Source organism: Coregonus lavaretus (assembly GCF_964263955.1).
Source record: "Coregonus lavaretus genome assembly, chromosome: 1".
NCBI lineage: Eukaryota > Metazoa > Chordata > Actinopteri > Salmoniformes > Salmonidae > Coregonus > Coregonus lavaretus.
In genome coordinates this window covers 82,564,143-82,620,609 of record NC_139988.1, presented here as the reverse complement: position 1 = coordinate 82,620,609, position 56,467 = coordinate 82,564,143, and the positions used below count along the sequence as shown (strand labels likewise).

Sequence of the window (56,467 nt, the reverse complement as noted above, 5' to 3'; positions counted from 1 at the left end):
CGACACAATCCTGTCTCTGAGCTCTACGGAAAATTCCTTCAACCTCATGGCTTGGTTTTTGCTCTGACATTCACTGTCAAATGTGGGACCTTATATAGACAGGTGTGTGCCTTTCCAAATCATGTCCAATCAATTGAATTTACCACAGGTGGACTCCAATCAAGTTGTAGAAACATCTCAAGGATGATCAATGGAAAAAGGATGCACCTGAGCTCCATTTTGAGTCTAATAGCAAAGGGTCTGAATACTTATGTAAATACGTATTTTATTGTTTTATTTTTATACATATATAAATTAGCAAACATTTCTAAAAACCTGTTTTCGCTTTGTCATTATGGGGTATTGTGTGTAGATTGATGAGGAATTGTTTTTATTTAATACATTTTAGAATAAGGCTGTAACGTAACAAAATGTGGAAAAAGTCAAGGGGTCTGAATACTTTCCGAATGCACTGTATGCCAATTATTTGATGGTCCGACTGCATTAGTCCCTTATCAACAATAGAGTCTTGTATTGCTTGTACTGTAGGTTTGATAAATTATTATATATATTTTCAAAGAAGCATGGATCATCATTATTTGGACTGTATAGATTAATGAGCCATATCTGTTTATGGTCCAATAACATACTTAAAATCAATCTACCTTGCGGATCTGTTTGGACAATTTGCAAATTCGGATCAAAATTATTGTTAATTAATATCATCACCCCTTTTGAGTTTCTTTGCCCATGGTAGCAGTATATTCCCCCCCCAGTCCTATTTCCACACAACTTCATCTAAAATTGTTGAATGACTGATAGTCTCTTATTATTATCTGCTAAGCCATTACAATTTTAGCTGGCTAAACTTATTTCACCATTTACCATAATGAGATACAAGTTTCAATTCTATTTATCATTATGTTTGTAAACTTACCATTAAAAAGTGCCATAGTAATTGAGTGTTCATATAGCTGTACCATGATATTAGCATCGCTACTAAGTAAACCTCCAATTGTCCTCCACTATTCCACCCGCTAACCCGTCCCCCCCGTCCCCCCCCGTCCCACGTTGGGTTGTCATCCCAGTGACCGGCAGACCACTTCTATCCCCCCGGATCCCAGGGTCCCCGAGAGACCCGGGACCCATCCTTCGAAAAGAGCACACAGTGCCACCCACAGAACAGAAGCAGATCAACCACCAAAAGTATTTCCAACGCCCTCACCTCGATTTGTATTATATATAGTTATCAAAACATAAACTGTATATATAAAAAATCTTGCGTATCCTCATTTCCACAATTCACAAATAATATGCGTAATAATGTAGGCAGTTCATGCAAAGGATTGTTACCTATAACCAGTATTGCCATTACAAAGATTACATTTTTAGCAAGCAATTATTCTTTTAGAAAACATTTATTGTGATTCATCCTATTTTGTCCCTAACATCATAACCCCATAGATACAATTGTTTCCTTATAGAGTTATCAAGGGTTGTCATTCCAATTTTATTTTTTATTCTGATTCCTTTATTTTTATTTCACCGGCAGTGTTGTTGTTTTTTGGACGCATGAATCACGGTGTGAGTCATGTGTCCAAAGGAGTAATGGTAAGTGCTCGTAATGGTAAGTGCTTGTAGAAAAGAATAGTACCCACCCAAATGTACCACCATCGCCGCACAACCCTGTACCCAATGTCTAATTTGTCAAGAACACAATGCAAGAAAGCAAGTACCAACCTCTTTGTCAAGCCTACCAGTCCCCTGGGGCCCTGCAAATGTATATTGTTCACATGCCTGCCTGTAGGGAAAAAATATATATATGCTGGTAATGTTTGACAGTTACTCCAAATGGATTGAAGCCTTCCCCACATCAAATGAGGAAGCAAGGACTGTGGCTAAGTGCCTGTTACAAGACATTGTTCCACGATTTGGTGTCCCCCAAAGTTTAGATAGCGATAGGGGGACACATTTCACCTCGAAAATAATGAAAGAAATGTATGACATGATGCAAGTTAGGAGGAATATGCAAGTACCATTTCACCTGCAAAGTTCTGGACTTGTAGAACGCTATAATTGCGTTCTGAAAAATAAACTGGCAAAAATATGTGCTCAAACAGGACTTACCTGGGTGGATACGCTACCCATAGCCTGGTTTTCAATGCGTTCCAGTCTGGAATTCTGGCCTCAGTCCACATGAGGTACTGATGGCCCGTCCCATGAGGACCCCTGAATCACCACCAGCTGCAGTCCCAGATCTGCATCTGTTGGATGACACTATGATGAAGTACTGTATAGCTCTGACTAACTGTATTCAAGCTGTTCACTCACAGGTCTCTGCTGCCCAAACTCCCTCAGACGACCGTCCCCATCACGATCTCCAGCATGGAGATTGGGTAATGGTCAGGAGGCACGACAGAAGTAAATAACCTTTGAAACCCAGGTGGAAAGGATCACATCAGATCGCCCTCATCACCCCAATGGCGGTAAAGTGCTAAGGGAAAGACACCTGGATCCACGCCTCCCACTGTAAGCAAGTAGCAGTGCCAGAAGAAGATGTTACTCCTGTTACTCCTACAACCAAGTAGGGAAACTCTGTTTACCCTGGGACTCGCAGCCATTGTGGCTGTGGGCATCCTCTGGGTAGTAGCAGTCTCTGAGCGAGAAGCGGGTGAACGTGCTAGTAACCTCTCCCTGTCCTCTCTGCTCCAACGAGGCCCGGCTTCCACAGGGGGAAGGCCAGAAGTAGACGACCCCGCTGACCTGAACCTTGACCCTGATGACCCCGCCAACCTGAAGAGAAGAAAAAGAGGACATGAACATTCTGGGGTTTTCCCCGGGTCAAACACTTTCTAACAATTAACTAGTAATGTCTCTGTACTACAGAATGTATCAGATTGTTGGGTTTGTGGATGGTTACCAGACAGTAATGAGACTATGACATCAGTTGGGTTTGTGGATGGTTACCAGACAGTAATGAGACTATGACATCAGATTGTTGGGTTTGTGGATGGTTACCAGACAGTGCTGAGACTATGCCATTACTAGCGATACCCCTAGGTGTTTATGAAATATTGATGTGGACCAAAGCAGGCAGAGAGCTTGATTGGGTGGAGGATAGTGTGTTTTATATGAGAAGATTTGATTTGAATAATCCCACCTCTCTGCCCAAGCAACCCATCACCCTGGCCTACTCTCCCCCAGGTTATTTGTGTTATATAGCAAATGAAACCGGTCTCCAGTTGGGGGAAAGTCATTGTAAGTATAACCTTTCTGTCTACAATAACATAACCCTGCCCTTACTGTTGAGAAATGGAACATTCCACCCTAATATGTCATTGGCAATATGTTATAAATTTAAGGATGTCAGTGTGTATGCTAAACCTACTTCCTCAATAAATGGAACTATGTATGTGTGCGTGGGGAAAGCATACTATTATCTGCCTACGAATTGGTCAGGATCCTGCTATGCTGCCTACGTTGTTCCTGTTGAGCGTGCTACCCCAGTACCCCCAAATCACCCTTTCTCCCATTTGTATAGGAGAACCATTGTAGCTGGCCCCGCAAAACGGTTTTTCTCTGCATTACTTCCCAATGATGGTATGACAACGGAGCTTGATTCCATTCGAGAACTAGCCAATGAGTTAGAAAGAATGGGGAATGCTACTGCCACTGCTTTGGAAGCTTGTAGCTACACGTACCATGGTCTTACAAAATGGATTGGCTTTGGATATTTCAGAACTAAGAACGGATATAGCCCCTGGTTCTCCTCAGACTTGACTGCCCTTGACCAGCACAAAAACAACCTGTGGCGTACTGCATTAGCATCGAACAGCCCCCGCGATATGCAACTTTTTAGGGAAGTCAGGAACCAATATACACAATCAGTTAGGAAAGCAAAGGCTAGCTTTTTCAAACAGAAATTTGCAACCTGTAGCACTAACTCCAAAAGGTTTTGGGACACTGTAAAGTCCATGGAAAATAAGAGCACCTACTCCCAACTGCCCACTGCACTGAGGCTAGAAAACACTGTCACCACCGATAAATCTACAATAATCGAGAATTTCAACAAGTATTTTTCTACGGCTGGCCATGCTTTCCACCTGGCTACCACTACCCCGGCCACCAGCTCTGCACCCCCCCCCCCCCCCCCCCCCGCTTCTCCTTCACACAAATTCAGACAGCTGATGTTCTGAAAGAGCTGATAAACCAACTACTTCTCAGATAGAGTTCAATGTGTCAAATCGGAGGGCCTGTTGTCTGGACCTCTGGCCGTCTCTATCGGGGTGCCACAGGGTTCAATTCTCGGGCCGACTCTATTCTCTGTGTATATCAATGATGTTGCTCTTGCTGCTGGTGAAGCTCGGATCCACCTCTATGCGGACGACACCATTTTGTATACATCTGGCCCTTCATTGGACACTGTGTTAACAAACCTCCAAACGAGCTTCAACGCCATACAACACTCCTTCTGTAGCCTCCATCTGCTCTTAAACGCTAGTAAAACTAAATGCATGCTCTTCAACCGAACGCTGCTTGCACCCGCCCACCCGACTAGAATCACTACTCTCGGCGGGTCTGACCTAGAGTATGTGGACATCTACAAATACCTAGGTGTCTGGTTAGACTGTAAACTCTCCTTCCAGACTCACATTAAGCATCTCCAATCAAAAGTTAGATCTAGAAACGGCTTCCTATTTTGCAACAAAGCCTCCTTCACTCATGCTGCCAAACATGCCCTCGTAAAACTGACTATCCTACCGATCCTTGACTTCGGCGATGTCATTTACAAAATAGCCTCCAACACTCTACTCAGCAAATTGGATGTAGTCTATCACAGTGCCATCCGTTTTGTCACCAAAGCCCCATATACTACCCACCATTGTGACCTGTACGCTGTCGTTGGCTGGCCCTCACTACATATTCGTCGCCAAACCCACTGGCTCCAGGTCATCTATAAATCACTGCTAGGCAAATCCCTGTCTTACCTTAGCTCACTGGTCACCATAGCAACACCCACCCGTAGTCTGCGCTCCAGCAGGTATATGTCACTGGTCATCCCCAAAGCCAACACCTCCTTTGGCCGCCATTCCTTCCAGTTCTCTGCTGCCAATGACTGGAACGTACTGCAAAAATCTCTGAAGCTGGAGACTCTTATCTCCCTCACTAACTTTAAGCGTCAGTTGTCAGAGCAGCTTACCGATCACTGCACCTGTACACAGCCATTCTGAAATTAGCCCACCCAACTACCTCATCCCCATATTGTTATTTATTTTGCTAATTTGTACCCCAGTATCTCTATTTGCACATCATCTTTTGCACATCTATCATTCCAGTGTTAATACAAAATTTTAACTATTTTGCACTATGGCCTATTTATTGCCTTACCTCCATAACTTACTACATTCGCACACACTGTATATATATTTTCTGTTTGTATTTTTTACTTTATGTTTTGTTTACCCCATATGTAACTCTGTGTTGATGTTTTTATCGCACTGCTTTGCTTTATCTTGGCCAGATCGCAGTTGTAAATGAGAACTTGTTCTCAACTGGCTTACCTTGTTAAATAAAGGTGAAGAAGGGGGGGGGGGGGGGGGGGGGGGGACAGAGTGTTGTATTTACATCCCAGATTCCTCCATTGGGGTTGCTAAGTCTGTGGCCACTATCAGACAGGTGGTAGCTACTGTAAACAAGCGAGATAACGAGTGGGGTTGGGATCTGTTTACATGGGTGAAAACTAGCCTGGGAAACATTAGAACTCTCGTGTTGCAAGGTCTCCTAGGCCTGGTTGGAGTCCTTGTGCTATCATTCTGCCTGTTCTCATGCCTGACGACCTTGGTGAGGAGATTGTGTGAAACAGCAGTCTCTCCTCCCCACCAGATGGTCATGACCACCGAAGTCAACTTGAATGACCTGATGGATCTCGCCACTGTTTCACCCTTTATTGGGGATCCTTATTGCCCTATTGGAGACGATAGTGCCTACTGCCATGGAAATGACCCCGATCCCTATGAACCCCCTTTTCCCTGGATTGTTATTATTAAATTACATTTTCGGAGTTTCATTCAGACCACCCCTTTCTGTGTAAAATGCAAATTTCCCAGCAACCAGAAGGTTTTCAATTCTGTCTGACAACAGCTCAGATACTCTATGTCATGTATGATGATGACTATCTTTTCCATGGCATCAAAGGGGGTATTGTGGAGGCAGAATTTGGGGTGAGCTGTTGTAACTTCTCAAGGGATATGTTCTGTGTTGGACTGTGATGTTATGCCTTTCATAGACTCCTGGTATGTCTGCTACCTAACACAAGGCCATTGTGTTCCGGAACTGTTGCTTCTATTAAAATAACTGTTGTGTAAGCAATATGATTGTATTATTAACTCCCACTATTTAAGGGACATGTAACCATTTATTCATGGAGTTCTTCCCTGTGAAATCAGAGGTGGATCTCGCCTGCAGCTGCTTGTATTAAATATGTTTCTATTATATAATAATAATAAATAATAATAATAATAATATGCCATTTAGCAGACGCTTTTATCCAAAGCGACTTACAGTCATCATTAAATAGTCTTTGCATTAATCTTTGAATCGAATTTACCACAACAATACCCATAAAATCTAGCGGTCAAACAGGGAAATGGTTCCAATAATTTTTCCACCATTCCTTTTTCCCATTGGGGATTGGTATTTTCTTTGTTAAAGTTGGAATCAGCAGTAGAGGGAAACCGCACCACTGGCCGCCCCACCATCATTGTTATTGTTATTGTTGCCGAGCGGAGGAGCATCCCGCAGCATGGTAAAACAAAAACCTGCACATATTGACAGAGTGGAAAAAAACTGGGTTCGTTGTTTGCAGTAACTTTTTGTTGTTGTTGTAATATTGCAAACGGATGTGGCTGTTTCACCATTAAGGATTCCAGCTTTAATGTTGGAATTATTGAAGTATCCATGAACAATTATGTTTGTTGAAAAGTGGAAAGGGAGAGCTATATTTCAAACCAATTTCTGAGTTCCTAGGTCAAGCCATGTGGTAACTTGCATCTTAATTAACATTGGGCGGGGGAGATTGTGGATTGTTTTCACATGGAATGTTGGGATGGTTGTCACTATCAAAACCATTATAATAAATCACAGTTTACCCACCTTTTTTACCTGACAGTTTACCCACCTTTAGCAGAAAAATGCATTGAAGGTATAAGAAGCATTACTTTTTTCACTGTGAGTTTACCCACCTATTTTTTACCACTTCATCCCAGATTAAATCCCAATATATTTTGTGCTAGTGCTACTCTTCCTTGCCTGTCTCTCACACACATATTTTTTATGTCACACACCCACACACGCACACATGTGCAAATACATGCATACACACACAAATTTACTCAAAATGTAATATTATATCCTCACTGCATAAAATGCTGAATTTTGTTAGGAATATCGTTCGATCAAAGAAAGTATATTTCTAAGACTGTGTGCTGTATTGCTTCATTTCCTGTTTCAAAGGGAATAGTTACTAGCAAACATTGTGACAACCAACCCCATACTGTGTGACATTCAACCCCGCAATCGGGCTTGTTGTCACAAGTGGACAGGGTATGTTTGATGGCTTATAACTCCATGTTGGGATAAAAGTGTAACAACCAACCGGGGTCTCCCCTACCATTCAGTAGGCTTGTTGAAAATGTCTCCACCTGTCCTAGAAAAGTCTAGGCCACCATCAAATAAGTGAAAGTTTGAAGGCATAGTTTGATGGACCAGTTGCATTAAATTATGCCTCCCATCAGAACACGCTCACCAGATACCTCATAGGAGCATCATTCCTCAGAATATTTTTTTGTGAAATAGTCAATGTTATTTTTTAAATGTCTGGTTGATGGTCATGTGGGCAGGTACGTTTTCAACGTAAATATTTACTGCTGTAGGTTCCCATGCACCTTGCTGACTAAACTCAACTCCATGATGTACTTACAGTACTTCATACATTACATAAATATTTACTGTATTTACAATATTTACTGTTGTAGATTCCCATGTACCTTGTTGACTAAACTCAACTCCACGATGTACTTCCGTTGATGTGAAGTACATCGTGGAATTTAGTTTAATCAGCACTCAGCAACCATGCACCCGGCCCGATTTATAGATTTTATTTAACCTTTATTTTATCAGGGAGTCATACAGTATAGATATTCCGTAGCCTCTTCGATGTGGGAGACCTGGAGCCTAGAGGCGACATGTAACCTACATATGAGATTATGTCTTACATTTGATGTGTGAAGTTTTATTGTATACACACCCACTGGGTGCATCATGCACGTAAATGTAATTTGATTTGAAATGTGAATTTGGGTATGTGTGCACTTCTATTCTGTTTGACCTGACGAAGATCCAGCTAGGTGGAAATGTTGTTATTTTCAAATTAATTGATACCGAGAGGTGATTAACTTGGACATAATATCTCTCACTCAATTAATTTCTGTACTGACTGGAGTTGTTGGGCCCATAGATTGTGACTTGCAATTGAAAGTAAAATTAATTCACTGCCATCTACTTTGACGTCTTTTTGATGTTGGGCCTAATGTATAGGAATAGACGTAATCTCTCTTGGACAGATTCACGTGTAAACGACGAAGTGACCATTTTCGCGACAATTTTACTTCTGGGTAACGGAGATTAGCCTAGACTTGATCCCTGAGATAATATGGCAACACAGATCAATTCAATTTCAATGGTTAAGGAATGGAACCGTGGGCCGGACCGTGCGTGCGTAATAATCACCTGTCACATTAAGAACATCTTGATTCTCTGTGGAAGGACAGATTTTGACAGTTTTTTGCCACCAGAGTCACACTTTCCAAACTGTCCTTTTTCTGTCTCTGGTGTGAGAGGGGATCCCGAAAGGCAACGATGACGCATATATTGCCTATGGATGGAGGTGGATGCAGCTCGGGCAACACCATTGGAAAAATCTTCGGAAACCCTCTATTTCCTAGGGGTGTGACGTCTGGGTTTCAGCCCGTGTAAGTCAGAAGACATATAAATACATAACTCTGTGATTAACCGTTATTTACGTAATGTTACTAAATACACATTCCCGGTCTTGCTGTTCATAGATCAGTGTTGAAGGCTCCCGTCAAGGCATTCCGAGGCCATGTGTTCCTGGAGAGAATGGTGAGAGACATGTTGTAGAATTATCCTCCCCAGTACTGATAGTTCGACATTTTTCTTTTACTTCTAGCAGGGTAGTTGAAGGACTAGGATAGAACAACGTTTATTGCTGTGTCAAATTGAGGTGGTTAGAGATACATCGTAAATGTCCTAATCCTGACAGCCAACCAATGATTTATAGTAATCAGTCTTTACCCACGTTCCATTGGAGAGCTGCATGAGCTGGTGCATGAAGGGACTATAGGGATAAGATTAGCATGAATGTGTACCTAACATTTCTATCTTAACCATATGGTCATGGGTATTTTTTCTATCTTATCTTATTATTTTGACTGGTTATTATTTGTGTCCAGCTGTCTGCCTCGTCACATGGCCGTCAACGGAGACAAGCAGGCCACACCAACCGCTGGCAGCTGCACCACCCCCTTGGCAGTGACCTGCTGGGGCAAGCACAAGTTGAGAGAACCATGAGAGTGGGCATCAACACATCACTCAGGACCATAAGGACAGGTGTGTGTGTGTGTGTGTGTGTGTGTGTGTGTGTGTGTGTGTGTGTGTGTGTGTGACACCTATGTGTTACAGTTTGACAGAAGTGTTTACATTTATTATCCTAAGATAAAGGTCTTGAAGGGTACAGTATGAAGATTAGTTGAGGTTGGCAGAGGGCCTTGGTTCTTCAAGGAGGTACTCCTCCTATGTTACCACAGAGCTCTAAGCCAGCCAAAATCTGTACGTGGCATGCTGTGTCCACAGTGCCAAAGTCAGCGTGACCCAGCCAAGAGCCCTGCCTACCAGGAGGGGTGCTAGACCCGATTGGTGCCAACCACGCCAACCTGGTGTTGAGAAACTGGCAAAGTTGTGGGGAGATTGGCACCTGGAGAGATCTGACAGCAGCCGGTTTCCAACTAGACTGGCAGTGCCATCCCAGAGACAATTAGGCCTTTGACATCTTCCAGATACGCTGTGTGCATCTGTGAGAGCAGAGGAGAGTCACTGGGGAAAACAATCGCAGAGAAACTAAACTATTAGGAATACTTTGTAAAGGTTAAGTTGAACATGAGAGGTTTTTATTCAGCACTGATCATTTGGGGGGCTTTTACAGTATCACAACAATTTCAATGCAAATCCATCATTGCACCTCCAAACTTAACATGAAAGTCTGCTATTGTTAGTGTCACAGAGTCGCACGTGTCTACTGTTGAGTCCAAAACCTCCTTGTGTATTACCCCTCTCCACACCCCACCCCTCCCTCTCTGTTTGTTTTCCAGCTGACTCTCCACAGCCCTGCACTCATGATGAGCCCCCCCTGCCACGGCTTACCCTCCTAGCGAGCACCAGCCTGCCCAGAAGCCCCAGACACTGGTACGCTGCCAGGCCCACAAGGGCACACACTGACAACCATAGAGAAGGAGAGACAGAGGGAGGACAGTTGATCAGACATTTGGGGCCTGCTGCCAGCCGCATGCAACCAGTATGGAGCAGGCTGCATGCCACATTGGAACATGATTATCTTTAATTTGGTCTGCTTTTGTGCGGAGCACAATGGCCACCATAAAGGGGGCAAACCCACCTGTAGAGTTGGTGAGATGGTCACGCTGGGAGCATTTGGGCTGGACGGGAGGGGTGACTTCTGATGGGGACAAAATGGTTGTGTTTTGAAGGGCTCACCTTGTGTTTGTTCGCTTTTTCAAGTGGCAGACAAGAGTGTGATGATTTTACATTTAATAAGTCTTTACCGTTTAGAGTTTTCAATTTGTGTGCTTATGATGATGTGTTTTTGTGTGTATTTGTTATGTAGTGTGCCAGGTTATCCCAGCAAGGCTACTCCAGAGGATCTGTTCTACCTCCTGTCCCGCAGTGTTGTCCATTACAACCAACCAGGTTTTTCTTCTTCGTCCGTCTGTCCGTCTGTTCCTCTCTTTCTGTCTCTCTTCCCCCCCCTCTCTCTCTCCCGCTTTCTCTCAGTCTCTCCCGCTTTCTCTCTCTCACTTTGTCTCTCTCTCCCTTTCCTTCTTCCTCTCTATCCTGCTCTCTCTCTGTCTCTTTCTCTTTCTCTCTCTCTCTCTCTCTCTCTCTCTCTCTCTCTCTCTCTCTCTCTCTCTCTCTCTCTCTCTCTCTCTCTCTCTCTCTCTCTCTCAATTTTCAATTCAATTTGCTTTATTGGCATGACGAAACAATGTACATATTGCCAAAGCTTACTTTGGAGATTTACAATATTAACATAATTAAAAGAATAGTCATCAATATTGTCAACGGGACAACAGTAACAACAATAATCAAGGGTCAAAATAACCATACATTGAACAATAACAATAACAATAAGCATAGAGGACATGCGCAGGTTGGTTGGTCTGTCAGACACTGCCCCTCATCTTATGGCAGGCAGCAATGTAGTGCGCTGCCAACCCACAGCTCTCTGCGTCCACCCCAACAGGACGGGTAGCCTAGAGAGGTCTTTGAAACCTTGAATAAGGGTTTCAAATTTGGGGAAATGACACTAATTGTTTTATATTTTTTACATTTTGTCAGGAAATGCAGCTCTGTCTCTCTCTCTTTCTCTCTCTCTCTCTATTACTCTCTCTCTCTCCCTCTTTCTCTCTCTCTCTCGCTCTCTCCCTCTTTCTCTCTCGCTCTCTCTCTCCCCTCTTTCTATTTCTCTCTCTCCCCTCTTTCTCTCTCTCTCGCTCTCTCTCCCTCTTTCCCTCTCTCTCTCCTTATTTCTCTCTCCATGAATGTTGTTTCCATTTATTTTCTCAACTCTTGCCCTTTTTAAAGAGGTGAAATATGTTATGTACCCTTTTAAAAGTAAAGCAACAAAATGCTTGGAGGGTGCTGTCTCACTGAAAGGTTGACGACCCCCAGTTGAAAAATGTGCCAAGAAAGGTCATGATACCGTAGCAGTGGGAGCAGTCAACAAACGTGACGTCAACAACAACACCAACAACAACTTGCCTGGCTCAGTGTCTTGTCTGTTTGTTGTCAATGTGTTGTCAGACGTGGTGTTGGAGTGCCTGGGAAGCCAGTGGGAGCTGCACTGCGCTAATCTCACCAAATCAGGCACCCTGAGCGACCTCTACATGTCAACCAGACAGCAGAGGGCAACGGGCCTTCAGGACAGAGCAGGTGCACCGCTTAAATGTGTCTCCCAGGGGCCAGAGTTGATCTGAGTACAGTATCTCTGCATCTCTTACTGACTTTGCCATACTTTTTAGCGTTATCTGTGCTGAGTGTTGGAGATAAGAGTATTACAGCCCTAATGTCTCTGCATCCTCTCTCTGGTCCTATCTGTTGTGGGAGACAGACTTCCCAGCTAGCACATTTGGCTCCTTGGAAGTTGTGGGAACGTACACGGATCCCCTACCAGATTAAACCCACCCCAACCCCCCCATTCTCCAACAGAGCCCCACCCCAATACCAGACTTAAAGCAGGCAGGATATAGAATTTTAGTAATTTGATCAAATAACAAAAAAAGTGAAGATATAATCAAACAAAAAGTAAAGAACAGTAAAAATAGTGATACAAATTCTAATTTGGGTATGTTTATGGAGTTGTGGGTCCATGTCTTCCATGTCTAACTGGGTCCATGTCTTCTACAAAGGATAGGAAAGGTTGCCAGATATTATAAAATGTAATTGCAGATCCCCTAACGGACTAGCACATTTTCTCTAGCTTGAGATGTTGCATAACTTCCTTTATCCAATGGTTAAAAGTAGGAGGAAACTGATCCTTCCACTTAAATAGTATAAGACGTCTAGCTAGAAGAGTAGTAAATGCCAGCATGTTGCCCATAGAGCTGTTTAGAGGGGCCTCCTGTGGTGCCACTCCCAATAATGCAATAAAGGTTTTATAGGTCTCACCAGTATATTAGAAAACTTCTCAAAAATGGATATCCAGATATCTGTCACTTTCGGGCATGTCCAAACCATGTGCACTAAAGTAGCAGGAGCCTGCTTACGTCGGTCATAAGTGGGATCTATTTCTGGTCTTATCTTGGATAATTTTGCCTTTGACCAATGCAGCCGATGAACTATTTTTGATCTCTCTTAGACAAAACAGATGAAGAATGTATTCTCTGAAGCATATTCTGCCAAAATTCATCTGAAAGTTGCTCACCTAAATCATCTTCCCATTGGTTCTTAAGAGAGCATCAAATAATTTGTTAAATATATATTTTTTATATTTACAGGGGTCCTAAAATTCCAAATCAAATAGCTAAATGATCGTTGGTATGACCTTCTTAAAACAATTCCATATGTTAGCTTGGAGCCCCGGATGGGCCCCGGGCCCTTAGATCTTATAGAAACATGAAGAAACTTGTAGGAAATGTTAGAAGCGTTGTTTTTTAATGTTCTCTGAACTATTTGAGAAAATTCCTAATGTCAAATCAGTTGGCGAACATTCCTAGAACATTACCAAAATTGAAATTAAATGTCACCATGTTTGAACATTTAGGAAGCGTTCTGTTAAGTAATGAAATACCAAGAAAAGAACTTGTTTTTTGTCAAGTTCCTTAAATGTGCTGAGAATGTTCCAAAGCCAAGCAACTGTCCTGCACCATTCCCATAGCATTGTGAGAAGGTTGTACGCAAAATAACCATAGGACAACCACGCTCTCACCAAGTTCTAAGAAACATATGGTTCTCAGAACTAAATGTGCTAGCTGTGTTAGTGCCAAATGCTTGTCCTATGAGGACATTTTTTGGAAACTTGTGAGGAATGAGCACCTCTATGTAATGTTTTATAGAGACAATCCGGAATTCAGACAACTTCATCAGTCCCTTCTGTAAAGACATACCGTATGTGATTAGATTATTGGGCTTGTTCTCCCCCAGCATATTGGTCTCATTTTTCTCATTCAGGAAATAAAACCAATAAATTGGACCTTTCAAGTGTTGTGTAGTTGATGTTTTCTTGATGTTTTTCTTTTTTTCACTTATTATTGCAATATTTGCATCTTAGGTGTATCTTTAAGTGTGTGTTTGTGTACAGTTGTGTAAATATCTGTCATCTGATTACTTCAGACATACAGTAGTTGTAACCTGTCTCTTCTTGCATGGACCAGGCAGTGGTAAGAGTGGGAGAGACAAGTCACGCAGCCGACCAGGTAGCAGCAACTCCAGCAGAGACAAACAGAATGGGAAGAAACCCACAGGCCCCCTGGTCCTCCAACTCTCTGTGAAAGACGCCACCATCACCAAAGAGGGTAGCTACAAGAATCATACACTCATAACATACATCCAAGACAAATTTCCCCTCGGGGACAATAAAGTAAATCCTAACTCCCATTCGGTTCAATCACAGTTCATGTACCCATATCGCTCATACAGTATACTGACGGCTGATGAATGAAATTTCCCCCAGCCCTCTCCTTTGCCCTCAGGACCCTCTATAACCCAGAGGCATGTCCTGAACACTGGGGAGAGGGGGTGCTCTCTACCGCTGCCCTGCTGGGCCTGCCACACCTTTTCCAGAGGTGAGCCAGACTACCACACCACACTACTAGTCCTGGGGAACCCATAGGAGTGCATATTTGTAGCACTAATACACCTGATTGAACTAATCAAGTGCTTGATGAGTAGTTGAATCTGACATGCTAGTGCTGGGTTAGAACAAATATGTGCACCCCTGTGGGTCACCAAGTTCCATGTTTGAACGTCACTACGCCTCACTGTCAAGCAACACCGCTGGGAGGAACACCGTGCTGTAAAACAATGCTGTGGCGTGCAAAAACAGGCCATCACTCAGCCAAAACCGATTAATCCTGTTTTCAACAAAAACAAGGTCAAGGAGGAACAGGAATGAACTTTTCCCTGCTTGTAGACATGTATGTCACGTTGGATAACTTATGATACTATGATGACTCCAGAATACACACCCATCTGTTGTGGGACCTAAGTTGGCCCAGTTGAAGTGGTTGATTCATGTCCATGAGAGGGTGGGGATGGGTTTGAATGAGATGAATCCATGTCAACATTGGCTGTATTTCCTCAGTGTACTGTAAGCATGAAATCATCAACGCGCTTACAAGTGTCCCACCCAGTCACTTAGTCACCCTGGCGGCCCACATAAAAAAATCACTACAGTTTACTATAGAATACTACAGTACTTACTATAGAATTCTGTAGCAAACTGTAGTATATTGTAGAATACTATACTACACACTGTAATATCCCTTGATCATGTGTAGTATTTACTATTGAATGTTGTAGTATACTGTAGAATACTATAGTAAATACTACAGTATTATCCACACAAAAAACACAGAAATGTCAGTAAAAACACTACAGTCCACAAAAACACTGTTTTTTTTGCTATAGTAAATACTACAGTATTTAACTTGCATATACCCATTCCCCTCCCCCATATCCCAATTTGTGCCACCCGTGAGTGAGAAACCTACATGCCAAGTATAGACCATATAGTGTTTCTTATAGCAAACTGTAAACACTACAGTAAAGTCCACAGTAAAGTCCACAAAAACACTACAGTATTCCTACCATAGTATACACTATAGTATTGTTTCGTGTGTGTATCGTAAATAAAGCAAAAGTTTATTATGAGGTGACAGACAATAAGTGTGTGATTGACAGGTGCCTAACAGAGATGATAAATAAGATCAGCTCCTCCACTGTTTGTATCTTTCATCGCATGTCCTGCAAGGTAAGCTGGGGTAGATCGTACTAGCTTGTGGTGTGGAGTGGTTCTAAAAGTTACTGCTCGGAAATATACACTAGGGGGAGTCAAATCTCCTCAAACACATAAATGCACTGCTGTCTGAATATGTCCATCCACGTTTGTCTATGTTGTTGTCTGTATGTGACGTTTTGCATGATGGTATATGTTTTTGTGTGTGTGTGTGTGTGTGTGTGTGTGTGTGTGTTTGCCTATTTTTCCGTGTGGTTCAGTTTAAGGAAACCAGTCTTCAGAGAGCGTGTGAGCGATGGCTGGAGCTTTACCTGGTGACTGAGTTGACATGTTTCATCTACCTAAGAGACTTGCCCTTTGAACTCCTCCACAAGACCCTAAGCTCACCCAGGTAGCTGCTAGAGTAAGGTCAAACTTAAACAACACCCTATTCTAGTCATAACTCACAATGTTGGTTTTCTATGGCCTCCAGGGTCTTTGCTGACTGTGAGTACCAGCTCCTGAAGACAGTGCTGTACTGGGTGTTCCTACAGTTCAACCCTGCAGCTCAGATCCTTCCCTCCCATAGGATCATTATGACCTTCTTCTCCAGGTACAGGTCACACAGGGCTCAAGGTGGTAGTCATCAGGCGTAAGTTTAATTGTATTTCTGTTTAAGTGGAGGGAATTCGTAGACTCCTGTCCGTGAGTAGCATGTTTGTTCTGTTTGTTTGAACATTGATTCTGGTAGACATGTAACTACAAGCCCCACAAGATTATCTCTAGTTATTTATTCTCTCTCTCTCTCTCTCTCTCTCTCTCTCTCTCTCTCTCTCTCTCTCTCTCTCTCTCTCTCTCTCTCTCTCTCTCTCTCTCTTTATATATATATATCTCTTCCTCCAGTTGGCCGAGGGCTGGCGTCTTCTTGGAACAGCCTGTGGGACAGAGGTTCACCGTTCTATTCCGGGCCCTTCGCTTACATGGCGTCACTCAACGTGAGTGGCAACGCCAAGGCCATCGACTTTTCACACCTCGATGACATAACACTAAAACAGTCTGTTTTTCTCTTGTTATGTTTATTTGTTACGTTTATTTGTTAAGTTTGAGTATTAATTCATGTTCACAAGGCCTTTCATAGTGCAATCTGTTCATCATTACTATGTCGCAATGGTGGAAGGAGAAGGACTCTAAACTAAAGCCAGACCTATTGGCCGCGGCCTCAGTATGTGACTACATCACTCTGGCGCCCGTGTCCGAACCATCATGCAGCTGGAGACACATAAAATGTGTTGCTGCGGGTGCCTGCGGAGCAGCGGTCCATAGTAGAGAAGCCCGTTTTAAAACCAGAATGATATTAAAGAACCACGCAACGTGACTCTAACCTCTCAGTATGATTCTGATAAGCAGATCTGTGAAAACCATACACAGTACACACACTGGGCCAAGCCTAAGTGGGCACACTCTGTGGTAGAGAAATCAGAATTAGCTAAGTAACATAGATAATTAAGATGTCTTATCGGCAGAATATGCTTATATGATTGAACTGTCGAACTCTTGATATTAGAATGTCTCCTTTCGGACTCTGGTGTTGGCAGCTGCACTTCCTCCCTGATATGGGCCTCAGTCACCTGGGGCCCAGAGAGGGGAGAAGTCAGGCTTGTCTATCACATGTCCCTGTTGCTATGCAGAATATCAGAAAGAGAATAAGGCAAAGGAGGTCAGAAGGAAACATTGTTTCCATATGTGAGAATACGTGTTTTTACCTATTGCGGACCATGTGAAGGGATGGCGTGAGTAATGGGAACCAATCAAATGTCTCCATAATGTCTGTGTGTCATTCACCCCCTCCTTTGGCCTTGGGGGAGATTGTTCTCTCTCCTGTTTAGTGGCTGGAACCATTGTACGTCATCTCTGATGTTGCACCTATCCTGAGATGGTATATAACCCAGAGGCTCACTCCACTCAGTGGGCTCTCACTCTATTCACTTTGGTGTGGGTATTGTGACCAGCTCCCTTATCGATACGTTTTTTAATGAAGTGAAAATTCTGATGGTGATTGACCTTGTCTCTCCTCATTATTGATTAAAATATCCACCACAGCTCCCAGGCAAATAACACGTTTTCATCCTTTGCTTAGATTCCTGGAATCTGATTCATTCTGAAACTCTGCAGATATCTTTTCGTTTTTATTGACTTGAGGAACTGAATGTATTAGTTAACATTAAATGCATTTCAGACCAGTTGCAATAGATTATCATAGGTGGGTTATGATTATGTTTAGGTATTACATGGTAACCGTTAACTGTTCTCATGTAGTTGCTTTTGAATTGTTAGGCATTCATGTGTGTGAGTGTGAAAGGGTAAATGTGAGTGATATTATGGCGTGTGAGTGTTTGCTTGATGGCAAACCCTAACCTTTGACACCCTCCAGGAGCCCATCTAGAGGAGATGCAGCAGATCCATGTCTTTCCTCAGTCCTGGCTGCTCCTCATCTTCTCCAAGCACTACTACACTGTGAGTTCATGTAGACAGGCACGCCTAAGAGTATAAGAGGATCATTGGGCAAACATATTGTCTTTCTCCATCGTTCGCCCCCATCCCAGCTCCACAGTGGAGGAGACATGCAAGTAACAGATTTCTCACAACAAGCAGTGCGCTTTGGCATGGTCATTGAGAGGGTAAGCTTAACTCACTTAACTCTGTAACTACCTTACTTGGCAAAATGGCGCAAGGTGAAAATGAATCGGTTGTGTAAGTCATTGGCGCTATTGTCTTGGTGTCGTCCTACAGGAGCCTCAGTACTGCACGCAAACCATTGGACTTTATGGCTTCTACTTCCTGCTTAAAGCAGCCAGCATGGGAGAGCCGGACTCACATGGCTTCTCTCTGCAGGTCAGGGTGCATCAACACTGTGTCTGCATCTCAAATCGGGATATTTGCTCTCGAGTGCCTATGGCAAGGTTCAGAGGAGGCTGGTGGGAGGAGCTATAGGAGGACAGGCTCATGGTAAAGACTGGAATGGAATAAATGGAACGGTATCAAACACACCAAACATGGAAACCACATGTTTGACTCCGTTCCATAAATTCCATTCCAGCCATTACAATGAGCCCGTCCTCCTATAGCTCCTCTCACCAGCCTCCTCTGTCAAGGTTATACGTAATAACCAGCAGATACATTACACCAAGTAAACATAGCATAGACTGCCGGATGAATGGCTGTGTACCTGTGTGTCCACTGCAGAGACTGAGACACTGGGACCCTGCCATGTCTGTGCGGGCGTGTGAAAGGCACCCTTTCAGTATGATGACAGAGCGGGCCGTGTCCTATCAGATCAACGTGCAGGCCCAAATGCACGGCCAGTGGCAGGAGTTCAACAGTGGTCCCATCAGCCAGGAGTTTGGCCTGAGCAAGCGCACCTGCAAGAGCCAGGTATGGAGGGAGGATGGCTTGATGCAGGAACAGGGAGGAGGGAGTTGGTGGCTGGGTGATTTCAGGACAGGAGATAGAGTCTAGTACTTTCATTCTATATGAGTACTGCAATGTCTTGATTTCTCACATTAGTTGGATACAAGTAAATTGCTATTTCTGTGGGGAAAATGTAGCTTAAACAAAGAAACTTCAAGAGGATTGACTCGAATACTAGCTAACAGGGCATTGTATTCCTATTTCTGTTGTAGTTAGAGGGTTCTACTAGCTTAGTGCTGAACTGCTGTAACTCTTCCCTCTGTGTGCAGGTGTTTAAAGTGAGGGGCCTCAGCTTGCCCATCTTTGTGACCTTCGCCCTGGCCTTCCCTGCAGTCTGATCCCCTGCCAGAGTGTCTCCATGGTACCACATGTAAACATCACACTTCTTATCTGATTAAAAGTATCCAGATGTATCCAGGAGGACTTGTCTTAGTGGGGTAGCCTTGATAGAAAAGAAGCTAGTCTCTGAAGTGGCTATCTGTTAGGCACGCAGCCTGTTTTAACCCAAGCCAAACTCAACGCTCTGCCCGTTGACCAAAGCAGGTAAAAGAGCGGTCTGGGACGTTTGCTTCTTCCAGTGAGACAGGTCATGGTCTATCGAGGTAAAAGGGACACAATTATAGTAATATGATTCATGCACTTTCACATCACTTGGCAGTATGAGACTGTGTCCCAAATGGCACCCTATTCCCTATATAGTGCACTACATTTGACCTGAGTCCTATGGGTCCTGGTCAAAAGTAGTGCACTATAAAGGGAATAGGGTGCCACTTGGGATGTAGTCTGTGCCAGCTGTAATGTATTGTAACCACAAGGGGCGTTGCAAACCCTCTCCTGGAAGAGAGCTCTTTGAAGGCAGTTGTTGGCCTATAGGTTGTCTGGAGGCTTTATAACTGTTGCTCCTTGTGGTTCAGGTCCCTACTCAACCAGGAAGCAGAGTATTACGTTTCTCTGTGTCCGAAAAAACGCTGACTGTCAGTGGGTAACATTCTGACCAGTGGAAGTACTGTAGGGTCATGTACAGCTGAGAAAACACACATGTAGAGTTGCCCAGGAAAGCAGAGGTTTATTGGCAAACTCTTGAGTGAATGATAAACATGGTTCGTATTTATATACACCTGGCAGGAGCACATGCTGTGATTGGCTGTTCGTAAGATGTAAAGTTTTACACTGTCAGCAGGTCATTAGCAGGGCCTGCCAAGACTCCAAATCTCTCATTTCTGGAAGAGGCCTATTTTTAGTATGAGTGATGCCAGTTCAACTAAAATGCAACATGTACGTCTCAATTCCAAATGCGTGTTTGATTCATTTAGGAAACGTAAGCAGGAATGGCAAATTGCACCATTCATAAATTACTTATTGTTAAGCTGCCCACTGACCTAAACTTCTATATTGCTCAAAATAGAGTACATAACCTCAGGCCCTTCAGCTCGCCCGCTCAGGAAATACAGTATGTTGCATGCATGGCTATTGTTTTCAAGAGCACTCCAATTGAATGGCGAAAAGGGAGCATGGTTTCTCTGTAGTGGATGTTTGTTAACATGGGCAGACTGCCATGAAGGAAGCAAGAGTTCAATCCAGTAGCTCCTATCGTGGACCATCCCATCCCCATGCCCAGAACTGAGTAGTTGTTTCAGACCGGACCACTGCAGATTCAGAAGTGGTTGCTCTGCTGCTAAGGCTGTTCAAAAGGCTCTGGTAACCAACACCCCACATGAACAAATACGATAGTTTACTATGGTGTAAATACTGTAGTATTACTATATTGATATACTGTTGTATTCACTGTAGTGTTTTTGCGGACATGACTGTAGTATACCGTAGTATTTACTATAGTGTTTTTGTTTTATTATCTTTGACATAGAAATGGGGTCTTTCTCCTTGAGGAAACCTACTGGACAAATACTAATATAACAAATGTTCCATAACCCGTAGGTATGTAGGCAGGTCTGGAGTCTGAACGGAGAGTTCAGCACTTCTGCTCTTTTCTATAACCTGTAGGAAACACAATATACAGTATGGTCTATATTTGGCATGTATGTTTCTCAATCATGGGTGGCACTAATTGGGGGTATGGGGGAGGGGAATGGGTGGGGTATATGCTAATTAAATACTGTAGTATTACTATAGTTAAAAAACGGTAGTGTTTTGGCAGAAACGGTAGTGGTTTGGCAGAAACTGTAGTGTTTTTGCAGACATTTCTGTAATATTTACTACAGTGGTTTTGTGGATAATACTGTAGTATTTACTATAGTATTCTACAGTATACTACAACATTCTATAGTAAGTACTACACATGATCAAGGGATGCTACAATGTGTAGTATACTATTCTACAGTATACTACAAAATTATATAGTAAGTACTACACATGATCAAGGGATACTACAGTGTGGAGTATATTATTCTACAACTTGCTATAGTAAGTACCACACATGATTGAGGAATACTATATTGTGGAGTATAGTGTTTTATAGTTTACTACAGAATTTGATAGAATTCTATAGTAAACACTAAACTCCTGTGAAACACCCATCATGTCAGGAATGGATGCTGTGCAAAATGTAACGACCACTTAGGTGAGCTAATTGCCGTAGAAAAACTGGTGTCTGCAGTTTTGTCCTCATATAACAAGGGACTGTCATGGACTGATTAAGCGATCACTCAAAATCCAGATCTCTTCTTTTGAACCTATGATCTCCTTGTCACGAACGTTGAGAGACGGGTCGGACCAAGGTGCAGCGTGAAAAGCGTACATGTTTATTGACTAAATAAACATTCAACAAAAACAAGGTAACGTGAAGTCCAACGGGCTATTCACATACCAGCCTAACAGGAACACGATCCCACAACTAAGGTAGGCAACCAGGCTACGTAAGTATGATCCCCAATCAGAGACAACGAGCGACAGCTGTCTCTGATTGGGAATCACACCCGGCCAAACATAGACACACAACCAAGAAATGCAACATAGAAATAGACTAACTAGAACGTAAACGTAGAATATATAACATAGAAACTCACGCCCTGACCCAACCAACTAAAGGCAACAGGCCTCTCACGGCCAGGGCGTGACACTCCTTTTTAGGATAGAGAGACTGGAAATGCACTGTAGTGGAAATGCAGTGCACAGCTCCCACAGTGAGTGTGAGTGGGTACGAAAGGGTTGTAGGTCACACTGTCTGCCCGTTTTAGCATGAATGTGCATTTTGCTCACATCATTAAACTCTCTTAAACTCAGGTCTTAACAAAGACCCTACTGTCTAAATGCGGAAAAGCTCTCCATCCAAGAGCAACTCGCTTCACATTAAGGATCAGTTGAGAGCTAGGAAGTCCCCCTATGAAATGTAAAATGGTAAACCAGATGTTGTTTCCTTGTTTTGCATTCATCCAGTCCCAGGTTGCACCCTAATTAATGACGATAGAGAGGTAGATATGGCACATATTTCCATCAACATATATGTCCTCAACTGTCAGGAAAGTGTTGATCAGGAAATAACTGGGGTGCTCTGGCCAAGGATCAAAGCATTGGATCTCTTGCAGGCATCCTCTTTTACTGGGAGGCTATGTGAAAGAGTTTATTTAGAGGGGATATAAGAGCCTTTAATAGGTTTGAATTCTGCTGGCAAAGGACCTTAGTGGCTTTCCAGGTAACATAATATAATATAAGGGATCAGAATGGAGTAGAGTAGAATCGAAGTCAACAGAATAGAATTGAAGGCATCAGAATGTAGTAGAATAGAAGACAATATAATAGAATATAATATACCAAATAGGCAAAAGTATGATAGGTTTGAATTAATCTGTGCCATTAGAAGTTTGAAATACAGTATATGCCATTCAACAGACACTTTTTATCCAAAGCGACTGTGGCCTCATAGAGGTTGGCCTGCTGCATACAAATATTAATACTACTCCTACCATAATTCTTAGCGGCACCCAAAAAAATAGTCATCGCTCTGCTCCACGCCCCCGCACTCCACCTAAGCAATGGGATATGTAGGAAATATCCGTGGAGAGATGGGCTGAAACTCCTTTCGGTTCATCCAAAAAGATCTCTCAAGCGGCCTATAGCATTCCAAAAGCACATAAATATGTAAGTATTCAGAAATGTTCTTTATTGTGCGATCATTCGATGTTGGGATACAATGTAGCTTCGTATGCCCATGTAGCGCGCGCGAGACACGATGAACGCAGGCTGAATGTAAATATTCATAGGCACTTTTCCAGTAGCAGACTTCAGTCGATCATACACAGTATCAAGAAGTGTATCAGTAGAATAGATCTTTAGAATTAAAGTTACTTAATAAATTATCATGTTACTGTCGCACTCTTGGTGTTTATTGAATGATATAAATCGATGTGTTACTCATCAAATCAGGAAAGTATTATGGTTGTGTGGAATGCTGAACTATCCTCAGTCTGTTATTGTTACAAACTGCTACATGACAGTAGACTGACTATAAATCGTACAAATTCACAAACAACACGTTAATGCGCTGTAGACTAGGCTATTAAGGCTACTTTACTTACAGTATGATCTGTGTCAGCTTATCTGATATCAATACCAGCCAGCCATATCTCAATCTGTATCAATATGCCAGATTCTCCCCCTTTAAATGTCAATTGGTAGATTCGTTTCTCATAACAAGAGTTTGATTAAATGTCATGAGCTCCAGATGTTTCACTTGTGTAATAACATGGTTAGGCCTATTATAGCTAATATTATTATATTAAACATACAGGTAACTGGCAAAATAAAGGAAACACCAACATAAAGTGTCTTAATAGGGCGTTGGGCCACCACTAGCCGCCAGAACAACTTCAATGGGCTTTGGCATAGATTCTACAAGTGACTGGAACTCTATTGGAGGCATGTGACACCATTCTTCCTCGAGAAATCCCATAGTTTGAGTGTTTTGTTGATGGTGGTGGAAAATGCTGTCTCAGGCGCCACCAGAATCTCCAATAAGTGTTCAATTGGGTCGAGATCTGGTTACTGACACACACACACCTTTAAACCCCCTATGCTCCTTTGAGACCCCTCTTTCAAAGTCACTGAGATCTCTTCTTCTAGCCATGGTAGCCAAAATAATGGGCAACTGGGCAATTTTATACATTATTATTATTATTATTATTATTTGTATTATTTGTATTACTTTTATTTATACAGGGTGGGTCACCATTGAGACCACGGTCTCATTAACAAGGGAGCCCTGTGAACATGACCCTTAACATGATGGGATGTTAATTGCTTGATTAACTCAGGAACCACACCTGTGTGGAAGCACCTGCTTTCAATATACATGGTATCCCTCATTTACTCAAGTGTTTCCTTTATTTTGGCAGTTACATGCACATGTGGTGTTTTTCTAGGTGATTGGCCTTTAATGGTTATGGTGACACCAACCACCCACTCATTCCACTGGTTCACATTCAAGGATGTGTTAGTTCCCCTTTCTGTCACTGAACACAATCATTGGCTTAGTTTACTGTGTAGGAAGACTTACTGCTACTGCTGGCTTTGGGAAGGTTTGAATTACTTCTAGGTGCTCTCGGGCCAATGTGCTTTGTAGGCCTATATAAAGGGATGCAAAGTACATGGTTTTCATTGCAGCCAGCTCCATACAATGGCAGAGAATGTTAATCCATTTCAGGTGATGGAGGTTGGCTACACACAAACCTTCTCATTGGTTGATTACACACATTGTATGAATGTTTGTTTGTTTTCTTACTCTTCTTCATGCCTAGCAACTCACAATTTAATGTCTCCTATTTGTCAGAATGATGGTCTTTCAAATGTATGACATCTATTTCCCTTTTGCTGTCTTGTTGTCATACAGGTCAGAGTCAGAGTTTGGTCAGAGTTTGTTTTGGGCTTGTGGGTGGTTTGTGGTTGGACATGACTGTAGTATACTGTAGTATTCTCCCCTTCCTTATTCCTTTCTGATCCACAGATGCCACTGTTTGTCCTGCTTGTCTTTGTACCAGTATTACACAACTAGCTAGGCCTAAACAGCAATGTAATCTCTTCACCATTAGAAGCCTCCTCCTCGGCCAGAGGTGTGAGGATTAGGTTAGCCTCAGCAGAATTCAGCAGCATAGCGTGCCGTTTGTATGTAATTAACTACCGGTGTAGAATTGAACAGTATTAGATCAGATTTCCCTTTTCCTCTTTCTACTCTGTAACGGTATTTGGGGCAAACTCTTTCACAAGGAACCAATGTGTTCAGCTCAAAAGACAAGACTTCAGCATTCTGTTGTTTGTCTCAATTCAGCAGTTTCTCATCCGAGATTCTGGGTGAATGAGCATTTATTAGATTCCGAATTGTTCAATTGTTTGTTCTATTTTGAAAGATGGTTCCAGTTGATCTGGTAATACAAATCTTGAGGCACTTTATTCAAGGCAGAGGTGTCTTTTTCTAGACCACATTGGCCCTGGTCAAAGGTAGTGCACTTTATAGGGAATAGGTGTGCTGTGCGGCTATGTCTGATGGAAATAGTGATGCATACATTAGCCGAGGTGATACTCCCACACCTCCGCTGTAACAAGGTTGAGGCTGTGCCCGTCAACCACAAGACAGCTCTTGGAATACAAGCCAGCACAAACATAGACAATACTATAACATAGTAGTCACACCACTGTTATGGTTTGGGGTTTTCAGTTATTCAAACAGTCGTTGTACAGGTATGAAGTAAGAGGAAATGGAGTTTGGCCAAAGTACGCTCTTCACTCCCTTCAGTGTTGCATTGATTGGACCTGAGGTTATAGTATATGTTGTAATTCATAAACCACACCTTCTATTGCGCTGTAATTCCTGTAAAAACAAGGGCATGAGGAAACAAGGATGGACAGGAGGAAAAGTTGTGTGTGTGGATGTGTGCTGTGGCCGACTATGGAAACGTGGAGCATCATCTCAGCCACATGTTCAGGTTCTCTCTTTAGTTTTTTTTATGAGAGAGAGAGAGAGAGAGAGAGAGAGAGAGAGAGAGAGAGAGAGAGAGAGAGAGAGAGAGAGAGAGAGAGAGAGAGAGAGAGAGAGAGAGAGAGAGAGAGAGAGAGAGAGAGAGAGAGAGAGAGAGAGAGAGAGAGAGAGAGAGAGAGAGAGAGAGAGAGAGAGAGAGAGAGAGAGAGAGAGAGAGAGAGAGACCAGTGATCTTAGCATTCATCCCCTTATCCAGAGAGCCAGTCAAGGAGCATCATGTCACGAGTGAATGGGCCCATGGAATGGTTTCACCTATCTGTCCAAAAGCATCAGATCACCTGTCTTCTTGACACCCTAACCCCACAGAAATGTCTGGAGAATGACTGAGCTATGGTCATTTCTATGTAAAAGGACCCATGAGCACCAACATGTGAAGTTCATAGGAGCATGTCAAATGAAAGCTACGAGTATATTTTGAGGAAATGAAGGCATAGATACATTTTCAACCATTATCCATCTTCAAAATGAGGCATAAGTAATGGCTTTGATTTCTGGTTGAACAGATGGAAAGGGGTGTTGTGGAAAAATAGAGAGAGTAAACAAATGTGAATAGTGATGAAGATGCATCTAGCGACTTGCAAGCGCCGAGGCCCACCATGAGGGCTCAATCACCATTTATGGCATTTTCTGGATGGCTGACCATATGATGGCTATCCTCTGTAGCTCAGCTGGTAGAGCACGGCGCTTGTAACGCCAAGGTAGTGGGTTCGATCCCAGGGACCACCCATACACAATAAAAAAAATGTATGCACACATGACTGTAAGTCGCTTTGGATAAAAGCGTCTGCTAAATGGCATATTATTTATTTATTATTACAAAATTCAAACACACCTTATCCGTGGCTTTCTCCGGGGCGGGACGTTCCCATAGAACCCTGGGAGCACGGACACCCTCGGGGGTGTGAAGACAGATGAAAACTTGAATCGACTAAATTAATGTTACTTTGTGAATTAAATTGTTGTTTTTGGATTGTTTCACAAGTTCATATTGAGTTCATAAAGTGCTATGAATTTTTATTTTTTTTATTTTTACAGAGTTACTGTGTTATTCTGACCGTCGGACAGCGACAGTGGTGGAAAAAGTACTCAATTGTCATATTTGATTAAAAGTTAAGATATCTTAATAGAAAATGCCTCAAGTAAAATTGAAAGTCATCCATTAAAATACTACTTGAGTAAAAGTCTAAAAGTATCTGGCTTTATATGTACATAAGTATAGTGGTGGAAAAAGTACTCAAGTGTCATACTTGAGTAAAAGTACAAAGTAAAAGTAAATGCTATACATCAAATTCCTTATATTAAGCAAACCAGATGGCACAATTTTATTTTATTTTCTGTTAACGGACAGACGGGGGCAAACTCCAACACGCAGACATAATTTACACAAGCAGTATTTGAGTTTAGTGAGTCCACCAGATCAGATTCAGTAGGGATGACAACGCGTTATATATTGATAGGTGTGTGAATTGGACCATAATTCTGTCCTGCCTGAGAAATCGAAATGTAACGAGCACTTTTGGATGTCAGGGAAAATGCATGGGAGTAAAAAGTATATATTTTCTTTAGGAATGTAGTGGAGTAAAAGTAAAAGTAGTACAAAATATAAATAGTAAAGTATAGTAGATACCACAAAAAAACTACTTAAGTAGTACTTTAAAGTATTTCTACTTAAGTACTTTACACCACTGGACTGCGGTCAGTTCAATGGGGGAGTGACACAGATGTGCGCTCCTATCATTCAGATAAGAGTTATGATGATAGATCTAAGAATACATGTGGTGTTTTTATGCCTTTTGTTTATTGTTTTGGCCAAACAAAGTGATGTTAATTAGACAACGGGAGATACTGAGATTTGGCGCTTTGGGGAAAATAAAAGATGGGTGGAAACTTGGTTCATGGAGTCATTGTCAACCAATCTCCTGGTGTAGCGTTCCGTTACACTACTGTAGGTTGCTCTGGATAAGAGCGTCTGCTAAATGACTAAAATATCAAATGTTTTAGTTGTTTAAACTTAGAATATTTAGAATTATTTTGACTTTGAAGACATCTGGTATGTACAATTTGATAAGTGTATTCTTATTGCATAACTGTAATACATCTGATTACTTTTAAATGGATACAAACAGCAGTCCTCTTATTTCTGAGTAATATTTATATCAATTTTTTTAATGTATGGTCTAATGGTAAAAGTTATTCACACTACACATAGCATATATGCTTGGCCTTTAACTGTGCAGCTCTGAGCTGAGGTTAACTCAATAATTTAATGCTTGGACAATGAGCTCAAGCTATTAGTTATTTGTCTATCAGCCTCTTAATAATTGCATAAGGGTTATCTTGGACACATGTAACTTATATTATTCCGAGTGGTGACGCAAGGCTCACTACCTTGACTAGACCCATCGGATATGCTTATGGGCCTACAGCGTTCACATGATAATGGAGTCAGATTTAATATTATATTATGGTCGTATTACTTCACTCTTTTACAGTGGTCTTAGAAAACATCTACCAGAAAAAGTCATTAAAGGTATTAGAAATACATAAAAACACAATAATGTTGAAGTAAAGAACCCTGACAACTAATATCAAAACGTATATTTAGTTTTGGAGAAATGTTTTGCCTTCTGTAAGTTTAAACATGTAAAGTATGATGTACCACAGGGCAGTTCTCTTGGCCCTCTACTCTTTTCTATTTTTACCAATGACCTGCCATTGGCATTATTGAACAAAGCCTGTATGTCTATGTATGCTGATGATTCAACCCTAGAGTGAAATCCCTGCAACCCTAAACAAAGAGTTGCCATCAGTTTTAGAATGGGTGGCCAGTAATAAACTGGTCCTGAACATCTCTAAAACTAAGAGCATTGTATTTGGTACAAATCATTCCCTAAGTTCTAGACCTCAGCTGACTCTGGTAATGAATGGTGTGGCTGTTGAGCAAGTTGAGGAGACTAAATAACTTGGTGTTACCTTAGATTGTAAACTGTCATGGTCAAAACATGTTGATTCAGTGGTTGTAAAGATGGGGAGAGATTTGTCCGTGATAAAGAGATGCTCTGATTTTTTGACACCACACTCCACAAAGCAAGTCCTGCAGGCTCTAGTTTTGTCTTATCTTGATATTGTCCAGTCATATGGTCAAGTGCTGCAAAGAAAGACCTACAGTAGTTAAGCTGCAGCTGGCCCAGAACAAAGCAGCACGTCTTACTCTTCAGTGTAATCAGAGGGCTAATATTAATACTATGCATGCCAGTCTCTCTTGGCTAAGAGTTGAGGAAAGACTGACTGCTGCATCACTTCTTGTTTTTATTAGAAACATTGTGTTGGAAATTCCAAATAGTTTGCATAGTCAACTTACACACAGCACTGACACACACACTTACCCCAGCAGACATGCCACCAGGGGCCTTTTCACAGTTTCCAGGTCCAGAATAAATTCAAGGAAACGTACAGTATTATACAGAGCCATGGAACTCCCTTCCATCTCATATTGCGCAAGTGAACAGCAAACCTGGTTTAAAAAAACAAATAAAGCAACACCTCAAGGCACAACGCCTCTCCCCCATGTGACCTACTTGTTGTGTGTATATACTGACATGAATGTGAAACTGATAGAAGCACACACACACACACACTACATGTTAATGTTTTTAAATCTATGTAAATTGTAAAGTATTTTGTCGTTATGTGTCAGACACCAGTAAGACTAGCTGTCACCATTGGAGTCGGCTAATGGGGATCCTAATAAAATAAAATAAATATACAAATTAAACATTGCCTTGTACCTTGTAATTCCGTTAAAAACTCCAACATATCTTTAAGATGAGGAGGGTGGATAATGAAAGTTCAGTAACAAGTAAATGTAGACCTACCAGTTAGTTACAGTGTTTTTACATTTTATTTTATGAATTATTAAAGATGCACTATGCAGAAATCGTAATTCTAATAGTTCGCTTAATTTCAGTTTGTGACAAAACAAGCAAGTATAGTGTAGAGAATCATTGTACCATCTAAACCGCTGTGAAAAATATTTCCATAACCAAAAATATTGTATTTTCAGCTGTTTGAAGATGGTGTACAAAACCGAAAGTAAAAGACGCAAAAACAAAACTTAAGCACAGGAAGCATAAAATAGCGTACATAGAACAGATCTACCGTTTCTTAGACTTGCTTTCAATGAGAATGACAGATCTATAACTCACGTTTCAATGTACAGTTGGTTGGGTCACCCAAAAAGTTACATATTGCAGCTTTAAGTGATTCAAACTCGTAATTCTGTTACCAAATCGGTAACAGAATTTCAGAAATATTTGTAACGGAATTACTGCAATTGAATTAATAATAATAATATGCCATTTAGCAGACGCTTTTATCCAAAGCGACTTACAGTCATGCGTGCATACATTTTTTTTTGTGTATGGGTGGTCCCGGAGATCGAACCCACTACCTTAGCGTTACAAGCGCCGTGCTCTACCAGCTGAGCTACAGAGGACCACGAATTGGTTACAATGTGAAATCGTAGTAGTCACAAACCACAGTTGGGTCACCTACTGTCCTCTCTTCCACTGGCATACTGTTATGTTCAGCTCATACCTGTTTTCTTTCTCTTTCTGTCAGCTGGTGGTCAAAGCAAGTATGAAAACAGTCTGGACAACCCCTTTCTCTCTCTCTCTCTCTCTCTCTCTCTCTCTCTCTCTCTCTCTATTTAATGTTATCTCTCTCGGCTCTTACTGACACCGACCCATGAGCCCCCTCTCTTTTCATTTACTGTAACCAGCATCCGCACCCACTTAGCCCACTGAGCACCGACCAACACCGGACATCCATGGACGTTGAAAAGTAGTTTAAATTTGGTCAGTTCGCCCTGGCCTTGATTTCAACGTCCACAGATGTTTTCTGGACCGAACCGGCCATGATTTGGCCCCAAACATAGATATCCATGATCTGTGACTGGAACCAAATCTGAACCAATCATAGACATCTATGTTTCACAAGTTTGGACAGCACAGTAGAGTACAGTACAGTACAGTAGAGCACACTAGAGTACAGTACAGTATAATGTACTGTATTGTACTCTACTGAACTATACTTTACTGTACTATACTGTTCTCAACTGTCCAAACTTGTGAAATAAATTCTGTCTTGTTTGGGGGCGGAGCTCATTAGAATAATAGCCAGTGTGTAGAATGTAGAATATATTTTCAAGCTCAAGGTGTCATGTCATAGCTGACACACCATTCTTTCTACAGACATCTTTTAACATTAATTCGGAGCAGATATTTCACAGTTTTTGGAAAACGTGGTTGCATAAAAACTGAGGGAGATTTTACCGTGATTCTGTTACCAAACTTAGCATCTGCACAGTTATTCCAGTAAATGTGTTTTTGTGAAATGTTCTGTGCACATTGTTCAAAATAGTCCTTGTGCATAGCGTTGTATGGTTTGTTAAACTTTAAAATCAATATCTTTTGTTTGGCAAATCTATTACTGTAAATCTATTACTGTGGAATTGTCCCTCTCCTCTTACATCTTACTACACGTCCCTCTGCTTCCTCATCACATCACATCACATCACATCACAACACACACACACACACACACACACACACAGACTCTTTCTTCCTCTTTTCTGTCATTAACTTCAGTGGTGGAAACAGCAGCACCCAATTGTCATACTTGCGTACAAGTAAAGATACCTTAGTAAAAGTGAAAGTCCCCCAGCAAAATACTAGTTGAGTAAAAGTCTAAGAGTATTTGATTTTTAAATATACTTAAGTATCAAAAGTAGATATAATTACTAAAATATACTTAAGTAACAAAAGTAAAAGTAAAAGTATGAATTATTTCAAATTCTTATATTAAGCAAACCAGACGGCACCATTTTATTAATTATTTTTTTATTTACGGAGAGCCAGGGTCACGCTCCAACACTCAGACATCCTTTACAAACGAAGCATTTGTGTTTAGTGAGTCCGCCAGATCAGAGGCAGTAGAGATGACCAGGGTTGTTCTCTTGATAAGTGTGTGAATTGGACCATTTTCCTGTCCATTTTCTTGTTTTTTATTTATTTACAGAGAGCCAGGGGCACGCTCCAACACTCAGACATCCTTTACAAACGAAGCATTTGTGTTTAGTGAGTCCATCAGATCAGAGACAGTAGAGATGACCAGGGTTGTTCTCTTGATAAGTGTGTGAATTGGACCATTTTCCTGTCCTGGTAAGCATTCAAAATGTAACGAGTACTTTTGGGTGTCAGGGAAAATGTATGGAGTAAAAAGTACATTATTTTCTTTAGGAATGTAGTAAAGTAAAATGTGTCAAAAATATAAATATTAAAGTAAAGTACAGATACCACAAAAGTATTTTTACTTAAGTACTTTACACCACTGACTCCTCCTGGTGTGCAGTACCCTGCTGCTATATAGCTGTGTGTGTGTGTGTGTGTGTGTGTGTGTGTGTGTGTGTGTGTGTGTGTGTGTGTGTGTGTGTGGTGTGTGTGTGTGTGTGTGTGTGTGTGTGTGTGTGTGTGTGTGTGTGTGTGTGTGTGTGTGTGTGTGTGTGTGTGTGTGTGTGGGTGTGGGTGTGTGTGTGTGTGTGTGTGTGTGTGTGTGTGTGTGTGTGTGTGTGTGTGTGTGTGTGTGTGTGTGTGTGTGTGTGGCATCTCCAGGGCACCTGGCCACGATTAGTTTGTTAATCCCAGTGTGTTTACTTACCCAGCATCTCTATACTGTACCTGTCCGTCAGCCTTAACCCTTGAACCTTAACGCTGAATGTTAGTTATTACCCCTGGGCCAGAGGTCACGTCATTACCTAGCAGCCCCTCTGGACACCAAACGCTCCCCCAACGCTCCCAATGCCCCTGATTGATGGGAAACTGGCCTTGGAGAGATCCCATGGAGCGGCCTGTTTGTCAATAGGCCCAGGCCTCAGCCACGCTCACACTTCCTCCCCCTGGACGGACCCAGGCGGCAGGAAATGTGTATCGTTGGTCTGTGTGTGTGTGTGTGTGTGTGTGTGTGTGTGTGTGTGTGTGTGTGTGTGTGTGTGGCCGGGCCTAGCTTTCAGCACCATTAACCTCTCAACACCATATACAGGAGCTGGGGCCTCAGGGGCCTGGGCCCTTTGATGTCTGAAGGCTTTGGATAGTTTGGCTGTACAGGGCCACATTGGCACATATGTTGTGAAATCTGTTATGAATGTTTTGAAAATGTATAACTGCCTTAATTTTGCTGGACCCCAGGAAGAGTAGCTGCTGCCTTGGCAAATACACAACACCACAGGGACACCATATAGCAAATTGTTTTAATAATTTTTGTTGTTGGACATAAAACACTGTAAAATCACCAGGAAATTAGCTCAAAGTGAAAGGAAATCTGTTCCCAAGTATTCCCACGCATAAATGTAGTCCCCTGTAGCTCAGTTGGTAGAGCATGGCGCTTGCAACGCCAGGGTTGTGGGTTTGTTTCCCATGAGGGGCCAGTATGAAAATGTATGCACTCACTAACTGTAAGTCGCTCTGGATAAGAGCGTCTGCTAAATGACTAAAATGTAAATGTAAATAGAGAGGCATATGCGATCGTATCCCAATGTAATCACTAATCAAGGTTTGAAATGATTCTGTTTTGGGATTCTTGCGGTAAGTTTGCAGTGTACAAATTATTTATAACTGTGTTCCGGCCCCTCGACCATCCGCTCAAGGCAAAATCAGCCCACGGCTGAATGTAATTGGGGACCCTTGCCATATAGGCTACCCCACCTGAATGGGCTCAGTACAGCACGCTCACCATGGTCGTGTACTTGGGCACACAACATGTTAAAACATTTTGCAGCTAAAATGAGCGTGTCTTATTGGACAGTTCCAGGTAGTCCCTCCCGGTTTGGTCTGTTTTCTTCAATTTGGTGCCTAATGTACACGACCCTGGTCTGGACAGCCTCTGGTATTTATAGTGTCATTTTAAAACCAATGCATTGATGGGGAATCCAATCACCAACAGATCGTCGGGATCATCAGCAGACGTACTTCTTACATTTTTACACAGTGAGACAAGGACTGTGCAGGGAGAAGTTGTGCCGTAGTTAGTTCGACTAACCTAAGGGGGAAAGTGGAGAAGGTCACTGAATGTTACCACATTAACATTTAGATGACCTGTTTTTCCTGCATTTCCTGTATAATTTATGGAGAGAAACTACTTTTTCCGGAGAGGAGATTATGAAGATAGTTGGGCTTAGCCTGTGTTGAACTCATCAGTGTTTGGCTGACATGACATTTAACGAGGCAACCTGGGAATCAAGGGGCCCCAGGTAGGTGGGAGTGTAAGCAGCATAAGCCTTCCACCTCTCTCTGTGGCCAGCGCTTAAATGTTGACTTATGGCATTATAAACCCCCTCGAAGCCCCTTGTGAAATCTGCCCGCTTGTATTAATATCAGAGTTAAGCCCTGCCTCTCTGTTAATGCGTAGGGAGGGAGGGAGGGAGGGAGGGAGGGAAAGGGGGGGGGGGAGGTGGAGGGAGGGAGTGAGGGACGTAGTGGGGGTGGAGGTAGAGGGGGGATGAGGTAGAGGGGGATGGGAGGGAGGGAGGGGAGTGTTGACTGTGCTTGTCCCATAAAGAGTAGGAATGGTGTTGTAGAATGGTGTTGTAGGATGGTGTAGTAGGATGGTAACGTAGGATGGTAACGTAGAATGCTGTTGTAGAATGGTGTTGTAGAGTGGTGTAGTAGGATGGTGTAGTAGGATGGTGTTGTAGGATGGTGTTGTAGGATGGTGTAGTAGGATGGTGTAGTAGGATGGTGTAGTAGGATGGTAACGTAGGATGGTAACGTAGGATGGTAACGTAGGATGCTGTTGTAGAATGGTGTTGTAGGATGGTGTTGTAGGATGGTGTTGTAGGATGGTGTTGTAGGATGGTGTAGTAGGATGGTGTAGTAGGATGGTGTAGTAGGATGGTGTAGTAGAATGGTGTTGTAGGATGGTGTAGTAGGATAGTGTAGTAGGATGGTGTAGTAGGATGGTGTTGTAGGATGGTGTAGTAGGATGGTGTAGTAGGATGGTAACGTAGAATGCTGTTGTAGAATGGTGTTGAAGGATGGTGTTGTAGGATGGTGTAGTAGAGTGGTGTAGTAGGATGGTGTAGTAGGATGGTGTTGTAGGATGGTGTAGTAGGATGGTATAGTAGGATGGTGTTGTAGGATGGTGTAGTAGGATGGTGTTGTAGGATGGTGTAGTAGGATGGTATAGTAGGATGGTGTTGTAGGATGGTGTTGTAGGATGGTGTAGTAGAATGGTGTTGTAGGATGGTGTAGTAGGATGGTGTAGTAGGATGGTGTTGTAGGATGGTGTTGTAGGATGGTGTAGTAGGATGGTGTAGTAGTTGTGTACCGTTGACTAGAACTGTAGACGAGACTCACTCATCTCTTCTTTGGCTGCTTAGCTGAGAGACAGACTCTCACTCCTGCTAGCTCTCTCTCCCTCTCTTGTCCCTCTCTGGCTCACGTCTATATTTCTCCACTCCCCCCCCTCTCTCTCTCTCTCTCTCTCTCTCTCTCTCTCTCTATCACCCCCTCTCCTCTTGCACTCTTCTTCTCATCTCTCTCTCTCTCCTCTTCCACTTCTCTTCCTCTCATCTATCTATCTATCTCTCTCTCTCTCCTCATCTCCCCAGCATACAGTGGAATGAGCAGGCTGAGGTGGGGAGATGCCTTACGTGGATCGGCAGAACCGGATCTGTGGCTTCCTGGACATTGAGGAGAATGAGAACAGTGGCAAGTTCCTCCGACGCTACTTCATCCTGGACACCAGGGAGGGTAGCCTGGTGTGGTACATGGACAACCCACAGGTAGGGCAGCAGGGGAGTACACACACACACACACACACACACACACACACACACACACACACACACAGAAGCTGACAGAAGCACACGCACACATATGCAGAACAGACACACGCACGCACACACACACACAAACACACACACACACACACACACACACTGGGAAGTGTAGTTATTGACTACATACATTTCACAGAGGAGATCATGAGTTAAGCTATGATGCTCTCACTACCCTCAAGTCATCAGTCTATAATGTCTGTGTGTTTAATCAACGCATGCATTTAGGCTGATGTCATTACTTGAATGGGCAGCAGCTGAAACGGTCCGACGTACTAACTGTATGCACTGTAGTAGGACATTAGCGGTAGGATGGATTGAATAGCTGCTTCTGTTTGGACTGACCTAATCTCATAAAGTATTGGACTGGATTGATCCGTCTGGTCTGGCCAGACCACTTTGAGCCATCAAGAGGAAATGTGTGTGTCGTCGGCTGGGGAGATGATGCTACGTCTGGGGAAACCGAGTCAAGTTACACATCTGCCCAGACGTCCGTCCGTCCGTCTGTCTGTCCCTCCCCCAGATCTATACTCTTGTAATGTGTGACTTGAGTAAATTAATCTCTGAACTTCTTCTGGCATGTTGTTTTACGCTCCTTCTACATAAAGTATAGCTGCTTGACAGTATGTACAGTATACTAATAGAGTTGTGCTTTATAGTATAAATATATAATATAATATAATATGCCATTTAGCAGACGCTTTTATCCAAAGCGACTTACAGTCATAAAGTTAATCTTACTGATTTGGGCATTCCTTTCCTTGGCATGAAATGACCAGATAAAGGAATCATCTTGTAAACCTGATGTAGATGCTAACCAATCAATCAAACATAGGCGTGAACAATCAGACTCAACTCCCCTGCTGCTTTGCAGGCCATTTAAATGCATGTCATCTTGTTTGGTGGGGAGTGGGAGCTCAGTGAGGAATACCTGTACATTTGATGCTGGCCTACGCTCTGAATTATTCAATTCAATTCAATTCTCCAAGACATGTAAAAAGTTGCATTCCTTCATCACTGTTGAATTAGCTGATTCTCAGACGCTCTTCAGAGACTGATTCACTCAAGTTCTATTCTCCTCCAAAACTAAATGTTATATTGAAAAAAAAACTCTGTTATATTATAAATGTTATATTGAAAAAAAATAAAAAAATGTTTTCAGGTTTGCAATCTCACAATTTCTTTCTCTTCTCTCTCTCTCGGTCTCATGTTTAGAACCTGCCCAAAGGAGCTGAAAATGTTGGCTCCCTCAAACTCACCTACATCTCCAAGGTCAGTCAAGTTGTCCAATAACGTTGTTGAATTATATCCTGTCTGACAGAGACAGATATGGCCAACCACAGTCTTAGGTGTGAACATCTCTCTCTCCCTCTCCTAGGTGAGTGATGCCACAAAGCTGCGACCAAAGGCGGAGTTCTGCTTCGGTAAGTCCTACAACCTTTGGATTTGATTCAGTGATTCAAGAACCAAATGTTAGTGAAACACTGTACATGACTATTAGTATTGTCTCTCTAGCAGTGTGCTGTCTGGGGGGGGGCTGAGAAGGAGGAAGCATTCGGAGGAAAGTGGGGGGGAGGGCACTGGGCAGGGAGGGTGGGGGGGTGGGAGTAGGGGGAGGCTTGTAGCAAAATACTGCTGATCTTTAGCTATTGAACTAGAATGAGTCTATTTAGTACACTAAGGTTGATGATGTGAGGCCCCTCTGTCAGTAAATGTTTCACTGTTCACCTGTCCCCTCTTCCCATAGATTCCCTTTCCCTCCCCCCTCCCTCCATCCCTCGCGGGGGTTTGGATGGGACCATTTCCTGTATGACGTGCTGTTGTTCAACAGGCCCTTTGTCCCTCAGCGGCCCCAGTCAGGAGTATAGCTCCCCCACACTCAATAGAAGGAAGCAGTAAGATGACCTGCCAGTGACCGCCAAGTGCTAGCTCGACCCAACCATGTCGTTCGATGAGCGGGGGTGTCGGGTTTGGGGCGTGGGGGGTCTCCCGCTTTCCTGCATGACAGGATGCTGGCGTCCCAATCGGAACCCGCCTCTCTAAAACTCGGGGATATTTTTAACCTAAGTATTTGCATAATACAGATCCACTTCTGGATTCGTCCCCCCAAAGTCACATCAATCTATTCCACTACTGTAGTTTTAGGATTAGCTACCTGACTGTCCAAGTATGAGGTCAACCTACCTCAGCCCTGACTGAGTCTAGCATATGGCCCTGTGTGTGTGTGTGAGTGTGTGTGCGTGCGTGTGCGCGTGCATTCGAGTGTGTGGGTTGGAGCGCTCTGGTGAATCACTGTGAGGATCACAAAACTGAGACGTTGAATGGGACGGTGGAAGACAGTCCACTGGTCTTATGTCTCCGTTAGTGATGGGAACCATAATACTGCCGGACAAAGGTTGTGTCTCCGTTAGTGATGGGAACCATAATACTGCCGGACAAAAGTTGTGTTCCAAATAGCACCCTATTCCTGATATTATCACGACTCAGGATAAGACCCAGATGCAGACAAGTCGAAACAGGACACAAAGGGCTGTGAGACATATGTTTAATACTAGACACATGAAAAGTGGGATGAATACGGAGGGTACGGGGCAACAGAAGATGAACAGCAGAGGGGCTAAGAATCTTAGAGATGGGGAAAGGGCCAATAAGACGGGGGAAAAGTTTGCGGGACTCCACCCGGAGGGGCATATCCCAAGTGGACAGCCATACCCTCTGCCCTATACGATAATGGGGGGCCGGGGTCCGGTGGCGATCCGCCTGTCGTCGATACCTGGAGGTGGTCTTGAGAAGAGCCGACCAGGCTCTCTTCCAGGTACGGCAGCGGACGAACATCTGGGCCGAGGGTATGCTGACCTCTTCCTCTTGCTCCGGGAAGAGCAGGGGGTGATATCCTAGGGAGCACTCAAAAGGCTGAGCAAGGGAGAGTGTTCCGGGCGTACTCTACCCACACAAGCTGCTGGCTCCAGGTGGTGGGATTGGCAGAGACAAGGCAGCGAAGAGTCGTCTCCAGGTCCTGATTCGCTCGTTCCGACTGGCCGTTAGACTGGGGGTGGAACCTGGAGGACAGGCTTGCCTACGACCCAATGAGCGTGCAGAACGCCTTCCTGAACTGGGACGAGAACTGAGGACCCCGGTCGGAGACCATGTCCACCGGAAGTCCATGGATCCGGAAGACGTGCTGCACCATGAGTTGGGCCGTCTCCTTGGCTGAGGGTAGCTTGGGGAGAGGAATCAAATGGGTGGCTTTGGAAAACCGGTCCATCACGGTAAGGATAACCGTGTTGCCATCAGACGGGGTAAGACCAGTGACGGTCCAGGGATATATGTGACCAGGGACGGTGAGGGACAGGAAGTGGTTGAAGGAGGGCAGCCAAAGCTTGCCGAGGAGTCTTATTCTGGGCACACACAGTGCAGGCGGCGACAAACGCGGAGACGTCAGGAACCAAGGTGGGCCACCAAAAACCTTGTCGTACAAAGGCCAGGGTCGGATGGGAGCCAGGATGGCAGGCCAGTCGAGAGGAATGAGCCCATTCCAGAACCGAGGAATGGGCAGAGTCCGGGACAAACATCCGGGACCCCCGGGTGTGTCCGGGACCCCCACGCTGTGCCTCACAGACCCGGTTCTCTATACCCCAGATGTGTGCAGCCGCGAGACAAGAGGTAGGGAGGATGGTCTCGGGGTCCGATGGTGTAGCAGTGGGGCTATATAGGCGTGACAGCGCATCTGGCTTCACATTTTTGGACCCCGGGCGGTAGGAGATAGTGAAGTTGAATCGGGTGAATAGCAGGGCCCATCGAACTTGCCTGGAGTTGAGGCGCTTGGCGGTGCGGAGATATTCCAGGTTCTTGTGATCTGTCCATACTAGGAATGCCTCCACTCCTCCAACGCCATCTTCACCGCAAGTAGTTCCCGGTTACCCACATCGTAATCCTTTCCGTGGGGTTGAGACGATAGGAGAGGAAAGCGCAGGGATGCAGCTTTTAGTCTTGGGCTGAACGCTGGGACAGGACAGCCCCCACTCCGACGTCTGAAGCGTCGACCTCCACCATGAACTGCCGGGACGGATCCGGATGGATTAGGATGGGGGCGGTATTGAATTGGTGCTTGACGTCTGGTCTGCAGCTGGAGACCACATAAACAGGACCTTGGGAGAGGTGAGCGCTGACAGGGGGGAAGCCCTGGTGCTGTAGCCCCGGATGAACCGGCGGTAGAAATTGGCGAACCCCAGGAAGTGTTGCAGCTAGACTCTGGAGGTGGGTTGCGGCTAATCCACCACCGCTCTCACCTTTTCAGGATCCATCTGTATGTTGCCTGCAGCTATGATGTATCCAAGGAAGGAGATGGTGGAGCGATGGAATTAACATTTTTCCGCTTTGAGGAACAGCTGGTTCTCCAGAGGATGCTGGAGGACTTGTCTGACATGGAGGACATGTTCTTGAGCCGAGTGGAAAAGCACGAGGATGTCATCAAGGTAGACGTATATGAACCGGTTCAATATGTCCCGGAGAACGTTGTTTACCAGGGCCTGAAACACAGCAGGAGCGTTGGTCAGTCGGAACGGCATCACCAGGTATTCGTAGTGCCCGCTAGCCGTGTTAAAGGCGGTCTTCCACTCATCCCCTTCCCGTATCCATACCAGATGGTAGGCGTTCCGGAGGTCCAACTTGGAGAAGATGGTAGCCCCCTGGAGAGGCTCGAAAGCCGAGGCGATGAGTGGAAGCGGGTAACAGTTTTTAACCGTGATGTCATTCAGGCCCCTGTAGTCGATACACGGACACAGGATTTTGTCCTTCTTCTCCACAAAGAAGAACCTGCACCAGCAGGGGAGGCAGAAGGACGGATACCCCCTGCAGCTAGGGAGTCCTCAATATACGTCTCCATCGCCTTGGTCTCCGGACATGACAGGGAATAAAGCTGCCCCCGAGGCAGTGTAGTGCCCGGGAGAAGGTTGATGGCGCAGTCATAGGGCCGATGCGGAGAAAGCGAGGTGGCACAGGCTTTTCCCAAGTCCGTAGGAAGACGTCCCGGGGCAGGCAATGCCGACTTCAGGCAATGCACATGGCAAAATAGGCTCAGTCGATCAGAGGATTGTGCCTCTGGAGCCAGTAAAACCCCAAAACCACGGGTGCATGAGGGGATTCAGTGGGCAGGAACTGCATAGACTCACTGTGATTACCCGACACGCTCAGGTTAATGGGAAACGTAGTGTGGGTGACTCTGCCAATAGGCGTCCATCCAACACTCTGACGTCCATGGGAATGGACGTCAGAGTTCACAGCTCCGAAACCAGGGTAGCGTCCATAAATCTCTCGTCGGCCCCAGAGTCAATGAGCACCCGGAGAGATTTGGACCGGTCAGCCCTCAACAGGGTAGCTTGGAGAGGGGTATGAGAAATGGAAGATGGGGAAACTCCCCGTACGTCTCACCAGCGTACTAGTACCTACTTGATGAGCCTGGTTCTTTAATGGCAGGTAGATAAAAAATGTCCCATAGCGCCACAATACAGACAGCTCTGGGAGACAATCTAGCCCTGCCCAGTTGCATGGGCTCCGGAGGAGATGACTCGACAGCCCTCAGTGTCCTCCGGGAGAACTCGGGCGACATCGGATCCACTCGGAAATGTGGACTTCGGGGATTTCTGGGATTCCTCTGAGGCGAGGTGGAAATCAAGGATGAGCGTCGGTGACAGGGAACAGACTCCCTCTCCCTCCTACGTTCCCGTAGCCGCCCATCGATCCAGATGGTCAAGGCTATGAGGGAGTCGAGGTCCAGGGGCAGCTCTCGGGGCTGTGAGCTCGTCTTTAATCACCTCTGATAATCCATGAAGGAACGTGTCGAACAGGACGTCCGGGTTCCAGGCACTCTCAGCCGCCAACATGCGAAAATCCACTGCGTAGTCTGCCACACTACGGGAATCCTGACATAGTTGGAGCAGCTTAGGAGCCGCCTCACTCCCGGACAACGGAGAATCAAACACTTTACGTACATCCGCCATGAACTCCTCCAGTCTGAAGCAAACTGTGGATTGTTGCTCCCACACCGCCGTAGCCCAGGCAAGAGCCCTCCCGGACATCAGCGTTATCACGTACGCTATCCTTGAACGATCCGAGGGAAAGGAAGAGGGCTGCAGCTCAAAGATGAGAGAACACTGGGAGAGAAACACCCGGCAGGATCCGGGATCTCCAGCGTAGCGCTCCGGAGGAGGTAAGCCGGGTTCTTGGGAAGCCGGGGTAGATTGGGGAGAAACGCCGCTGGTAGCGGGGTAATTGACAGTCTGGGGGGTTACTGTAGTGGCGGGCTGCCTCACAGACAATCCACAGAATTGCTCCAGCAATGTGTTGAAGGCACAGTCCTGGCGTTCCGCCAAGGTCTGGAATCGTTCCATAAGACCTTGAAGTAACTCCTTGTGTCTTCCAATGGTGGCTCCCTGGGAGGCGACTGCGTTGCGGAGCTGGTCTGAGTCTGCTGGGTCAGTCATGGCCAGTTCGTACTATCACGACTCAGGATAAGACCCAGATGCAGACAGTTCGAAATAGCAAAAGTTTATTTACAAAAACATGGGGCAGGAAAACGACAGGTCAAGGGCAGGCAGAGGTCAGTAATCCACAACAGAGTCCGAAAGGTACAGAAACGGCAGTCAGGATCGGGGCAGGCAGAATGGTCAAAACCGGGAAAAAAATGGAAAACAGGAGTACGGGAAAAATGCTGGTAGGCTTGACGAGACAACAGAGAACACAGGTATAAATACACAGGGGATAATGGGGAAGATGGTCGACACCTGGAGGGGGGTGGAGACCAGCACAAAGACAGGTGAAACAGATCAGGGTGTGACAGATATAGGGAAAAGGGTGGTATTTGGGACGCATGGAAATTTCTCTCTCTGGATTCTGAACATAGGACTCAGCCAAGCACTCTAAACAGCATGTGTCAGACTACTTAGCAGAAATATGTTACAGAAATACAGAGATGCATAATTCAACTCTGCTAATGGACCTAACTGACAGAACTGCTGCTGCGCTTAAAGGCGCTGCATGGTCAATCCGACATCTGCATTGGCCGTGCAGCATTTACGGTGATACAGCCTCTGCAGAAGGCAGGGCATTCATTGCTCTTCGCGGAGCAGCACAGAGCTGTTGTGAAGGAAGTTGTCAAGGAAGTGAGTTTGTGTTTATACAGGACCTCCCGCCCCACCCACCGTCAACCAATCATGTCAATGCGGAGCTATACGGAACCATTGTTACAAAATTTGGGCGGCGCACGCCGATGCGGTACGGAGCTTAATTTGGCATCTGCGTGCCTCTGGAGGCTCCGCAATTGCGTCACACCCTCCATACGGAGCACATTTCTCGGATTGAGCATAAATTGGCTTTTATTGAAAACTGACTGCAAATCTCTCTCTCCCTCTCTGTCTCTCTCGCTCGCACTCTGTCATCCTCTCTCTATCTCTCTCGCTCCCTCTCTCTATCACCCTCTATTTCTCTCTCACTCCCGCCCCTCTCTCTCTCCTTCTCTCTCTCTCCCCAGTCATCAATGCTGGTATGAGGAAGTTCTACCTCCAGGCCAATGATCAGCAGGATCTGGTAGAGTGGGTCAACGTGCTCAACAACGCCACCAAGATCACAGTGAGTCCCCTGCCCTGTCACATCCTCCCACATTGCTACCTCCTGTAGTACAAGACTACTGCCATCTCAACCCCCGTTAGAAAAATTATCTGTGATTCAGAATTAGGATATGGTATCCCAGTTCAGCTAGTGTGAGTGAGTGGGATGGAGGAGGATGACAAGACCAGCATACCTCACGTGTGTCTACTGTCAAGTCAACAGTGGAGAGAGAGAAAGACATTATGAAGCACTCATCTGCTGGGTCCAGGAGCCCCTGTCTGTTTCCTACAAGGCATCCAAACCCCTCTGGACGGGGGATCATTTCCCTTACTGTGTCACTGAGGGCTACAGCAGCAACCGTGGCTTTCTCTGCTCCACTCCCTCCCCCCTGACTAGCCCTCACATACACACAGGCCCGCACACACACACAGCAGAGCAGGCAGGACAAAGGGGAAGGCGAGTGCTCTGAGTCACGGACTGTCTCTAAGGAAAAGGCAGTGCCGGGATCGAACAGGACAGGACAGGACAGAACAGTGTGCCTATGGATCAGCTTTCACTGGGATTCACTGGAGAGGATGTTCCACTCTAATTCCTCTTAAACCACATTCATGTACGGGGAATGGACTGGGAATGGACTGGGAATGGACTGGGCGTTGAGTATAAAGTAACATAATAATAAGTTATGTAATAACTTCGCACTGTATTGAAGTCTCATCAAACTCTGTTGACTCTCATGTTCTCTTTATTGGGTTTAGTCCTGCTGCTGACACTGCAACACAGTCTCACAGTCCACTCAACAAGGTCACACACAAACACACACACACTCACACACACACACACTCACACACACAAACACACACACACACACACACTCACACACACACTCACACACACACTCTCTCACACACTCACACACACACTCACACACACACACTCTCTCACACACACACACACACACACACACTCTCTCTCACACACACACACACACACACACACACACACACACACACACACACTCCATATATTGTACCACACACTTCTATTAATACAGACGGCTGTCAATGTTTGACTGTGTGTGTGTGTGTGCACTGGAGTGTGATACCTGACCTGAGCATACACACACACACACACACACACACACAAACACACACACACACTAATCGATTACCCCAGTCACCACTCAGTGTAGCAGTGGCTCTCTGAAGCCCCCAGGCTAGAGTTGATGGAAAATAGACTAACGAGCAGGCAGAGTACATCATCGTGTCACTACAGAGACTGCAGAGGGACACATCTAACAAGGGTTTGGAGCATGTTGGCCCCTGATGCACTCTGGGAGTTTATGTTTATTTGACATGTTCCAGGTGCCAAAGTCGGGGGATGGCCAGCCCAGTGCAGAGATGCCCCAGGAGGGGCTGGGTGCCATGAAGCAGATCTCCTATAAGACAGAGATCATAGGTGGAGTACCCATCATCACTGCCACACAGGTAAGGAAGATGCAGCAGTCTGGCCCAGCACTAACCAGGCCCTAACCAAACATGAGTAAGGTTGCAAAAATTCAGGAAACTTTACCAACATTCTCAGGTTTTCCAGAAGTCCCGGTTGGGATATTCCTGGAATCAAGAAGGAATAAGCAGGATATCCAGGATTCCTTCACCTGGGATTTCTGGAAAACCTGGGGAGTTTCTGGAATTTTGGGAGAGTTACTGAAAATGTGCAATCCTAAACACGAGTAAATGGACATATCTGACATATGTTTGAAGGCCATCTGCTCTACTGTGGCTTGGAACAGTTTAGTCAAATCTGTCAAATGGGGTTTGGGACAGTAACAAGCGACATTCCATAACTGAGTTTTTGTTCCCTTACTAACTTGATTTCAGCCATATTAATCAGCTATATAAATAGATGGTCTGTCTGAATAGAAATGTCCATGGATCAGGCCATCTTTTAGATAGTGACAGACATTGAACTTAATGTTCCTCTGAGGAGGAGCTCACTCTGTGCTGTGTTTTCTGGTACGTATGAGCAGTACAAGTCATATCCTGTCTTGTGCTGGTATCTGGTATGTAGCCTGGCATCTTAAGAAATAGTGGCTGAAAGTGGCATCCAGATGCACAAGCTATGGTCTATGATGTCACTTCCTGTGTGGGTGGTGGCGGTGCAGTGGGCCGGCCTCAACTTCAGCTTGACGGTTACGGAACAGGCGGTGAATTCTCTATCATTATTGGTTGCTGTTAACACACATTTCTAGCCACTGGAGATGATGATATGGTGGGGGCTTGGCACACACACTATCTGATTGTGTCTGTCAGTCTGTCTGTGTGTGTGTCTGTATGTGTGTCTGTCAGTGTGTCTTTCTGTGTGTCTGTCAGTGTCTGTCTGTGTGTCTGTCAGTGTCTGTCTGTCTGTGTGTCTGTCTGTGTTTGTGTGTGTGTGTGGTGCGTTGATTGCTTGTGCGTGTGCATATACTCCCATGCGTGTGTGTTTGTACACTTCTATGTGTGTGTCCTGTGGTGCAGGAGCAGGGTGACGGGGGGCAGAACGGAGCAGAGCGGGGGGGCCAGCGGAAGGCCCACAGCCAGCTGCCCTACTTCCTGGGGCGAGGGGCACAGGACCAGGCGCTCATCAAGGCTGGATACTGTGTCAAGCAGGGAGCCGTGGTGAGTAGACAGTGGGATAACTCTTTCTGGTGCTGTAGCAGCAGCCTACACTCAGACTAGGGTCGCATTCATACGGGAATGCAATGGAAAATGTTTCGGTCCGTTTTCTTCCTTGTGGTGGCTAGTGAGTACACCACAAGCTCAGAGAGATTCTCCCTCAGCTACAAGCTTTTTATACTAGCAGTATTCCTGGTTGTGTGTGGTTGTCGTCCTATAGGACTATGATGTGTTGGAGTTGGATAGCCGCAGGCTTCTGACCAGATGTTTCAGAGGGTGAATTGTATCACTCATTGTTGTCCTGCCTTTGACCTAACTTCTCTTAGCGCTCTGTTAATGGAATGTATTAACCACAGTAAGCCAGCCATTCTAAAGCAAACAGTGGTCCTATACAATGTCGGAATAGCTATCAATTAGCAGCATTCTTAGCAAGTCAAAAGGATTTGGAGGGCTGGAAATGTTGACCGCCATCTGTAATGTTTTCCTTTCCCTTCTGCAGATGAAGAACTGGAAGAGGAGATACTTCTTACTGGAGGAGAACGCGGTCAGCTACTTTAAGTCAGACCTGGTTAGTGAGAACATCTCTCTCCTCTCCCCCTTCTGCGGGTGGCTGTGAGCAAGGTGACACACACAATTCAAAGGAGCTGCGTGACCCCGTTGGCTAGCAGTTTGTCTTTGTTTTGCACCTGTGTTTCACAGAACCCTAGAGCCCCGGACAGACACACTAAGATCAGATAAGAGCTGACTCCAGGCCAGTGCATTGTTCCAGGCTCCCAAAGCTCTTGGCACAGCTACTAATAAAATGGACAAGCCTGGTTTTGATTCATCATCCATGCTTGCCAGATTCTCAGCATTTATATTCTGTACTGTAGCTAGATGAATGCTAGATTGTTGATAGATCTGTTTGACCCTCACACATTCTGCACCTCCTCTCTCATGATCTGAGAGGTAGAGAACAGGTTCAGACAAGAGGGACAAGCTGTCTCCCTCCGTTACTCCCTTAGTTTGTTGGATAAGGAGTGGCTGGTGTAGTGAATGAGCTTGTCTCCCATTGGCCCTAACACATTTTTGGATTTTCTGACAACTATACGTGGTGTGCAACATCCTAAGTTGTCCGAAATCCGAAAATGGTGGTGGAAAATTGTGTTTTATTAAGACACAGTGGTGGGAAAAGTATCCAGTTGTCATACTTGAGTAAAAGTAAAGATACCTTCATAGAAAATGACTCAATTAAAAGTGAAAGTCATCCAGTAAAATACTACTTCAGTAAAGTATTTGGTAATAAATATACTTAAGTATCAAAAGTAAATGTAATTGTTAAAATATACTGAAGTATTAAAAGTAAAAGTATAAATCATTTCAAATTCCTTATATTAAGCAAACCAGACGGCACCAATATATATATATATATAATTTTTGGGGGGGATAACCAGGGGTACACTCCAACACTCAGACATCATTTACAAACGAAGCATTTGTGTTTAGTGAGTCCGCCAGATCAGAGGCAGTAGAGATAACCAGGGATGTTCTCTTAATAAGTGCGTGAATTGGACCATTTTCCTATCCTGCCAAGCATTCAAAATGTAACAAATACTTTTGGGTGTCAGGGAAAGTGTATGGAGTAAAAAGTACATTATTTTCTTTAGGAATGTAGTGCTGTAAAAGTAAAAGTTGTCAAAAATATAAATAGTAAAGTAAAGTACAGATCTACTTAAGTAGTACTTTACTTTACACCACTGTTAAGACAGTACACATATTTGTTATTTATTTTTCTTGCCTTCTTGCCATTAAAGCTAGTTAAGGAGGAAAATTATGCCTTTGCAGCCTGAATGGAGGATGCTTTATGTACGAGACGGTCCACAGGGGACACAATTGTATTACCGGGAATGCACATTAATCCTAGACGATAGTGCAGCTCTAGCGAGCACTATTGGCTGTCTAGGCAAGGCCTGAGTGTGTGTTCTCTCTCCAGACCACTTCATCTCTCCGTCCTCTCCTACTAAAGTGCCATTAGGGCCTGTATCCCAGGGCCAAAGACACGTGTGTGTGTGTGTGTGTGTGTGTGTGTGTGTGTGTGTGTGTGTGTGTGTGTGTGTGTGTGTGTGTGTGTGTGTGTGTGTGTGTGTGTGTGTGTGTGTGTGTGTGTGTGTGTGTGTGTTTGCTGCCGTGGCGCCAGAGCCTCTGGAGGCTTGCCCTGTGTAACACTACCCTGCTTTGTGGTTTAGCAGGATGAGAAAAATAATTGCATACAATTAAAGACTCGCCCTTTGTCTGCGTCACAAGGCAATTATCTGCTATGAACACTGGTTATAGTATAGATATATATATATGATATAAATACCCCAGGATCAGACCCAGGCCCCCTCTCTGCAGCCCCTCTTCTCTTGAGCAGGCTTCAATCAGCAGCTGAGCAGTGTGCGAGTGTGTCAAATCAAATCAAATGGTATTTGTCACATACACGTGTTTAGCAGATGTTATTGCGGGTGTAGCGAAAGGCTTGTGCTTCTAGATCCGACAGTGCAGTAATATCTAACAAGTAATATCTAACAATTTCACAACATATACCCAATACACACAAATCTAATAAGGAATGAATTAAGAATATATACATATATGGACGAGCGATCTCAGAGCATCATGGACTAAGATACAGTAGAATAGTATAGATACAGTAGAATAGTATAGAAACAGTAGAATAGTATAGAAACAGTAGAACAGTATAGAAACAGTAGAATAGTATAGATACAGTAGAATAGTATAGATACAGTAGAATAGTATAGAAACAGTAGAACAGTATAGAAACAGTAGAACAGTATAGAAACAGTAGAACAGTATAGAAACAGTAGAATAGTATAGAAATAGCAGAATAGTATAGAAACAGTAGAATAGTATAGAAACAGTAGAACAGTATAGAAACAGTAGAATAGTATAGAAACAGCAGAATAGTATAGAAACTGTAGAATAGTATAGAAACAGTAGAATAGTATAGAAACAGTAGAACAGTATAGAAACTGTAGAATAGTATAGAAACAGCAGAATAGTATAGATACAGTAGAATAGTATAGATACAGTGGAATAGTATAGAAACAGTAGAATAGTATAGAAACAGCAGAATAGTATAGAAACAGTAGAATAGTATAGAAACAGTAGAACAGTATAGAAACAGTAGAATAGTATAGAAACAGTTGAACAGTATAGAAACTGTAGAATAGTATAGAAACAGCAGAATAGTATAGATACAGTAGAATAGTATAGAAATAGTAGAATAGTATAGAAACAGTAGAATAGTATAGATACAGTAGAATAGTATAGATACAGTAGAATAGTATAGAAACAGCAGAATAGTATAGATACAGTAGAATAGTATAGAAACAGTAGAATAGTATAGAAACAGTAGAATAGTATAGATACAGTAGAATAGTATAGATACAGTAGAATATTATAGATACAGTAGAATAGTATAGATACAGTAGAATAGTATAGAAACAGTAGAATAGTATAGATACAGTAGAATAGTATAGAAACAGTAGAATAGTATAGATACAGTAGAATAGTATAGATACAGTAGAATAGTATAGAAACAGTAGAATAGTATAGTGCGAGTGTGTGTGCGTGTGTGGCAGAGGGTGGACAGGGATCCTATTATGTTCCTAATAGTATAGCATAATGTCAAGGATCATGAATACTCCCCTTCCTCCCTTCTCTGTCCTCTCTATTCAAGTATATCAGGAAGTAGCTCTTGGGGTATCATGCTACATTAGCTTTTAATTTTAGTTGCCATGTTGTCATGTGTTGTCAGGTGAATTATGTTTTGAATAAATGTTCTGTCTATCTCCTCTTTCTTCCTCTCTGTCTGTCTGTCTTTGTCTGTCTGTCTGTCTGTCTGTCTCTCTCTCTCTCTCTCTCTCTCTCTCTCTCTCTCTCTCTCTCTCTCTCTCTCTCTCTGTCTCTCTCTCTCTCTCTCTCTCTCTCTCTCTCTCTCTCTCTCTCTCTCTCTCTGTCTCTCTGTCTCTCTCTCTCTCTCAGGAGAGGGAGCCTCTGCGTGTGATCCCGCTGAAAGAGGTTCACAAAGTTCAAGAGTGCAAACAGAGGTCAGTGTCTTTTACACTTTAGTCACTGAGCTGGAAAGGTTGGCTATTGACGCTGACAGGCCTAGTGCCAAAGTGAACGGGCTGGGAAGGAGACATGGCATGTCTCCCAAATGGCACCCTATTCCCTATTTAGTGCACTGCTTTTGACCAGGGCCAATTGGGCGCTGGTCTAAAGCAGTGCACTGTATAGGGAATAGCATGCCATTTGGGATACAAACATGGATGCCAACTGTAACGTGCTCACAGATTAGAATAATAAATGTTGGACATGGACAAACAGAGTGAGTTTACCGTCGCCCTTCGACGGCGATGCACTCTCTTACATTCACACCCAGTGGTTTCCATCACTGGGATGTTTGAATATTATTGAAAGTGGTGTCATCTCTTTCCATCCAGTGACTTAATGCAGAGGGACAATCTATTTGAAGTCGTCACTAGCTCAAGGACCTTCTACATGCAGGTGAGACATTTTCTTTCTCCGGATAATGTCTGAATATATTGATTTCATTCCAGTCCAACTGACGAAGAGAGACAGTTAGTGTTCCTTGCCGTTGTCACACAGTGACCTCTTCCTTCTCTCTCTCTGTTTCCTACGTGTCCCCTCTTCGTCCCCCCCCCCCCTTTCTAGTCGGACAGTCCAGAAGAGATGCACAGCTGGATCAAGGCCATCTCAGGAGCCATTGTGGCCCAGCGGGGGCCTGGACGCTCAGCTGCCTCTGTACGTATTCAGTTTGGGGCTGGGCCTGAGCCACTGGTCCTGCATCAACACTTTCAACACTTTAGTTCTAGCCAAGAATTACAGAACACAACTGGTTCCCCTAACCAAGGGCTTGATCAGGTGTGTTTGTGCTGGGCTAGAATAAAACCTGCATGTCCTGTGGACCAGTATTGGAGACCTCTGCTCGGAGGGGAGATACTTTACTGTCTCTGGAGGAAATCCATGTTTACATCCGCTGTTACGGTTTGGCTAGCGTCTCTAGTTTCTAGATGTTTCTGTCTGTTGAAGAGTAAACATTAAGACCCAGTTTGGATGTAACCCATTCACCCACCCTCCACCCCAGCTTAAAAATTGGACATCACAGTTAGATTTCTGTACCTGTGTGCCACCTTGATTTTCCTAATTGTTTTGTTGGTTTCCATGTCCTATTTTTGCATTGACATAAGTGTACACTAATTATAGTACACAAGGCAGTATTCGATCTCTACTCACAACCAGGTGATGCAGCTAGATCCACACTTCAAACCCCAACCAACGGCTACCCTAACACACACACACACACACACACACACACACACACACACACACCTCCAGACCCTCTCCTGTTCTCTCTCCTCCCTTCCTCTCTCCCCCTCTTGGCCGGAGCGTCCTCCCCTCCCCCTCCCCCCCACGTTCTCTCTCTTCTAACAAAGATGTGCACTGCTGTGTTCTTGCAGATGCGTCAGGCCCGTCGGCTGTCGAACCCTTGTATACAGAGGTATACATTCCGCAATGGTGAATGCAGCACGTATGTGAGCCCCCGTGTCAGTCAAGCAGCTTCCTCTGTTTGTTTTGCAGACGTAGTCCTAGATTGCATCTGAAATGGCACCCTATTCCTTACATAGTGCACTACTTTTGACTAGGGCTCATGGGGGGGGCTCTGGTCAAAACCCCTTTTCCCTATTTAGTGTACTGCTTTCGACCAGGACACATAGAGAGGGCTCTGGTCAAATGAAGTGCACTATATATGGAATAGGGTGACATTTTGGACGCAGCCCTAGTCTAATGTAGTGGAATGGAGCTTTGATTTACGGCTTAATCCCCTCTGAAACACCCAAGCAAGCCCAGTTAATAGATAACAGATATACCTCCATCTCATGCTTGAGGGCTGATCATTAGCCCCTCCCCCTTCTCCATCCTAACTGGTCTGGACAGACATAATCTAATCTGCCATTGATTGGTCAGACTAACTCGCCTGGTTCACATGACTTCACTCCTCCTCCTTCCAGAGCTCAGTATCGACTGGTCTGGTCCTTACCAGGCTTCTTTGAAAAACCCCTCTGTGTCATCATTGGTTTTCAGTTCCTTCTACCTCCTCTTCCTCCATCCTCATCCCACTTTAATGCATTACAACATATTTTGTGTCCGTTCCTTTACACAGACCATGGAAAAATAAAAAACGGACATCTGGCCTCCATGTGCAAGCAATTATTCCATATAGATTGGTCTTGCGTCACTGGGTTCCAATGTAGCTTGGGAAGCTGTAGTGCAGTAGTCTGTAGTGCAGTTACCGCTAGCTGCTAGCTAGGTCTGGTGATGCATGTTCCCCCACCTCTTCTAGAAACACACACACACACAGCAATCCTCAAGGTTGACCGTTATATCTTCATTCATTCATTCATTGGCTTCAACATCTTCCACTTGCCAACTTTTAGACTTTTTAACATTGCCGCATTGCTTTTAGAGTCTCTGGTTACTAGCACCGGCTGCTGAGGGGAGGACGGCTCATAATATTGGCTGAAGTGAATGGAATAGCATCAAACACATGGAAACCACATGGAGCCATTACTATGAGCCCGTCCTCCCCATTTATGGTGCCACCAACCTCCTGTGATGTCTAGTAGTTTGAAGCCTTTCATGTTCTCTAATGACCTAGTAATACTGTGATTTCATGTCAACATGTCCTCATGCACCCCACCCCTTCAACACACACTTACGTTCTCTGAGCTCTACCATCTACCCATCTACCCATCATCCCTCTGTCCATTCTTCCTGGATTCTCGCGCTGTGTGTCACTTTTTCCCATCTATCACTTCCTCGTGATCTAATATTTTCACACCCTTGCTAAAACGAGATACGCCTAAACAGTGTTTTCGCTCGCTGTAACTGGTCATCTTTTCGCTAACTTTTGGGCGTCTGTTTTCATTGTTGTCTTTTCTCCCTGTCGTGTTTTTCAGAGAGTAAAATGTGACAGTGAGATTCTAACATTCCCCAAGTGAGCTCTACTGTACCACCACTGGCTACTGTACCGTCCCTTCCACTGGCTACTGTACCATCCCTTCCACTGGCTACTGTACCATCCCTTCCACTGGCTACTGTACCATACATTCCACTGCTACTGTACCATCCCTTCCACTGCTGCTGCTGCCATTCTGCTTCCTCTTCCTCCAACTACATCTGCTGCCTTTGTTTCACTCCTGCTTCCTCTACTATAACCCTTTGCACCAGCACCACTATAGATACTGCTACTACTACTACTGCTACTGCTACTACTGCTGCTGCCCTGCCACCCTGTGCCACTGCCCCCTCTACAGCACTGTGACTGACTCCCTGCGTTTTGCGCTTCTGAATCTGAATGACTTTGTCCGTTCCCTCCACCCCTCCCTCCCTCCCCTACACTATGCAGGAGCACAGCGACCACTCCACCACCAGCACCCCTTCCACCTTCTACTGCAGCAGCAACCACGGGGGACCCCCCGCCCCTCGCTCGCCCGTCCAGGCAGAGCCACCCTACCCCCAGCCCCAGGGGGGCCCGGGCCCTTACCTGGGACAGCCAGGACTTCATGGGCCTGCTGCCCTGGCGAGGCCACCCGGGGGCACCACCACCACCCCGCTCCCGTCTCTCCCTCCAGGAGACCCCCCGCCTGTCCAAGTGAGCGCCTCGTCCCTGTACCACATCAACGCTGACCGGGAGGACCTGTCACCATGGAAACGGCGCAGCGAAGTAGAGGGCGACCAACTTGAAATCTCCACCCTCAGCTTCGATGACTCAGACCTGCATGTCAGCCAGGTGTGAGCCTCTAGTCTAACCTCTGACCCCTAACCCCTGCCTCACAGGACACCGCAACCTCTCACCCTTAACCCCACTCCCCCATTCCCTCCACCACCTGTCCTTCACTCCCCATGCACAGTACATGCTCATTGGAGGTGGATGCAGGTGTATTCACACTGACACAAAGGGGACTGGACAGTTATCACCAACGACAAGCGGAAAGCCAATCAAACGTGACCAAAATGGAGCTGAACCAATCAGAGCTGACCCGGCCCTCAGGAAGACAGGAAGTGGTCCCTGGTTGTGATCGGTGATCGTCTACTCTACCCCTGTATCCAGAGCCTCTTAACACAGCCAATGGCGTGATGTGTCAGGGCAAGGAGACCTCGTCAGATGTTCGGTTTTATTTCAGTCTCTTTTGTTGTTGATATTTCTGTTGGGTGTTGCTCATTCTATCTTGGTGTTGGTATTGTGTGGTATGATTCATTAACATCATCCCCTGTCCATTGGCTAAAGAGGTTACTGAATTGGCTTACTCTGCTGAGAAACTCACTGCTCACGTTTCTCCACCTTGTCCTCCTTCTCCCGGACATCACATGATTTACTGTTATCAGTGTTGTTGGGACTAATTTAAAGAGGAGCTAGGTGTTATTTGTATTGATAGTTATGTAAATGAAGAAGGTGTAACTGTTGACAGTGAGACAACCCCACTCATACACACAATGGTTTAGATTTGTATGTACTTTTAAGATGTTAAATATATTTGCTTTTAAGCTGACCATTTAGTTTCTATCCAAAGCATGCCGTTGTGGAAGCACCTAATGAAATATGAAACCAAATCTTTAAAATAACCAGATGAAATTCCCTGCACCATTCTTACTTTCAGTTGTGTTTTGGAGTGAGTGGGTCTCTTGTATATTTCTGTTTTTAGTTATCCTTTAGAAATGCTTTGGGTCCTTATGTTCATATGAAAGTTACACTTGTTTTGTTCGTTCAGACTCTCTCTTTCTCTCTCTCGATCAGTCACACGCACACTGTCACACCTCTGTGTTTTGCCAAATTATGTCCTGCACTGTAATGGTATGTGCCTGCCAACGTTAGCATGCATTTGTATAGAGACAGATATGCACAGTACAGTACAATACATCTATAGGCCTATGGGTAGGGCCTTTCAACTGGCACTTTGTGGACTCTGTGGGCAGATAGTCTGGTAGCTTGACCTGTTTTATGGGTGTTCCTTTAAAGTCCACTTCTCTTTTCTACTGTATGAGTACTGTACTACCTTTCTCAATGCTGTGACTGTTTGTCTGTCTGTGGGGGAGATGTACTGTGCCTGCGTTGCCAATATGGCAAGGAGGGTTTGACCTTTGACCTCAGCTGTGTACTCTTCCTGTAACCTGTTTTTACTGTGTTGCACAACTCTTATTGTAATAGCTGCTGAAGTGCCTGCGTTCTTTCTATAGAGGAAAAAAAACAAGAAGCTATTTTGACCCTTTTAATTGTGTACCTGATGTTCTGAAATCGTGTGCATTATTTATTAAGTGGAGTTTGAAAATAAATCAATGGATTCAAGTTGGTGTGACTTTTTACTTCTTATTTGTGTTGACTCAAATCATGTAAATAATATAATTTTTGTGTTGGATGTACAGTTGAAGTCGGAAGTTTACATACACTTAGGTTGGAGTCATTAAAACTCGTTTTTCAACCACTCCACAAATTTCTTGTTAACAAACTATAGTTTTGGCAAGTCAGTTAGGACATCTACTTTGTGCATGACAATTGTTTACAGACAGATAATTTCACTTATAATTCACTGTATCACAATTCCAGTGGGTCAGAAGTTTACATACACTAAGTTGACTGTGCCTTTAAACAGCTTGGAAAATTCCAGAAAATGATGTCATGGCTTTAGAAGCATCTGATAGGCTAATTTACATCATTTTAGTCAATTGGAGGTGTACCTGTGGATGTATTTCAAGGCCTACCTTCAAACTCAGTGCCTCTTTGCTTGACATCATGGGAAAATGAAAAGAAATCAGCCAAGACCTCAGAAAAATGTTTGTAGACCTCCACAAGTCTGGTTCCTCCTTGAGAGCAATTTCCAAACACCTGAAGGTACCACGTTCATCTGTACAAACAATAGTACGTAAGTATAAACACCATGGGACCACCCAGCCGTCATACCACTCAGGAAGGAGACGCGTTCTGTCTCCTAGAGATTAACGTACTTTGGTGCGAAAAG

General features: G+C 44.2%; 2 protein-coding genes across 2 annotated transcripts; both read left to right on the top strand.

The window, feature by feature from the left end:
* Window positions 1-8,895: 8,895 nt before the first annotated feature.
* On the top strand, window positions 8,896-19,839 carry btbd16 (BTB (POZ) domain containing 16; the record flags this gene model as incomplete). Its single annotated transcript, XM_084167801.1, has 17 exons — window positions 8,896-9,008; window positions 9,102-9,159; window positions 9,510-9,666; window positions 10,425-10,518; window positions 10,955-11,037; window positions 12,151-12,279; window positions 14,220-14,360; window positions 14,519-14,630; window positions 15,748-15,817; window positions 16,063-16,193; window positions 16,275-16,394; window positions 16,685-16,776; window positions 18,213-18,295; window positions 18,385-18,459; window positions 18,572-18,673; window positions 19,025-19,213; window positions 19,519-19,839. 17 exons carry the CDS (start codon window positions 8,896-8,898, stop codon window positions 19,585-19,587), a joined length of 1,818 nt encoding a protein of 605 aa, XP_084023927.1. The 3' UTR covers window positions 19,588-19,839.
* Window positions 19,840-23,157: 3,318 nt separating this feature from the next.
* LOC311129944 (pleckstrin homology domain-containing family A member 1-like) lies at window positions 23,158-55,797 on the top strand. Its single transcript, XM_084162512.1, has 12 exons — window positions 23,158-23,344; window positions 35,899-36,072; window positions 37,342-37,398; window positions 37,505-37,550; window positions 43,655-43,752; window positions 45,093-45,215; window positions 46,248-46,388; window positions 46,885-46,953; window positions 50,412-50,476; window positions 50,873-50,936; window positions 51,105-51,194; window positions 53,860-55,797. The coding sequence occupies exons 2-12, from the start codon at window positions 35,932-35,934 to the stop codon at window positions 54,247-54,249; spliced, it is 1,284 nt and encodes a 427-aa protein (XP_084018638.1). The 5' UTR covers window positions 23,158-23,344; window positions 35,899-35,931; the 3' UTR covers window positions 54,250-55,797.
* The last annotated feature ends 670 nt before the right edge of the window (window positions 55,798-56,467 follow it).

Bases quoted from the DNA above. Each gene is read 5' to 3' on its own strand.
- LOC311129944 (XM_084162512.1), top strand. From the start codon at position 35,932: ATGCCTTACGTGGATCGGCAGAACCGGATCTGTGGCTTCCTGGACATT. The intron at 37,551-43,654 runs GTAAGTCCTACA...CTCTCTCCCCAG, and splicing joins AAAGGCGGAGTTCTGCTTCG to TCATCAATGCTGGTATGAGG. The intron at 45,216-46,247 runs GTAAGGAAGATG...CCTGTGGTGCAG, and splicing joins CCATCATCACTGCCACACAG to GAGCAGGGTGACGGGGGGCA.